Genomic DNA, 70,565 nt, shown 5'->3' on the forward strand with positions numbered 1-70,565 from the left:
GTGGCTACTTAAGGCAATCACTGAACCACTTTTGGTACTGTGTCATGATATTGATTCACTATTAACAGTGCTTGGCATTCAATAACACTTACATCACCCTCCTCCTACCATGAGACACATTAAGTATTTCATAGTTAGGGCCTGAGCTTTGTTTAGGACTGTGTGCTTTTTATCAGGATTCAAAGATTAGCCTCTAACAGGTAGATCTCTTTAGAGTAGTACAGATGAAGCTTGCCTACTGGAGGTATTCCTGCATTCTGTCTTCATGGAGAATGGTTAACCTACATTTCGATTTTCTGATCAAAACATGGGCTGGAAGCTCCAGCTGTCAGACCAAACACCGGGAGCATCCCCACACTAGTTAAAGAACAGCTAGGTGGTCTACCGTGCTGCTCCCAGCTCAAATTGAGATTGTTATGCCATAATACAGTGATGCTTTTCTGCACTGATCCACAGTGTCCTTTATTCTCCAACACTAGCATACATTAGGAACTGCATTGTAAGCAAAAGAGGGACATTTCATCTGCAATCTTAGCAGACTGCACACTTGGAGGTAGCTACCACCCACTGCCCAGAGCTGAAGGTATCTGTTTACTTTGTCTTCCTAGATTTGCCTTCAAGACCCACATTTTGCTTGTCCATCAGATTGTTACTGGAAGGGGACAGCAACTCTTTCCCACCCAAGATGAAGGAAGGGAGAGAAATAGCCTCAAAAATCAGTCATGTTGTCATGGAAACCAGAACAAGGATTATGGAGGCCAAACTGGATGCATTTATAAATCAGACATGAAGAAAATCCTACCCGTTTATAACAATACCTTCAGTGGGAAATGCCCTTAATTACAGGAAGTCAGGTCAACAACTAGCTCAACAAAAGCTACAGTGTAAAGAAGCATGTAATTATTTTCTCTAAATCAACACGATCACATCAGAACCAATCATACCCATGCTTGACAGAGAGGCAGAGACAGCAGTAGCCATAGAAACAGCTTGCTCTTCCTAAGTGGCATAAGGCATTGTGTAACTTGGTTCTGGTGGTGGCCTCACAGTTGCCAAATGGGTGGCTGCATTGGGAGCCTAGTGGCTTCCAAACTCATACAGTGGTTCACCTTCTTCTCTACCCCCCTCCTCCGAGATCTTCTCTTGCACACATCGGATGCCAGCAGGAAGGCCTGGCAGAGCTTGTCAGTTTGTGCTCTGACCTGTGACAAACCTTGTTGAGTGCTGGAAATCACCGCTTTAAACTGCAATTGAGCCCCATCAGGGGACACGCACTGTGAGCCAGTTCCAGCAGGCAGGTGACTTACACAGCAGCCTTCAAAGCTATCACAGCTCTCTGTTATGATCTTGATCTCTCGATAAGGTATCTTACTCAGTGTAAGTGCACGTTATCCTCCTGAGTGTGTAATGCATAACAGGGCCCAAGCTGTGAAAAGCCAATCTGATCTTCAAGACTGCTCATTGTACTGTGGAGAATGGCAGGATTTATGGTTTAAGTCCATTTGTTGTTAATGACAGTTTCACCCTAATACAGCAGGGCAGTACAACTGGAAAACAGAATGTAGAGACAGCTGGTATGTTCTGGAAAGTATCTGTGAGAGACGGATCTGCCACACTCATTCTGTGAGGCTGCTCGACTAACCTAACGGGGAATAAAGGTAAAATATGAAGCAACTTACTGCCCTACTTCCCTCCTAGAACCTGTGGCTCTGGCAGCCAGGACAGCTGGACCACATAGGAAACTGATCCAGAGTACTGCTTTGGCAAGGATTGTGCTGATCAACAATCATCCATCTCATCAAAGACAGCCTAAAACTGCAAGTTTATTAGGCTAGTTCATAGCCTTTAAAATCACTCAAGCCCTGATCATGTCTGCATCACTTCTTTTCAAAACCTGAGTTCACCGTACAGCAGATGACAAAACACTGGATTCTTGTTACATGGTGGGTGTAAATACTGCACAGTGCCAAGAAATGCAGCTGTCCTGATGAAAAAGACTTCCTTCACTAGTAACTACAAATCAAAGATGTTTGTAAGGATTTTTCTCCCACTGTTCGGAGAAAAAGAGTCTGTGTGTGTTACAGAGGTGAACAAGGGTGAGAATGGGTTCAGGAATGTGTCAGAGATCTTCCCAGCTCCTAGTCAAGCACTCGTCTCCCAGATACAATGCTCTACATTTGTTTGATTCCTTCACTGCATCTCTGCCTTACTGTCCTGCTGGTGTTCACGCTTCCAGGCTTTTGGTTCAGCACAGCAAACAGTCTGGCCACAAGAACACAATGGTGACAGCATGCTGTGTGACCATCTATATTCATATACAGCTCCAAAAATCTGGGTCGTGGTGCTAATACCATGAATAGCATTGCCCACGTTACAAATGAAATAGATGACATGCAGGCTGTGCTCTGAGATCTCTGCTTTTCCTCCTGAAGCACCGTTCTTTTTAGAACAAACCCTCTGAACAAATGCACAGATTGCATATCTCTTGGAGAAGTTTCCCTTGCTAAAGGTGATTTGCCTTGTTAAATTTGCCTAGTTTATATGAAGATTCTAGCAGATGGTTCCATACAGCAGAAGATCTCATCCTCTAACTGGGGATGAAAGCACTGCTGTGAAAAAAGTTGTAAGTACCACATACCAAACTACGTTAGAAGTGGTTAAAATGGCCAGTGTTAGTATTCCAGAGCTAGAAAGTGGCAGAGTTCAGCACAGCTTGTCAGCTTGCCTTGTCATTGAACATGGGCTCAGCAAACATGAAGGCATTTGCTTTTGTGTTCAAGGCAAAGGAGACTGCATACAATCAGCTCTACTGCCATCCACATTTTACATTATATCTAATGACTACAAAACACAGGAAATGTTGCTTGTTGACACAAGACAGAATAATGAAAATAGTCTATCTCACATGATAGAACTGTGAAAGAAACTTCCCTCACAAAAAAAAAAAAAAAAAAAAAGCAAAAACAAAACAGCTGTAAGATTCTACCCTGAAAGAGAAAAGCATCCATGCTCAGTACAATGGAAATACATTTTGAAGGGTGCTCCTCTCCACAGGCAGCACTCATCATTTCTCTTCATTTTCCCCTTATTACTTAGTTCTTTAGCAACAGGTAAAAAACTTCAATGAAAAATTGTTTGTAAAAAGCATTTCCTTCTCACAGCAGCAGCAGAAGGATAACAGGACACTGAATAGAGACTGGATGAAGTCAGTGTGAAAGGCAGGAGAAAATTCGGTTGCAAGGATTGTGAAGCACAGTGGCAAACTCTTTCCCAGAGTTTCAGCTGGTGCAGACTCAGATCAGCACCACGCTAACTCCAGGGCACACTGCACGGCCTCACACTTCCCACTGCACAGCCTGCAGTATGTTCTTCATCCATGCTCCACATACAAACCCAACAGCATTTTGGAACAGTAAGAATCCTGCTTTCAACTATTTCATCAAGCCATGTAATAAATCCACTTTGCTCTTCCATGTATCATTCCTAGAATAGATTCCTAGAATAGATTCATAGAATAATACAGGGTGGAAAGGATCTCTGGATCCAACCACAGCTCAAAATGCAGGCTACACTATGTCAAGGACCATAAGGCCAAGGTAGCCAAGGAGAACGTTGTATTCCCTCTTGATTGTGGATCATGTGTTTCTTCCAGTTGCCAGGATCTAGTCCACAGCCCGCAGTAATCTTTCTGACGTACATACACACAGCACAAGCCATAATATAACTTTATAAAGTTGGGCACTGTAGTTTTCCTGCAGACACAGAGGCTGTTTCTTGGTGACAACAAGCCGCGCAGGAAGCATTTATCCCACCTGTAAGTACATTTTATAGGATGCTGCCTATTATTATCTTTACTCACAATCAGGTCAAACTCTTCACTGCATCTTTTCTTTTTTTGCCTTTTATAGAGGGAGCTGGTGACTAGCAGGCAGAGGTTTTGTAGAGGGAAGTAGAAAGACTTGCAAAACACAGAACTTCCTTTGTGACTACCTAAGAATGCAGCTCTGACTAGTCAGGCTCTTTCTTTCAGCCATATATGGCAATCTCATTAAAAACAGAAGACAAACCAGGTAAGCAGCTGCAAGGCAGGGGTGTGACAGGAGCCAATTAAATGTAGAGCTGAGTAATATATATATATAAAAGGGCATAAGCATGTGGGTTTAAGATAATACCTTTTAAAGTCAATTTTGTGCTGTAGGATGACCTGTGGGCTAAGCCTACAAGCAATCTGATCAAGTATTAACATTTTTGCAGGATTTCACATACTGATACTGTGGGTAGTTTGCAAAAACATATCAGGTTTGCAATCAAAACTGTCAACACAGAGTCTAACAAAACTAAAAAGAATTATGTTTGTGTTCAGCAGACCCTAGGATACAAAAAAGGTTTTTACAATCTAACTTCACTGTTTTTTCAGCTCATTGCCAAAGGCAATGTAAAGTTTTGCAATATAAAGTACCTTATATGCTCAGGAATAATTGGAAAGTTCAATGGATGGAACTTGTTTCCTTCATGTTACTTAAAAAGTAGTTAAGAAGTTAGAACAGGGGACTGGAAAAGAGTTTTGAAACCCAGTATTTTTTTCAGGAGCTATAGTCAGTATTTGTTTACATTGCAGGTTGTGGCCTTATAGTACTTCCCCTGAAACAAAAAGCAGTATTCTTAGAATTGCTGGGAATTAAGGCTATCAAGGTTTGCCACAGTCTTGGCAACCAAATAAAACCAAAGCAACTCAATTTCAGACCCATCTAAAATAAACATTTTTAAAAATTATGAAATAAAAGGGTTTGGGACTTTGAGGGTGCACACTTTTGCACTCTATAAGCAAATTCACATCTGTTGCTAGTTCACAAAATGAGTGCAGAGATTTACAGAGCTCTGCTTCATCTTCTTTCCTCCACCTTTCAATATAGTGGTCAATTCCCACATGTCCTTAAAAGGCCTCTCAGTGCATTCTCTCTTTCTTACTGGTGGAAACAAAATGATTTGCAAGAGTTCAGCTAGAGCATCTGAAAATACACTTGAGGAAGTGATTAGTCATTTACAGAGTGTCGCAAACTATTGCACTTACGAACCAGGTTTCTAGCTTGATTTGATTGACTCTTGGTGCAAAAAGGTGTTTGTTTACGACCTGCAAACCCTCCTGCAATAGGAGCATAATCTGTGCAATATAATGTTAGCATCTTGTGGCTTTAAGAGTATATCTGCACTGTAGATGACAGCCTAGTACTACATGGCAAGTGACCAAATGCCATCCAGTAGCTGCAGGAAGCTGTTTCCTGACTGACAGGCAGGGCAAATAAACCAAGTCACCTCTATTACATGAATAAAAAGGGCAAAACATCATACATCGTTGTAAAAGCAGCTGCCTGCAGGTTAGGAAGGCCAGATGTCCTTCAGGAGCTATGACTGGTTCAGAGCACAGCAGTTAAACAAGAGAGATTGTGAAATTGCCATGTTTGTAAAGACAACACTGTACTGATAAACAGTCTTAGTGCAAGGTCAGTGAAACTAGAATCTCTAGTCCTGGATTTCTAGATGGAGACACTATCATAAAGGTAGAGCTACAAAATGAAATGCAACCTTAATAAGAAACAACACAGTTGCATTTGAAACTACGTTCACAGAAATAGCAGCCTGTAAAAGGAAGTCAAAGAAAATTAGAAAAAAAATAACTCGAGTTCAAAAGCACTGTTTCATTTATTCTCTCTGCTTAATCTCTCTCTCGAGGCATCAAGTGGAAATTCATTAATTCTGACACAAACCAAAACATCACAGCAGACTTTCCAGTGATTACGTAGCCCAGGGAGAGAGACGTACCACGAATGAAGAGGACAGGGAAAGAGGCAAGAGACTAAAATAACGTATAATGAGAGCTTTTGTTCCTACATACGTGCAGTCAATCGCCGGGAGAATCTCAACACATTTCCAGCGCTGCTGAAGCAGTCGGTGCAAGCCGCAGTTAACTTTAACATACATCGCCACCGTGTGGACACATCAGCCTCCAGCAGCTTCCATTAATTGCTGAATTCACATGGCATGAATCACCTTTGCAGTGCCGGGGGTTTTGCTTCCTATGTCTCGGTCCTTCTGACACAAGGGGTTAGTTTATGTGGTTCAAGTGATCACGGAATCTCAGAGCTGCAGGGGTTGGAAGGGACATGTAGAGATTATGGAGGCCAATCCTGCTGCCAAAGCAGCTCCCAGCCCAGGTTGCACAGGTAGGCGTCCAGGAGGGTCTTGAACGTCTCCAGAGAGGGAGACTCCATCACCTCTCTGTGCAGCTCCAGTGCTCTGGCACTACACTGTGAAGTTCCCATGCACATTTGTGTAGAACTTCCTATGCTTCGGTTTGTGGCCGTTTCCCCTTGTCCTATCACCGTGCACTGCAGAAGTGAGTCCGGCCTTGTCCTTTTGCCTCCTGCACCATCTATCGATGTGCTTCAGATCCCCTCTGAGTTTTCTCTTTTCAAGGCTGTAAAATCCCAGGTCTCTCAGCTTCTCCTCATAAGGGAGAAGATAAAGGAAGTCCTTTATCATCTTTGTAGCCCTCCACTGTACTCTTTCCAGGAGATCCCTGTCTTTTTTTTCGTACCAGAAAACCCAGAAGTGGACTCAATACTACAGGTGAGGCCTCACCGGGGCAGAGTACAGGGAGAGGATCACCTCCCTCGACCCGCTGGCCACGCTCTTTGTAATGCATCCCAGGATCCCATTGTCCTTCTTGGCCACCAGGGCAGGCTGCTCATGGCCAACCATGAGGACCCCCATGTCCCTCTCTGTGGAGCTCCTCTCCAGCAGCTCATCCCCAACCTGTGCTGGAGCATGGTGGTTATTCCTCCCTACGTGCAAGACTCTATGCTTGCTCTTGTTAAACCTCATCTGGTTCCTCCTTGCCCAGCTCTCCAGCCTGTCCGGATCTCGCTGGATGGCAGAGCAGCTGTGTCAGCCATCCCTCCCAGCTTCCTATCATCCTCAGACTTTCTGAGAGTGGACACTATCTCCCATCTGGGGTCACCGGTGAAGATGTTGAACAGGACTGGATAAGGCAAACCGGAATCAGTGTGTGTTTATTCAAACATGACCCGCTTTTGGTGGGATATAAGCAAACATTTCTCCTCAGAACACAGCGGTGATGCACCAGCACAGCTGCCCAGGGATGGGGGTCACCGTCTCGGGGCTGTCCCAGCACCGCGGGGATGTGGCACAGAAGGACGTGATGGGCTGGGCTGGGTCTGGCCACCTTTGGGTCTTTGATTTTGTGATCTCGGAGTTCGTCCCAAAACGAAGCGGCTCTACCGGTTTGCAAGAAGGCTCCTTCAGCGTCAGAGCCGGAGCCGCTCAGCCTCGGCGCGGGGAGGAGCTGAGGGGCGGTGCCGCTGGGCGCCATTCCCGCTCTCCGCCTCATGGCGCTGCGTGGCGGGCGGCGGTGGCTGCGCGGGGCCGCGTGGAGAGGTGCGGTGCGGGGCACTGCGGGTCGGGTGGGATGCAGTAACACGGCCAGTGGTTGCAGCGGCCGCTTCTGTGCTCTGCCAGCCCGGGGCTGCTTAAATGAACGCAAGGCTTGCGGTTTTCTCGCCCGGGGATGATGCTTTTCGCGCAGGGTTTGGGGCCTGCGCTGCTCGCGTAGAGCCTCGGTGCTCCGCCCAGAGCTCCGTGTGGAAGCTGTAGTCCCGAAAACGAGGGGCCAGAAGCGGTCATGCGCAGCTGGGTGTGTGCGAGGCCGCTGTGCTGCTCCGCTGCACGGAGAAACCGCAGTGTGCGGCTCAGGCAAAGCCCCGCGCCTTAATTCGGGCCCTTGTGCCCTGAGAAATAAGCGTAGCGTCAAACATTTATCATAATGCTGTGAGCAGCGGCTCCCAGCACTGCACCCCAGTTCATGCGAAGCTCTGCAGCATGGATGTGTCTGCAGTCCTACCCTGGATGTGTTTCCCCGTGGCAGCTTTCTGAGTGATTTCTGAGCTGGAGACTGAGAAAAACTTCTCATGCAGTCTTCATAGTGATGGTGGTGTAGTGCTGTGTATTATTGGCAGGCACGGCTTCAGTCTGTTAATGCATCAGAAAGATGCAGCGTCATCTGCTGCAAACAATCCATAATTATTAGGCTGTTACCTTCACATCACTGATGTATTCCAGCTGGTTGCTTTGTGCGAGCTGATTTAATCATTAAATCATACTAGTTTTTCCATTTGATAAGACCATAGTGACGTTTGAGTTGGTAGACAGGATGGTCAAAGCAGAGAGCTGATGTTGGCCTTTTTTAAAGCACAGTTACTGCCACACAGCTAACAGTAGCTTCCATAGTTTCTCATCAAACTCATCAATTTGCTCCTCTTGGAGCTCCTCTTTGCTCTGGTACATCAGGTTGGTTGGTTGGTATGTCTCTTGGGACCGCTGTGATACTGCTCTGTCTTTGTGCTTATTTCCCTTTCCCTTTGCTTCAGGTTGAAAAGATGGGAAATGCAGAAAGCAATGCCTATCGGAACCACCTTTCCAGATTTCTTCCTGAGGAGCAGGCTGATGTTGATGGTATATTTGATACCTTATCAGGATCAAGCAGCTCAGCAGCAGCCAAAACTGGAAAAGCTACAAAGAAAACTTTGACTCTGGAAGCACTGAAGGCAAGAAAATAAATTATTTCTCTTATATCTAGAACAGTATATTGAATGCAGTTCTAGAATGGAATTAAAGACATGGCAGTAATTATTTTAAGGGTACTTGTCTTAATTTAATAGTTCATATTTTGGGGTAGGACAGATATTTATTATTTTCTTACAGTTTAACCTGAGTAATGACTTCTGAGTTGGTATTTCTCTCCTAAATTGCACTGTTGCATCAGTTTGCAGCTTTCCTGATCCTGAGATAGGTGGGAAGGTATGAAAATACTTTTACAGAATCCAGAAAAAATGGGAGGAATGCTGTTTCCCCAGGAGTCTGTACGTGTCATTTATTTATGGATTTTCTCAAGATGCTGTCACATGCTCAGTTTGTTTTTGACTATGTTGCTTTCCCTCAATTGCATCACTATCTAGCATTCTAACTTGCATCAGGAGAGAATTCAGTTTTGCTTGATTAAGCTGTAGCTCCCTATTTTATCTAATTAGCATATTTTATGCTCTCTGATTAACTTTGCATTCATTTTCTAATCAAGAAAGAAGTGGAAAATGATTCGTTGTAATGCTTAATAACTTCAGTTAGATAGGAACCAAGTGGCCAAATGAATGTAGCATTAAAATGCATTGGTACATATACTATGCAATTAATGGGATCAAATTAGAACCACATGAAAGAGACAGGATATTTTAAGGTATTTAGCAGTGCATCTGCATACAGACCAGCTTTGACTTCCTTCTAGTGTGGCTTTTTATCAGCTGTCACCAGTTTGGAAGCAGTGCTGCCCAGTCTTTTAGTTCTGATACCTCCTTCCATGAACCTGGTGACCTTGGTGACCTCAAGGAAGTTCTCTTTCTGGTTTTGCCCTTCTCTCGAGGGGATGTTTGATAAACCATTGTTGATTTCCTTCCCTTTCCCTTTTGTTTGCCATCATAAATCTTTGGAGAGACTGCCTGTGGGTGCCTAATTCCTTCGTACAGGGGTGATTGCAGTGGCATGCCTGCATTCCTGGGTTCCTGAGCTAGACTGGTCCATGGCATGTTTAATCTAGCAAGTTTGATAACATTGGCTGGGCCCCACTTAGCAACTCGGGTGAATACATGCATAAGCTTTACTAGAAAGAAGCTGTGTGGCTTCTGGAGCAGAGCAGGCTGCACTGCACAGTTGGAAAGCAGGAAGAGCAGGTATCTCTAGATAATTACTTGGAGCCCTTTACAACAGGAATTCTAAGGTGTCAGAGATATGTGTTCATTAGATGTTCTCTAGAGCTTCCCTTTTTACCATTCTACTTTCCTTCACCTGCCCTATTCCCCTCAAATCTGCTCTTGGAATAACTGTAAGCATAACAGAATACTGCAGCTAAGTGGTGGGTGGGGAGGGATATGGTTTAGGTGGGTAATAACTGCAGTGTGAAGTAAGAAGCCCTTCAGTGTGCTGTTTTCAATGTTGTTCCCTGCTGCTTGTGTTACTTCAGGCTCGTGCAGTGCTTTTAGAAAGCCTCTTGAAGGCAGCTCTACCCCATGACTGTCCCTCCCTCTGTATGAAGCTTTCTAATGTGTGTGACTGTGGCTTTACTAATTCTGCTTCTGCTGAAATCAATGGGAGTTGTACCACTGACGTCAGCAGAAGGAAGGTAGAGCTCAGCACATTAGATCTCACCCCATGGGCACAGCAACAGCCATTAACATCAAATAGGAACATCCCTGGTGCCTCTGATAGGGGTGGTATTGAGCCAGCAATAGATGGGTAATAGCAGCTCTGCTGAATCGATTGGGAGTGCTTTTACACAGGTGGAGCTGTTGATTTCAGTGTAGTCCCCACTGGGCAGTGCCTCAGGTCGTGTGTTCAGCATGCTGAGCACAGTGCTTCACACAGTGAAGACGTGGTAATAATATCCTAGAATATGGATGTATTTTAGGTGGCATTTTTAAACCCTGTCATTAACTTGAAACTGTGAATGTTTCTTGAACACAGTTTCAGATCTTTCTGTGGTGCTGTGATGTGTGCACATGAATTGAAGTTAGATGTCAGTTCAGTGGGTCTGTCATGCAACTGAAGTGAACAGTCCCAGAGTTCAAGTGTCTTAACATTAAGGATGCCTTATAAAACTCAGATGACCTCAGTTCTGTTGCACGTGCTTTGAGTTAAAAACTTTGCCCACTGCCTGCATTTTCATCAGGCCAAAACTGAAGATACATAAAAAGCTTTACACGCCCTTTGGTTTCAGGTGTCTGTCCACTATCAAAAGCAGAATCACCTGAACTGTACAGCTTCTAATACGGTCTTCATCCACACATCCTTCACTAACAGCCTGTTAACAGCCTAGTGGTTTGTTGAAATCCATGGCATTTGTAGAATAGCAGTACCAATTTAAGTCACAAAATCATATTGGAAAGAACATGCTATCAAAATAGAGATGTTTTTTCTCTTGGTAAACCAGACTTTGACGAAAGTTTGTTTCTGTTAGTCAAAACCTTCTACTGCTGATGGCTACTAATCTGTTAGCAGAAATCATTCATAGCAGTATATCTCAGCACACATTCGCTGTGTTCTTTGTTTAAAAAATACTAATTATTCATTTAAAAATATACATTCTTTGCTGCTTTCCTCCTTGTAGGCATATATGCAGGAACCAGTGCCAGAGCAAATGATTGTTCGGCTGTACAACGGAATGAGGAGCATTGACCTGACTGGAAAGTCTTCTGTGCTGAGTGACCAGATTGCTAAGGAGCAGTTTGTGATTTTTATGTCCAACCTCTTAAAAGGGAATGCAGATGAGAAGATTACCATAATAATGAGAATGATCTCCACCACAGAAGGGCCTGTGAAGGGCAAGCAAATCCAAGAGGTACACCAAAAAGTTAAATGCGTGTTCTGTGGGAAAGTGAGACAGCAAAGACATTAGGAGGTTATGTGAAGGTAATCCTTAGGATGCAGGATGATTCAGAACAGGATTCATGGCTGTTTTCACTCTGCTGCTGACTTGCTGGTATTGGACAGACAGCACAGGCTAGAGTCAGCAAAGGCTGTGGTGTGGCTGGTGCTTCTGGAAACAGGACAGATCAGGAGGTATCTTACAGCATGTAATGATGACTGGGGAAGTGATACTTAAAAATATGATTTGCAAGATTTATGACTCTGATAAAGCAATTACAGAATCATAGAGGTTGGAAGGGACCTCTGGGGATCACCAAGTCCAACCCCCCTGCTAAAGCAGGTTCCCTAGGGTAGATTATTTCTGACTTCATGAGAGGAGATGCTTCTGTTATTGGGATTACACCTTCAGCACAACTTGCCCTTGCCCTTAAAAAGTCCTTGGAGTACACGGCAGTGTTATTTAAGAAATGATGAGATGATGGTGTTTTAACCTTTTAAGTTCACAGAGGATCTGATCAAGTCTGTAGTCCATGTACTGAGCTACAGGAAGGAACTGAAAGGTTGGAATTTGGAGAACACCAGGGATTCTGCAAGTGGAATAAAGGCTCTGTCTTCCCAGCTTCTGTCAGAACTGAAACTTGCAGGTAAGCAACACTGATGTAATACTTCCCAAAATGTCACAGAGCTTGCACAGTCACTGATTTCAACATTAATTTGCTTTCTATGCCATAGTTCTTTGAATTAAAATGATGAGAACAATTTTGAAACCTAGTGCTTTGAGAATAACTTGGGAACTTTGATTATTCTAGCTTACCATCTTTCTTCAAAAATTCAGGATCGAGGTCACAGTTGAAGTGGACACGCAAAACTATTTGTCATAGAGCAGAACTGTTTTACAAATACCTGACTTGCAGGTGACATCTGGATGCATCTGCATACGTTTTCTGATTGTTTGTCATTTTGCAAAGCCCACGTGTACCTTTGCACTGTTGTAGTCATAGATTTTGCTGTTTTCCAAAGAACATCTCATTTGTTGTTATACTATAATTCTAACAGCCCTACCAATGTGAGGGGCTGGTGTTTCTCAGTTCTGTGCATGTACCTTCTTGATGTAGTTGATAGTTTACTGTCTGTGGCTCTTTTTGTACACGATTTTATGTCTAAACAAAACAGAATATCTTTTTTACACTCAAAAATGAACTGATTGTTTTTCTGAAGGAAAGTACAGACCAGCTTACTACTGGTGCCTTGTGTCTTCTTCTTTAGATGGGACAAAAGCTGTGAGTCCTCAGCTGCTGGAGGTGAATTTTGATAGAAGTGTCATTGAGGACTGGGTGTTCCGAGTTCCACAGATCTCAGCTTTCCTCAGCGTTGTTATCAGGCAAGGCCTCCATGTTCTGCATTCCCTCCCAGACCAAACCAAAGACATAGTCAACCTGGTTCCAGGCTGCAAAGGCATCAAAGGAAGAATTGTCAGCCTCTTTGACATCCCATCCGTCATATACATCAACTCTCATTTGCCTGCAGAGCTGCAGCATAAGTGGCGACTTTTATTTTCTTCCAAGCTTCACGGAGAAAGCTTCTCCCAGCTCTGTGCACATGTAGTGAACAAAGGTCCCTGCATCGTGATCTTAAAGGACACAGATGGCTTTATCTTTGGTGGCTTTGCATCTCACTCCTGGGAGGTGAAACCACAGTTTCAAGGTAAAACTCACTTTTTTTTTTCCTGTTAATATCTCATGGTTCTGGAAAACATTGCTTATTCTGTACAGGTACGAGAACCCAGCCTGCTTAATGGATATTGTAGTTTTATTTTCATAACAGATAGCATTTCCAGCATTTCAAGTGTAGTTTCCCATGGCAAAAATTCATTTTGGAAGTGTGTGACTGACATACCAAGTTCTTTTGCTCTTGCACCTGGCCAGACATATTGCTGATGAATGGTTATACTGTGTCTGTCATTTGAGAAGACTTCTAACATTGCAGGACGTATTGATCATGGTTTCCCTGGCAGTGAAATCTGTCAGCTCCTGTAGCTCGGTAGGTGAGGGTGAACTCAGTACGGCGTAGATGCTGAAACAGCGTTTAAGTAACGTGTCCAGCAGATGGCAGTCGTTCATTTCAGAGCTGCTGAGCAAAATCCTGCGCTAAGTTTCCTATTGCCTTTGTTACCCTTTAAACGTTGAGCAGCAAAAGATTCTGTTGGACAAGCTCAACATTTGGTTCCCTTAAAAACACAGGAGAGAGAGAGGAGGGATTGTTTTGTAACTCTTCGAGGTGATCCTCAGTGACAAAGAAAAGATGGATTTGGGATGATCTGTCTTGCTGGGAATCCTCCCTCTGATACATTAAAAATCTCAATTCCTACATTAGGTAATGGTTGATAATTACCATTCTGCACAGTTACTACAATATTGTGTGGGTTACACATTCTCCTCCTTTCTTCTGATAAAATAACATGTGGGGTTGTTCTGCACACTCCAGGCCCCTCTGAGTACAAAACGAGGCGTAATGAAAGTTGCACTTAAATCAGTGACCCTAAACTGATCTGTACAGTCAGAACTGTGGGTGTCTGCAGGCATATCACTGGGCACAGATCCAGCAGCTGGCCAGTTTTAGATGACACAGCATGAGCCTGTGATAGGTGTACCCGTGCTTGGAATGTGGTGTACTACTCATGGCTCTGACTGCCCTTGGTCACAGCCATATAATCCCATTGGTTTCTATGGCTTTGCACAGAGTTAACTGAGAGTAAACAATAGGTCTAGATCTTGATTAGACATAGCTATTGGCTTTCTGAGATTGCACCTGCTTTCCTTCATTTATTCAGCTGCCCTTCTTCAATACCTTTTTTCCATCCTATCTTTAGGCACTGTTGGGCCAGTGGTCTGACCTCAGGTGTTTTTCTCTTTGCAGGTGACAATAGATGTTTTCTGTTTTCTGTCTTTCCCTCTCTCGCTGTATACACGTGCACAGGATATAATGACCACTACATGTATCTGAACCACGGCCAACAAACGATGCCAAATGGACTTGTAAGTACTGAGAAATGGCAATTTGGAAATTGGATTCGTGGTTGAGGTTTGGATGTGTTTGTTTTTTTGTTTTTTTTTTTGCTTCTGTTACTTCGAGCACATTTGTTTCACTTGCTTTTTCTCTGAGGATGTTTTCAGTCTTTCTCTGTGCTATTTCTCTCTCGGTTACTAGGAGGATTATTATTATTTGTTGCCTGAAATCATCAGGGTAAGGCTTGAACTGGGGATGCCAATGATGAACTGCCTGCAGTACTAATAGAGTTTTTACTTTTCTTTATAGTTGAAGTACCACATCAGCTGGGATAGGCTTTGTTCCCATCTGGCCCATGCATGTGGGCTTCATGCAGGTTGGGGTTCTGAGATTATGGGAACAGTGTGTGTTGGGTTTTTTTTTCCCCAGGTTTTCTGGGAGATCTGGCAGCATGTGTCCACGTTATTGGACAAGCAGGAGCTGGCTGAGCTTTGGAATAGAAGAGCTTTGCACTGGCTGTTCTCATTGCTACAGTAATTGCTTTTTAAATGATGGAGTTAGAGCACAAGAGTTCTCTGCAGGCTGCTGCTGCTGGGAGTCCAGTGGCCTCAGCTCCCTTCACTCAGATCCGTGAATGAGCTCCCCAGATGCAGAGGTGTTTCTGCAGAACCACAGAACAACTTCTGTTCTGAACAGTGTTTTAGATTGGCTGTGTTATGTGCCCGTAACTTTGGGAATTGCAGCAGTCTGAGATAAATTTGCAACACAGAAAGCAAACAACATCAAATTACGTTACCCATTTATGTGGATGCTTTTCTGGATGGAAACAGTGCAGCTGAACCCAAGGCTTCCAATCTGTTTAAAATGGAACTGTCAATCAATAAGCAAAAGCTGGAGAGCTACGTTTGTGGCACAAGGCAGAGCTGAAGCCCTTGCAGATCCTGACATTCTGTAAAGCATACAGAGAGGGCAGCATCACACGGGTAAATCCTTGTTTGTCTTCAGGAATGCTGAATCTGTGTACAGATCAGGTTCACATAGAATATCTATTTTCACCTACCAGCCGAGCGTGGCATAAACACTGCACTTGGCAAAGCACCATCTTGGTTTCATAACTTGTCTGCTCTGTTCTGCTCGTGTAGCAAATGCTCAGTGTGCTGCTTTGGTTTGCAGGGCATGGGTGGACAGCACGATTACTTCGGACTCTGGGTGGACAGTGATTATGGGAAGGGACACAGTAAAGCAAAGCCTCGATGTACCACCTACAACAGCCCTCAGCTGTCAGCTAAAGAGGACTTTACACTGGATGCCTTGGAAGTTTGGGCAGTGGGGGACATGCCTGAAGGCGCAGAGGTTGGTGAGCAAGGCTGAAAGCTGTGAAACAGCATCCTCGTTGGAATGGGAGATGTCAATGAAAAACAGTTTAAGTTTTCTCATGAACACTGGCTCTCTTTTTCTTTAACTCGATGTATGGTGCCATACATTTTGCTCCAAGAAGACTGCAAAACAATAGTGAAGTTATTGGGAGTTCCAGTAAGAAAAAGGATCAGGAGCCATGAGGCAGTAGAAGAGCAATATGTGATTCTGAATTTCTGGAGGCCTTTCTTATACTGAGGAATGGCCTCAAGGAGGAACCTCCTTGGAGGAGCTGAGTAAAAGCCAGTGATGTAGAACAGAAACAAAGCACTAGAAATGTGAAAATAAGTCTCATCTATAGCTCAGGAAGAGAACTGAACGAAGCAAAATGTTTCTTTATCAGTAAGTTGTAATTTATTGTTGTTTTGCAGTAGATTAGCCATTTATAATCCTTGCAGCTCCATCCCCAGCACTTCCTTATCTGACAGAGACTAATAAAAAAGCAGCAGGAGCTGCATTTAAACAGCTGATATTCTGAGTAGAGCAGTAGTATTTGAAGTGCCTAGGAAACCTGCTTTCACCAGGGATACAGAGAGAGCTTTGTTGCTTAAACAGTTTGTGATTAGATTTATGTCAGTCTTTCTGCACCTGGCTTATCCCTGGGAATGAGTTTGAGACTTCTTTCCTGTCTCCTCTGTCCCTGCAGTTCATTCTGTTATTAAACTCTCTGTTCTGTTCTGCATAGTTGCTTTTTTTGTTTTGGTGGCTGTTTTTGTTTAAACTTTATATTTCTTTTCATACTAAATTAATGTATGCTGTCAGTTCACTGGACACATAGCTCTGAATAGAAACAGAACAAATTGTTTACAACAACTGTTGAATGGTACTTGAGTCTCTTCCTTAAAAAAGAATGCACATCTGCACTGGAAATTGAGGTCAGGCTCGTAACCTGAATGAACTTGAACTGGTGCACTGTCCTATCACACATTTTGTCTGTCCTGTTTTGTGTAGCCATAGGGATTGGTCATTTCATGTATCCCTGTGAATCGTAGATGCCTCACTTGGAAAGAATGCCTGCTCCCTGGTGACAAGCTTGCAAACCACATTTCTTGGGGACTTCTGAGTACATCTCTTTCTTGCAGCTGAACGTTAATCTTGTAACAACGTTGTAAATTGCCTTTATTTTATTTTGCTTTACAGGCTAAAGGTAAGAAGAGTATCCTGGATGTAGACCCTGAGGCTCAGGCCTTACTGGAAATGACTGGAAAAAGTCGGCACAGCGAAGGCTTACGAGAACCCATTGAAGATGAAGATGATAACTAAAAGGATTTGCTCCTCGATGTTAATATTCCTCCTTCCCCCCCCACCCCCCTTCCCTAATTATCTGGGGCTCAGTGCTGCATATTGAGCTGGGGAACTGATGTGTAGTTACATGAAAAAATGTAGACAAGACGTTGATTAAGGCACTTATACCTCAACTACACATATTTATTGGTATGCAATGAAATTGGTGCAAATTGTGGTTGTATCTTCCGTTGGTAAACACAGAGTAGTCCTTGTGATTCCATATAAGGAATGTTATTAATTTGCTTTGCTCCAGTTAAATCGAGTGACTATGGGCTGCAAGAGGGGCAGAACACTTAAGGGCACAGAATCCAGTTTTCTGGTAATATGCTGTGCTTTAATGAACCTCATTTGTTTCTGCAGAAATTTACCTATTGTTTTCTAAAATGGAGCACTGGAGTCAGTCATATTTATCCTGATTTAATGAGCAAACCCTGTGCTCCTGGAACAAACGTACCTCCAGCAGAAATTCCCTAGGGAAGGTGCTTTTTTTAGTGACCTTAAGTAGTGTAAAAGATGAAACTGTAAAATGGATTAAGCAAGAGACATCCACAGCTAATTGTGAGTAATATCTGCACATAGCTGTAAATGCATGAATGAAAGAAAGTCAGGCTTATGCCTTTAACTTGTGTAAAGAAAACTACCACACATTTTATTTCCACGTAATTCATCATCTCTGTGCTGTGAAAAAAATGACAGACGTACCAAAGCTCACTTGCAGGTTGGGGTTCTGATCGTGAGGCGTTCATGCAGATGCTTTCCCTTAACATTTTCTTTCCCCCCTGATGCTTTTCATAGGGAACCAGATATGAAATTCCAAGTCATGTGCAAATGTACCTTAGTGTAGCTCCCACTTGTTTTAAATAAGGTATATATGAATTTGTCCTTGAGAGAACAGCACAAAGAAATCTCTCCAGCCATACATCCTGGAACTCAGCTGTGTGCTGCATTTAAATGGTGGACAGTAGTAAATGCTGTGCAGACAGCAGCTCGTTACACGATGCTTTCTGTAAGTGTGGTGATGCTGACTTCTTATTGTCAAAATCCCACCAAAAGCCTCACAAGTATTGTTTGTTCAGGCACCCTCAATGCTGAAGCAGAGAGCATACAGAAATGAGACACAGCTGAATTTCTGCAGTTACACGTTAAGTGAACTACTTGATTTTTTTCCCCACCATAATGTGAGAGACCTTTTCTTGAAGACAAAAACCACTTGCAAGGATATTTTAAAAATAGCAAGCAGGGGAGGGTGAATTGCACAAAGCTGCTCTTTACCAAAAGTTATTACAATGGCTGAGCTTTCTTTGATTGAAACTGTGTCAGTCGAGCTGGTTCTTTCTCGGGTATGAATTGAAGATGTAATCCTGTTTAAGTATCAGCTTGTGGAGATTGGCTTAGCATTCTGACCTCCAAAATGGTGTTTTATGACAAGTTTATGTCTGAGACTCTTATCTTCACTTTAAAGCGTTGAGCTGGGGCAGGAATAAAACTGACACTATGGCACTTGTAGCAGATGACAGTGAAGCACTACTTACTGGAAAACTACTGACCCAACCAGCAGTTGAGAGTTGAGTCCCTTCCCCATGTAATCCATCCACCACTGTGCACCAGGTCAGCCAACCACTCTGCTCCTTCTGGTGACCTGGGGTCAAAAAAACCACTGCAGTGTTCAGCACTTCAGCTCTCGACTCTTTGTTTGAGATCTCACCCCAGATTCCTTTAGAATCTTGTTGAATCAAAGCTAGGGAGCACGGAGTCTGGAAACACCCATTGATTGGTGATAAAAAGGTGCTCACGAAGGCAGTGCTTTTCTGTTCAGCTAATTTGAAATAAAGAGATGGGTCTAAATCGAGAGCCTCGTTCAGATACTAATGTGCATTTTAAAACATAGAATTTTATTAATAAAAACCACTGTGATTGAAATAAATAACGCTTCGATTTATGCGCAGCAGATCTTTCTGTACAGGTGTGAAACTGCGTTGTTTTGTAGGGGGCCGTCAGCACTCTCGACACAGATCAGTGTTCCCAACGTATACCTGGTGGTGGTTCAGAACAGGAGCCATTCCAGAGGTGCCTGCAGACTGCTCACACCGTTTACGTTCAGCGTGCAAAGGAACAGAGTGCAGTGGGAAGAACTGTTGGCACAGAATTGCTTTGGTATCTTCAGAAGAGATGCTGCCTTGGACAGCGGTGCAGCTGAGTCACCCCACGTCACAGCCCCGGGCGTTCCTTCTGCATCACTTACAGCATTCCTTGGCGTGCTCCTGGTGGCAGCAGCGTTTTTCACACAGTTTGACCAACTCGGACACGATGAAAACTGAAGAAGCCAGTCCAGTGAGAAAGAGCAAGTCTGTTGAGAGGAAACAGAGCATGGGCGAACACAGCGGGCAGCTGGGCTCTGTGCTGGGCCCAGGCCTCCCTGCAGCAGGTCCTTGTGCAGGAACGGCCTAGCTACACTCGTAGCTGCTGAATTGGAACAGAGTTGTCTACTGTCTATTGTCCACAACAGACAAGAAGCCTGCAGTCAGATGGTGCAGTGTACGTGGTGGCTGCTCACTGATCACATGAACCCTGCTCCTAACACAACGTGCCCGACGTAGATACGATTTCATGTCTCATGGCACAGTTTGCTCAGACCATTTCCCGTGGTAAAATACGCGCTGCGTTTCAGCTCGGCAGCATTTACTGAGCATTTTGCAAATGCACAATCACCCTGAATAGGTTTATTCAACGAAAAATCATCAGACAGTGCTCGTGGAAAATCTCAGTCTGTCTGCATTGGGGTGCAGTAAATCAAAACTGAAAACCTGCCCCAGAATATCACTGAACACAGCATTTTTGTATAACTGCTTCTGCGTACGTGGGTATGTGTGCTGCTGCCTGATTTCTCCTACCAGCAACCTCCTGGGAGCTATCCTGTAGCAACTTGGCAATTCCACCTGCTTTTTAAAGTAGCTTAGAAGAAGATACATATGTATTTTGTAACTTACCTAGCGCTCCTAAGTTCTCTGTCTGGAAGATCTTTTGTAACGGAGGGACATATATAACAGCCAGTTGGCCCAGGAATGACCCCAGCACGGAATACAAGAACATGCGGTTCCGAAAAAAGCCTATTTCCAGTATCAGCTTTGTCTAAAGAAGGGGAAAAAAAATAAAAAGAAACAGCATTTCCCAGTGTCTTGTTGGCATGTGAACGTCAGGCTGCTTCTTTGCACATAAGCTCAATACTATTGGGAATACTGAAGTGATATGGACATCAACTCAGGCAGAGCTGGGTAGCTGAAAGCATTACAGCTGAACATGGATGTCATGATGGATGACAAAGGTGATGAAAATCACACAGCTTTAAAGGACTGTTATAAGAGAAAAAGCCTTCCTATGCAGAATGTTTGCATTCTAGTGGGTTTTCAGACTAGAAATGACTGCTGACACAACGATCTCACCTGAGAGCGGCACGTCAGGGCATTGAAGAGGTCAAAAAACACAAAGCATGTAAAAGTCATCGTTGTGGTCCGGGGGGTTATGCCACCTTTGGGATTCTGAAAACACACGCAGAGTTGCAGGGGTTAGTTCAGCCTTACAACAATAGGTCCATGCAACAGTGAACTAAACATTCCCTGTGACGATCCCAGGCAGTTCAAAGCTCACTCAAGCAAAGGAATAAATCTAGCAACTACAGGCAGCATTAATTTCTCCCTGCTAATTGCTGAGTTTATGATCTAAACCCTATTTTTAACTGCTTTGGATTTTGAATGAAGCATATTCTAAACTGAATTGTCTATGCTTGTACAGCACTAACAACTTTACCTGACTGAAGCACGCACTACTTATGCGCCTGGTATTCTCTACGTCTGTGGAACTGTGGAGGCAAAAAGTACCTTGGAGCACTGGAGTTGTTTCAAGTCATAGTTTTCTCATCCTAGGTAGGAAGGTCCAAATGAAAGGCAAGACAGGAAGGCAGAAACAGAGCTGGGACACTGGCTTCCTAACACTCCGCCCTTACTGATCCTTCCCCACTGGAATTGTTTCACAAAGTCAACATGTACTGCCCTCAGCAACTGCCCTTCACTTCATGCTCCACCCCGATGGAAACAAGATGTGACTGCAGATTTTCCTCACCTCCTTCCAGAAGACGAAGAGGGTTCCACTAATGATGATTAGAGCTGACATGAAGATTTTCAGGATCAGTGATTTGCTGAGTATAGTGTCCGTAACACATCGGGGCGGCTGTTTGATTGTATCCCTATCAACAGGTTCAACTCCCAGGCTGCCTCAAATAGAAGAGGAGTGCTGAGTTTAGTTAACACGGGTTGACCTGAAATGGTACTGCTGATAAGAGAAGATGGATCTGGAGGATTAAATTCTCTGGGGTAAAGTATGAGAGATGCCAATATTCTGTCAATGTTACATAAGGCTGTGTGATCTGTGAGAGCAAGATAAAGGCTTTTTTTTCTTTCTTCAAAACAAACTGCTACAATGACATAAAATTAATCTATTACAGTGCATCGTACCCACAGGTCATCATAGAGGGAGAGCTAGGGGCGAGATTCTGGCCAACATCCCTTCCATGATGAAGTATTGTAATTAGCAGTTGGATGAGGTTCTCGTACGTTGTGATTTTGGTTCCCAAAACAGGAAGATGTCAAACCTCAGGTACAGAAGTAGTAAACAGCTTTAGGAGGGACCAGAAGGGACCAGAAGTACAGCTTGTCTTATTTAACCAGAAAGTGATTGGCACACCGATAAGAAATCATAACTGCTTGTGTTCCTAAGCCAACAAAAGCTGTTACGTTGCTCATTTGACTCTTCTATACCTTTGGGCTGGGGGCCCATCCATGATGATGTTGATCCATAAGATCTGCATAGCGTTCAGTGGATTTGGTAGGTTGAGCACTGTTGACAGAGTAATTAGGCTCAAAGCTGAAATGCTCCTGCAAAGCACAAAAGAAGGTTAGCCTGCATGGCCTTGCTTCCACTGCAGTTAAAGCAAACAAGAACTTACGTGCTCAGCTGGAACCGGACAAAGTTTTTTATGTTGTAAAATATTCCTTTTCCCTCTTCTATTGCGTTCCTGGAAGAGAGGGGAGAATTTATTTAATCACTAACATTAACATATTTCACACTGAGCTCTCCCTATGACATCTTGAAGACAAGTTACCTTCACTAGCACTTATCTCAGCTGAAATAAATACCTCAGCTTAGAAAGAGGAGAACAATGCATCTTCTCAGTTAGAATGATTTTATCAGCACTAATCAATCTGAAAACTGTGGTTCACGTGGCCAGGTCTTGGTTCATAAACAGACACGTGACCTATTATATCCTCACTCTGCTCTGCCTTCTGTGCCTGTTGTTACAAACCAACAGAGCGTTGCAAATTATGCATCTTTCCTCTGAACTTCTTGCATAAGGCAGAGAGAACAAGTTAAGATTACCCAGATTTGTAGGCACTTTTAAATCTCCAGGTAGCTAACAAGTAACTGAGGAATCTCTAGCTACAGCAACAAGAAGCCAGGGCTTTCAGGTGAAAGCTAGCTTTGTCACCGCCACCTGAAACAAAAAAGTCATTGCAGGACATGCAACTGAAAGCAAGCCAGGCCCCACTGAGGAATTCATCTCCACTTACACGTCCTGTGTCTTGTGATTTTTCCAGGGCTAGTCACATAACAGCCTCATTGCAATGGATAGCCAGAAAGCATCTGAAGTAAGAAAGGGTCAGATACTAAGGAAGTCTCTGAACCTACATTACTGTCGAGAAGTCATCGTCCACCAGGATCATGTTGGCAGCCTCTTTGCTGACATCTGTGCCCGCCTGCCCCATTGCAATCCCAATATCAGCAGATTTAAGGGCCACAGCATCATTAACACCATCGCCTGTCATGGACACAATGGCACCAGCTCTCTGCAAAGCCTGTGGGGGAGAAGAGAGGCGGGGCTTGGAAGCCAGGAGAAGTCGTATTGGCCATCACAAGATGAGCACTGAACAGAACTGCTGCACAGAACTGCTCTGAGGGCAGACTGCTTGTTAATATGGAGCACAATATTACTAGCATCTCTCGTATGACCCCGGAGAGGTCTGCAGCAGAAACAATAACGATTCTGTCCTAAGTAGTGCCAACACTTCAGCTTTGGTTTTCTGGTCCTCTACTTGAGGAGAGAGAGACCAAGTGGTTGGCAGAACTCCTGAACCCCCCCACGATGCCTCATTTTTGCAAGGTCTATAATGGATTTGAGAAGCTTTTGGTACCTTTATGATTTTTAGTTTGTGCTTTGGGCTTGTTCTGAAGAAAATGGAAACCTGAAAAACAAAACCACATGATGGTATGAGATGGATGCTGGTGGTGATGGAACAAGGCCTGGATACTGTGTTCAAAACCATTACATTTCTGACAGTGGATGAGAGTTCTGACTCTGCCACTTGGTCCAGCTCTTCCCCAGACATGGCTTTCAGTTTCCCATTGCAGAGACCGATATTCTGTCCTGCAAAAAAAGCCCAGAGTAAGATCTGCTCGTCAGCTCTGCAAAAAAAGGCCACTATTTATTGACTTGAAGAGCAGAGGCAGCGATTTAAGAACTGGTGAAGCCAGACAGCCCTGCAGTGTGGAAGCAATGCAACACTCAGGCCTGGAGCTGGTACTGAGCTCAGCCCTCTCCTCTCTGCTGCTTGAAGGCAAAAATGGGAAGCACAGAGATGCTCACACTTGGAACATTAGCAGACTCCATAATCCCAGCAAAGCCATCTCTCTCATTTAAGGGCATTATACTGAGATTTGGCCATTTCTGGCTCTAAAATAGCTCAGTCTACAGGAATTTGGCCCATAGCACACAGCTGTTTTATTACTGCTTTTAATATTTGTTTCAGTGGAAAAGGCAGGAAGTCAGTGATATTTAGAGCCTCTATTAAACAAAAAGAATGGTAAGGATGATCACCGATAGGCAATGTAGCACAACATTGGACTGATCTGGCAGACAGAGTAAAGCCCAGAGGAAGGAAACTGGGTTCATTACCTATAGCCACAGCAGTTTCCAGGGCATCTCCCGTTATCATCTTTACTGATACACCAGACTCCACAAGGACTTGCACAGCTTCTTTCACTCCAGCCCTGGGGGGATCAATTATCCCAACCAGACCCAAAAATGTTAGTTTGCCAAGTTCTGAGCCTGAAGCCAAAGCTAGCACTGGAAACAGAGGGGAGGGAAAAAAAGAAGACGAAGCTAAATTACTTATAATTCATTTCCACACATTAAATTGAACATTTACAGGAGGCCTTCACGTTCCAGTTTTCCAACTGAAAAAGTCATTAAAACCAGATATTCAGATCTTTTTGTATAGGAGGCTCAAAAAATTGCTCTCCTCGAATAATAGCAGTTCATCAGAACCTGAGCATTTCTGTTTCCTAAATTTCCCTTACCACTTATTTCTGTTTAATTTAAATGCCCACCACGTCTTCCCTAAACGCAAATGGATTGAGACAGTGCAACATTAGGCCAGGCACCATTAAAGTGTTATGTAAAACAACAGTGCCCCTGTGAGAACAGAACTGTTTGAGTTTTAATTTTTTTTTAATCTACGATTTGAGAAATAAAACCAATTAAACCAGTGAAACCTCAAAGATCTTCGAGATCCAAACCCTCTGCCGTGGGCAGTCACCAGCCACTGGAGCAGGCTGCCCAGAGCCACATGCAGCCTTGCCTTCAGTGCCTGCAGGGATGGGGCATCCACAACCTCTCTGTGCAACCTGTGCCACTGTGTGAAGCAAGGCTCTGAGCACGCTGTTTCTGTTCTCATTGCCAAACTGTACTGTCCAATTGGTCCTGAAGAACCCTGGGATGTTTTGCCAGGTGTTAGGGCAGTGTTGCTTTGATGTCTGAATCACAAGCTCACAGCAGCTGCCTCAGCTAATTGCTTTTCTTTTGGAAGGTGATTTGCCATTTAGATATTGCCAGGCAAGCTCCATAACCAGCTACTAACCACAAGACACGGGACTGGGGAACACGTACATTAACTACATCTTTCAGACCTCTCTGCCAAGACATGTTCTCATTTACTTACATCCTGGGAACACGCACAGGAGAATATATCTTTGTTATGGTGTGAAAGTCTAAGATGTTTCTGATGTGATCTTTCAGCAATGAAGGAAAGGCCACGTTTATAAGAATTTCTCCAGCTCGTGCACTGACATGAAGTCAGGATCAAAAGGAGATCGTTAACGTTTGGTCTTAATAAAGAACTGAACTAAACATCAACTGGAAATGTCAGTGCCCATGCTCTGATCCCCATTCAGAGTTGCCTTTTGTTGCTCTTGAAACAGCTTTTTAAAGCAAAACTTGGCAGTGCAGTGACTAGATCAGGTGAAGCTTTTCAATGCAACATTCAATCTGTAACTCAGATGATCACAACGCTTCAGGGAAGAGAAACACTCACTGGCACCAGTGCTTATTTTCAGATCCTTTCAAGCTCATTAATTTAAATCCAGCAAGAAGAAGAAAAAAACAAAAGGAAAATAAAGATCAATGGTCAGCAACATCCAGCAGCATAAGACCCTTGCTGGACTGTGATGTGTATTACGAAGAGATCACGCAAGTGATGCTGAGGGTTGAGCTTCTGCCCATCCTAACCAAAACATAGCAGGAAGGTACTGGGGCATAACAAGGGACACAGACAGCAAGGACTGACCCCGTAGACCTGAGGAGCCCATTCTTTTCTCTTCCTGCTGGTAGGAGGCTTTCTGCTGAGGTGTAAGTGTTAATGAGATGCCGCTGCTGTTATACATAGTGCAATATCGAATAACTTCTTCAAATGCTCCTTTCATGAAGTAAATATCCTCCTGATCCTTTAAAGAAAGAAGATAATGCACTTTATCAAAGGGGAAAAAAAAAGAAGACATTTAAAAAAATGCTGGCACTGCATAAAGCTTTTCATCTGATATGAAAAAAGTCCTTTCCTTTGCTCTTTTGCCTGTTTCATGACATGCCCACCTGCACATACTATTTATGGCATGCGATGGCTTTGCTTGCGCCATTTTTCATGCTCAGCCACCACAGATGCAGACTGAGTGGTAATGAAATGGGATGTGAGCTGCCCAACCAGAGAATGGTATCAGTGAGGACAAACTCCTCACCAGGCAGGGGAGGGATGAACGGCCAACATTCTCTTCCAAACATCACATCTTTCTTCCCCTGCCAGTTTTCACCAACAGCTTTTGTTTTCCTGATCAAACCACGACACGAAAGGAATTCTCCTATTCGAGCACAGCACTACCAATGAAAATTACACCCAAGTCAGGAACTTTGAGGTTTGCTCAGTTTTTCTCCTGATATAGTTAACTTCTGAAAGCACTGTTTGCTGAAGAGATACTGTTTCATGCCCATTGCTGAGGTGCACAATTAGAAACACGAAACCAGCCCACAGGACTGTTTGCTTTACCTGATTTTTCAGCGCGCATTTCACAGCCATCCATTTTTGTTCGGAGCTAAACGGAATTTCCTTCTTTCTTGCATATATATCTTTTATGTCAGCTAACTCCATCTGAAGTACAGTAAAATAAGAAAAGCACTGTAATGCTGAACAATGCCAAAGCTTGTCTTTATTTTTTTATGGCACAGTACACATCAAGAACTGACCATGTACTTTGAAGGCAGTTGTATTTCACAGAGCTCAAGAGAAAGCTTGGGGAAGAGTGCTTACTGTCACTCACTATGAGTACAATATTCATTACAATTCTTATTTTACACAATCATGACCAGAAAAACACAAACAGCTCTCAAATGATCCAAACCCAGGGTGGCCCTACGCTATGCTTTCTGGCAGGGCCAGTTCTTGCTTGTTTTTCCACACTCATCTTCCTCCTGAACTCTTAATTGGAGTTCAGAGGAAATATAAACAGACATTTTGGTTTTGAGCTCAGAAGAAATCTATGCAGAATAACTGCACCGATTAACCAAGCAAAACAATTACTGCTATTAGCACAGAAGCTCAGGGAAGGTGTTTGTGGATGGCAAGAGACTTATATGGGAGAGGTGTACATCTACAACCCTGGGGAGAAGAGGAAAGGAAAGAAAGGATAAAAGCAATCTACAGACTTCAAAGAAGTCTGGTCACTGCTGTCAGACTTAACAGGCCCAGTTTTTCTTTTTATTATTATTATTATTATTTTTTAAATTCTGGAATATTTTAAATCTCAACAATCTTACCTTCATTGCAAGAGCAAGGAGAGCTCCTTCCGTGGGCTGTCCTATCACACTGTTTTTCCTGATAATGGCATTATTGACCACACAGCCAGCCTAGAGAAAGGGAAGTATTCACATGGTTCATTTCTTCCACAACTAAATTCATAGCTTTTTCCATCTCTTAAAAAGAAATAGAAAGAGATTGGAGAACAAAAGCAATTGCATCCTAAAAGATGTACTACTCCTCATAACCACATCTCATGAGATTAGTTCTTGTGCTTTCTAAACCTTAACCCACAGAATATGCCATTTTGGGGGGTAAAATGTTATGTTTCTGGATAAATTAACCTGAAGCAATGTATGATATATATCTAACCATCTTCATGAAAAAACTCAGACCTTCCTACCATTGCAGCTAACGTGCAGTATGGGGACAGTAAAGCCTGACCTCCATTTGAGGCTCCAGCTCAGATCATTTCACCGTTCCAGCACTCCACTCCAGCCTACACTCAAATGCCCAAGATGATACTTAATGCTAACATGAAATCCAGAGACCATCGCAGTGCATTTACATATTGATTGCACAGCTGACTGAAGTCTAGAGTCTGTCTACATTAACAGCCTGAACATGGTAACATTAATTGCTCTCTCCTCTGCCTGAACCGTATTTTGTTCCAAAACATCAATGACACTTAACTCGGTGACTCCAGCCTCTCCCTGCATGTCTTGATTGCTGCCTTTCACCAATAAGCTTCAGGTTTCAGATCATGATTACCTGGAGAATTTCTACCTGACTGCGCTCACTGGGCAGTTTGTTAAAGTTACAAAAGAGGTGTTCTCACGCTCTTTAACCAAAATGATCTGCGCTAATTAAAACTGAATGCAAATAGGACGAGCTGATTCATAACTTATACTTACCTCCACTAGCTTCCCAACTGAGACATTGGAAAATTCTTTAAGAATTTCCTTTGATGGCAGAAGATAAACATTTCCTTCTCCATTGTAGCCCACCCCACTGACCTGAGGAAAGGAGGGAGAGAGAAGAGCTTCCTCAGAGGCAGACAAGGCTATGCCATGTCTCTATACAATGAGGTGCACTTGAGAAAACTTCCTATTTAGAAGGTGTGATGGGATTTTTCCTTCTAGCTCAAGACAACGCTGCTGGTAGCAAATATGTATTAAGAAAATATAAGGATGAAGAAAATCAGCTCTTCTTCTGAACTCAAGCTCTGCAGAAGTGTCACGTGGCTCTGTCAAGGGATCTTGCTCTTTGGTTGCAGTGGGTTGACTGGTGCTGCTAAAGCCCTGATCATGCCTGCATTTTTCATCAACTCCACAAGCAGGTAAACGAGCAAAGTATTAAGTCTCTCATAAATATTCCTCTAACAGACAGACCCTCAAGGCTCAACAGCAGATCTCAGTGTTTACAATTGCGGATGAAGTCAAGGAAGATCTGTTCATGGCACCTGAGTGGCTTTTGTATGGGCAGAGCTGCAGCTGTGTGTCTCCAGCACTGTGAAAGTCCCTTCTCTTTGACCAAAGCAGCGTTGTGCAAGGACGTGCTTTTTTGGAGACTCACTCAACATTCCTTATTTGGGCCCCGTGGAACTAAAAGCAAATTGTCCCCACTGAGCTTGAACAGGAAAGCCCATATCACTGCCTCTGTACCTCTGCCTGGAAGCCATCCGAGGTCATGAGCCGAGTCACTGTCATCTCATTGGCCGTCAGAGTGCCTGTCTTGTCTGAGCAGATGACATTGCAGCAGCCTGACGAAGGAAAGTTTTTAATCAGAACTCATTAAGTTGTAAGGAAAGGATGAGAGGAAAAGGATTTGATTACGTTTGATGGCATCGTGAAAGTAATTTGGTTGTGAGATGCAGTAGGAGACATCTGAAGATGTCTGCCTTGTCTTGAGCATCAGGTCATGAGCAGCTGGAGAAGGCCCTGACCTCCAGGAGGCGACCAGCATATCCAGGCTGCAGCACTGCACACCAACAGAACTACTATTATGTTCTGAGAAGTAAAAAATGCCCACTCTGCCACATGCTTCCTCAGATGGGCTGTCTAATTAACCTTTGCTTCCCTATCTCTACGTCAGGAGCAGCACTTCTCTGCCTCCCAGAGGGCTGAGGCAAGATGTGTGAAAAACTGCTGCAAAAAGTACTTTAAAATCTGGTGAGGAGTGGGAGCTGCCCCACTCATGCTTTGCTTTGTGACAATAAAGCACGTTTATGCCAGGGCCCATTTACAGCAGAATACAGCAAAGGAGGGAATGAGCAGAGTTAAACACAGTTCTGGCTATTTCCCATTCCCAAAAAGGGGAGAATATAAAAGACTTTAACTCAAAAGAGAATCAGCCTGCAGCTCCCTTTGAAGTCTGAACATCTTCCCTGGCTCTGCAGGTGACCATACGGCTTGGCAAAGATTCACCAACATGATGATGACCTCCAGGTGAGAGCAGCAGGTAGGGCTGCAAGCAAATGAACGGCAGTTTTGACCTGACTAGCTTTTCTGTGCTATCACCTCTAACATTCCATTTGCAATTACTTACAGTTAAAGAATCAGGTAAAGCAAGCATGAGGATTGCGGCCTCAAGTTGCATTAAGAGAGATTCAGGTTGGACATTAGGAAAAAATTTCTTCTCTGAAAGAGTGATCAGGCACTGGAATGGGGCTGCCCAGGGAGTGGTGGGGTCATCCTCCCTGGAGGTGCTCAAGAAATGTTTGGATGTTGTACCAAGGGACATGGTTTAGTGGGAAGATGGTCTTGGAGGTCTGCTCCAACCTCAGTGATTCTATGATTATTTTTCTCAATTTGAGAAGCTTACTGTACAATTAATGTCCTGAGAGTACAGCTGTTTCCACTTCTAGGCCGTCTGGCAGAGTACCTGGACATCTGGCAGTTATGCCTATTTGGGCACAGCCCTTCCAGAACAAAATTCCTAATGAGATAAGGCAGTTTCAGATGTCTTGGGTCAGGGCAGGGACAATAAAATCAGTGATAAGATTCCTTAACTGCAGAACAAACAAGAGCAGTTCAAACAATAGCAGCATTTCAAAGTCACACAAATCCTAGCTGAAGATCCGGCTGTGCAGCAGATATCCTAAACTCCCTGGGCCCAGCTTGGCACTTGGTGCACACTGTAATGAGTGGTCCTAAATGCACAGTATGTCTTTCCCCTTCATATAACTGCCATACTCACCAAGGTCACAGTAGCAAAGCCTGGAGTACGGTGACCTGGGGATGAGGGCCACTCTGAAGATAAGAGGAGGTGAAGGAATACTTTCATAAGAGTTTATTCTGCCCCACGCTGTGAGGGTAGGCTGGATGTCTTCTCAACATCCTTTTTTATCCCTATTTTCCACAGCTCTTTGGACTTGAGGGAGATGGCTACCTTCAGGAAGGCAAATAGTTTTGCCTGTGCCACCAAGCTTGACTTGAGGGGCTTAAAGGCTTTTCAGCCAGACAGCAAAGAAGTGGGTGGCAGGGACCACCAGGATGGGGATCCCATGCAATGGGGAAAAAGGAGAAACCCAACCTTTTGATCCAAAGAGAGCAGGCATGGCTGCAGAGGAGCATTGCTCCTCGTGGGCCACTGCCATGGGTTGGGTCCCAGCAGGAGGAATATGCCACAATTGATTTCTCTCTGCACCATTCCTAATAGGCAACAGCACCTGACCGTGTTACTGTCACTAAAGTAAGGGCAAAGGTGAGCAACACAGAGTAGTATTTAAGTCTGAGTGGGTTGCTCTGGCCCTGAAAGCATACCCCAAGATAAAATACACATATTTCTATATTAAAATAACAAATAAGCAACAAAGCAATTAAATAAAGTAATAAAAATCAAACCAAGGCCCCCTTGGCCAACCCATAGCTGGTTCAGTTCAGAACTTGAACCCATGACCAAAACCTGTGGCTCCTTTGCAACCTTACCCAAGGTTTCTACGATGGGCAGCTTCTTCACAATCACTCTTTTTTTGGCCATGCGAAGAACGCCCAGCACCAGCGTCACTGTGACCACGATGGGAAGGCCCTCTGGGATGGCAGCCACTGCCAGGCTGAGGACAACAGAGAGGCAAAGGCTTCAGTGTATGGGTCAGAATGACCAAACATTCCCAAGGGACATCCCTATGGGGTGAGTCTTCCTGCCTAGATGGGGACATGCGAGTGGAAGAGTTGACCACTGGGATTGCTGGGACCAAAAATAAAAAGCAGAGCATCTATTCAACCCTTCAACATTTTTCTGGGTAATTTTGACAAAGCAATCACTTTCCTTCTTCACACGGTTAAAGAGCAGTAACTTCTGGCTAAGCAGGGATTCAGAGGTTGGATTCATTCATTTAGCTCTCTGAGGATGGGACGTGAACACTCCCTGGCATCACATCTCACACGTTGGCCATACGCAGCCCCACATCTCCTACATGTGAGTGCAAACTATGTCAGGGGGGAATGAGCTGCCCAGATGTCCCTACGCTGTGCGCACCGAATGAGCCCAACATTAAAACCCACAACAGCTGGCACGCCACGAAAAGCCAGACATTGGCCACATCTGTCCATCAGTCATTTCCTTGGGTAACTGAACACCTCCACATACATCTTCAAAGCGTAACCAAAGAGGACTTTCAAAGCCATGGGCTGCTCCCCAACCTTCAGACCTAACCGAGCTGTTCCTTGTCACCACATCTCCTTCCCTGTTGTTCTGTTGTCCCCTCACCCGTGGTTTTGTTTTTATTTTTATTTTTATTTCCATGGAAAGCTTTTTTAAAGGACAGATTTGAGAGCCATGACAACATCGAACAATAGATTTTATGGGCACTACTAAAAACACGTGGTTTATTATGTTTGATTAAGAGCTTGCACATGCATTTCATGTCCATAAAACGCACATTCCTCTCATTATGTGTAAATCTAGAAAGAACAGCAAAGGCTAATATTTGCTGTTGTTACACTCCCACTAAATTCATAGTGCAGATAGGAAAGGACATCATGGCAGGATGAGGTGGAAGTGCCAGTGAAGATTTTCAAACTACTTTGATCAGAGAAAATAAGGAAAATGATATTTGAATTTAACTGATTTCCAAAGACACCCATACTTCTTTTTCTGTTAAACTCAATTGTAAAACCAACATTAATCACACCAGTGCAAGATCGGTGTGTACTTCAGAAGGGTCTTATGCAAGCTCCCTTTTGTGAAGTGGCCATTGTTTTGACCAGGAAACTCCCTGGGACATATTTCAGTACAACTCAAAGAGAAAGGCACTTTAAAGTCCTCACCTAACTCCAATTGTGAACATGCTGAGAAGATGCTTCCCTTGCAACCAGCCAATGAGCATTATTAAACCTGGTGGGGGGGGAACATCAAATTAAAAAACATTAAGAAAAGTATACCTCTCTAACTCGTTTTAGCTGTTGTTGGAGAAGGAATAGTGCAATGAAGCCCCCAGATATCTCCCTCCCAGGAATCTCTGCTTAGACCTCCCAAAATCCAGGTAACCCCCATCAAGTACTCGTGAAAGAAGCGGCCCTGGAGCACAGAGGGCTCTCACATCACCACACACAGTTATCAGCGCTGCATTCAACTCACCAATTATGCCAAAGGAGAAAAGGGTGAGTTGCTTCCCCAGTCTGTCCATGCTTTTTTGGAGTGGCGTTTTGGGAGTCTGGAAACATGAGAGAGCAGCTGTTTTACTTTGCACATCATGAAAGATGATAAGCTGAAGGCAGGGCAGAAAAATAGCCCCACACAGACCTGATCATCATTACTGTGGCCCTTACAACTGCCCCATAATGCCCAGTGCTCACCCACTGCAAACCTAAGATAAAGCTTCATTTGTGTTTGGTTCAGAGATGTAGCCAGGGAAAGCTTGGCATGTGAACAAGTAAAAATGTATGTGCCTAAAGGAAGTGGAGGAAGGGGAAAATGAAGAAACAAAAAAAAACCAAAGCAACAAGGAGCCATGTGGTTCAGGCACCTCTCAATCATGCAGACATTCAGACAGACCCGGTGCCTTAACCCCAGGAGTGCCCCCTCATGATTTTCACCCAGCACGTCCACCATTTCCAGAGTGACCCAGAGACTTCTTTACCTCTTCAGCTTGCATCATCTTAAACACCTCTCCAAACTGTGAGTTTTCACCTGTCCCGATAACTACACCCTGAAAACAACATCAACAACAAAGGAGATGAAAAAAATCTTACTTAAAAGATTCTGTGACTGAAGTCAGGGAAAAGACTGGGGGTGAGAGGACTCACTTTTCCCTTCCCGTATCGCACCAGGGTCCCCATGAAAACAACATTGCTCAGCGTGGTTATGTCTCCAGCTTCCAGTAACACGCCGTCAGTCTTGTTGCAAGGCTCAGCCTCTCCTGTAAAACTGGATTCATCCACCAGCAGATCTGTAACCTAAATAAAAACACACCATCTCTTGCACTGTTAAGACACCCTTTAAAAGCTGGCCCTTGTCCACGGAGCTGCATTTACCTCTATCAGCCTGAGATCTGCGGGGACCCTATCACCAACAGAAAGATATATGATATCTCCAGGCACAAGCTCTCGTGCGAGAAGATGCTGCAGTTTTCCTTCCCTCAGGCTAGATTGGACAAATGGAAAAAGAAGAAAAGAAACCAGGCTGTGAGCTCATTATTCTTTCTGCAGGCTTGGGAACGACCGGCAGGAAAGCAAGAGCTCTGCCCCAAGGATCTTCCAGTGTAAATAACAACATAACCACAGAAACAGAATGGTTTGTGTTGGAAGAGACCTTAGAAATCATCTTGTTCCAACTTGTCTGCCATGGGCAAGGACACCTCCCCCCAGACATCAGAAAGGAAGAGAGCGTTCCATCCCTCTTACTCTCAGTTTAAATTCTTAAACAGATGGGCACATTTTAGAATATTTACATGCCACCAACAAATGACATGAACAGCATTTATACAGTAAAAACCTTACAGACCCTCAGTTGTAACCCATTGCCTTGGGTATGGACACCTCCCACTAGCCCCATCCTGAACACCCCCAGGGATGGGCACCCACAACTCTCTGGGCAGCTTGTGCCAGTGCCTCGCCACCCTCCTACTTAAGAACTTCTTCCTAATTAATTTCAATCTACCCTTGTCCTATCACTCCGCTTCCTGATAAGAACCCCTCCCCAGCTTTCCTGGAGGCCCCATTTAGGTCCTGGAATGCTGCAGTGCTGCTCCCCAGAGCCTTCCCTTCTCCAGGCTGAACAGCCCCAGCGCTCTCAGCCCACCTTCATCTTCCAGGCACCGATTTCTCATTACACCAGTGATGACCTGCAGTCACGCTCCTCACCAGCCACCTCTGCCCCCATAGCCCTCAGGACTCACACCCCACCAACCAGCTGTGCCTCACCAGTTGCACTCAGGGGGGACCAACTTGTTCAGTTCTTCCAGAGACTTTTCAGAGCGATACTCCTTTTAAATTAGAAAGGAAAAGAAAAACCAAGTTGGGTGAGTGGCCTGCTCGGGGCTGTGGGGCTGAGCCCTGCTCCACGTACCTGGATGAAGGCCACGGTGACCACAATGAGCACAGCCTGAGTAGAGAGAGGTGTTATAAGCTTGTTGGCTTTGGAAAACAAAGGGCCAGGGTACAGGGGATGTGCACCTACCATGGTGATGCTGGCAGCATCCTCATACTCCTTAGTGATGACGCTTACCAAAGCAGAAGCCAGCAGCAAGAGGATGAGGGGATTTTTAAACTGGAAAAAGAAATGAAATGAGTCAGAACATAAACATGGTCTGAACGGTCTCAGAGCCATTCAGAAAGGGCTGGAGATGCTGCCTGGCTGCAGGAACCCTTCTGTATAGAGAAGGTGCAGTGCCTGTGGTCCCTTACGTGCCACAGGGACCACCAGCACAAGGTTGAGGCTCTCACCAACACACACAGATGTCCACTCTTCCCCCATCCCACAAAGGCAAGGTTTGTATTTTCAGACACCTAGGGCAGGGCTGACTCTGAAATCTCCTTAGAGGCACGATAAGCTCAAACAAAACCTTTTATTGTCTTTTAGAATCTGATACTAGAAGTCCTCTCCTTTTTTTTTTTTTCCTGTTTCTCCTCATTATTCTGCCAGGCTCTGCCCTGGTGCCAGGAGCACTGTCAGGTGTTGCAATCCCAACCCCCCTCATATGGGAGACACCACCAAAATCAGCAGTGGGATTGGGAAGCCATGCACTATGGAGAGTTTCTCTTTTTTTTCCCTTCACTTTTAGGCATGGATTTTAAGGGCCCTGCTCCTACCTGCAAAAATCACCACTCCATCTAGCTAGCATGGGAACTGGTGGAACCAAATGGCACTGAATAGTTTGTTTCACGTCCTCATAGGGGAAATAATTTGTTAAGGTAGTCAAGGAAGACTCAAAAAAAAAACCCAACAAACCAACCAACAACCAAACCCAAACAACCCAGCATTTCACTTCTTACTGGAAATAAAAGGACCCTTGAAGAGATTTAGTGATGCTTACATCAAAGCATAGATGCATATTGATCACACAGGAAAAAAGGATAATCTGTGAAATAAAAAGGAAGTCTTCCAGAGCAAGGAAAATCTTCATTGCCCAGCAAAAACAACACCAAAGGAAGCAAAGTAATAATACAAAAATTCAGAAGGTAACCAAACAGTCAAATTGCTAACTGAAAACACACACAAATACATCCACCCTTCTATGGTTAAAAACTCAAGAGAATCAGAATCACCAAGGTTGGAAAAGACCTCCAAGAACATCCAGTCCAACTGTCCATCTGCAGCCAATATTTCCCCACTAATCCCTGTCCCTCAGTACCACATCTAAACCTTTCCTGAACACCTCCAGGGACGGTGACTCCACCACTCCCTGGGATGGGGAGTGGATCTTTCAGAGAAGGAATTTTTCCTACGAGAGGTGAAAGACACATTCAATATGTATGAGAGTGTTTAAGAAAATCCAAGATGAGTTTGCTGGAGAAAACCAGGACAGCAAATCCACCTTCTGCCCGATGCCCTGAGTACAGCTGGCTTTCTCAAGCCTTCCCTGATTTTATCTCTTACCTTAAAGGGAATAGATGCGCTCCAGAAACCAGTTCACTGAGCTATAACTTTTGATTTGTGGGCTGCCTGGAGATAAAAAGGTTTATTTTTATTTTAAGATGTTATCTCCAGGTTTAATGAACCCGCATCTGCACCTCACAATGGCTTTCTTGTGGGAACGGACAGTTTCTGAATCCGGTGCACATCCTGTCCCAGGGCTGAAAACATGGAATGTTTCAGTGCACGGACTTGCTCGTGTCAAGAACACTTACCTGGTCCAGGTATTTCTTCCATATGGGCTCTGTAGCATCTACTGAAAACTCATTCCAGCCATGTTTTAACCTGCGCTGCAGCACGGAAATCTCAGAGAGCCCAGTTTGTAAATCAACCTAGCAGGACATCAAAGCAAAACAACGTTACATGGTGTAGGACAGTCACAGAAAACTGCTACAAGTGCAAGTGTCAGCATCAGATTCTCTCTTTGTTAAGGAGCAAAGCAATTAACTGGGAACCTCCCTCCTGAGCCCCAGCACCCCATGCAGCACAGTGCCAGGCATCACACCAAGCACTGCCAGGACCCATATCCCTGCTGGGGACCAGAGATCCCACACTGCAGCAGCAACACCACAGGCAGGGGATAGGGCAGAGCTGGGGCATGGGGTCAGGCTGCAAAGTCAGCTAGGGGTGATAAAACCTCACCAGGAATGTCACCTCTGAAATTAAAACTGCACTAAAAAGTAGGGAAAATATGTTGTGTGCACTCACACACGATTTCTCAGGGGCTGCTGCTGATTTGGGTCAATGGCTGCATGGCCTGCAGTGTTTTGTTCATGAGTGTAGCTAGAACCCCTTACATTTAAGGCTTTGGCCAAGTCTTCTTTATGGCATTTACACGCATCTTTTGGTAGCAGAACTGTCACCTCCTTCTGCTCAATGACTTTCAGCTCACACTCCTGGCTCTGTGGAAAGGAGATAAAGCACTCATTAGGTAAGGGCCCCACTAGCAGAAACCATTTGGCAATTCTCTGCCTCTCCCCCAACCCCATTCTCTTGTCCTGTCAGCCCTGTGCCTCCACAGATAGCCACATCACTTCCCCAATTAGTCCTCAGCCCCAAAGTCTGGTGCACCTTGTTTCCTGATGTTTGCCACGAGGCAGCTGGGAATGCTGGCTCTGTGTCTGCAGGCAGGAAGATGAACACCCTTTGGGGGTGGGAGGATTTTTGCTGTGCTGCCAGAGTGACCAACAATGTTATTACACTCGATTCTGTTTGGCTATTAAATTGCTGATGATTTTGCTCACCCCTTCATACACCCAATGGTCAGCTCATCTCCATTGCGATGCCCTCTGGCTGCCTGGCACAGGGGGGCAGGGAGGGTCTGGGACCAGCTCAGTGGTTTTCTATCAAACCCTCACAATGAATGAGGTGCTGCCTCAGCTGAAAGGCCGCCTGAACCTTCTTTGGGGTTGTTATCAGCTGGTGGAAAGCAATGCGATTAGGAGCTGGACTGCCAAAAGACAAACATGCAGCAGTGTTGTGGGCAGGAAAGCATGAGGGGCCCTGCTGTTTGCAGGGATCCTGCTCAAGATAAGTGTTCTGCCATGCCAGTGTTTCACTGTGTGTTCCTTGCTCAGAGCAAGGAAAGCTTGGTTTTCCTTGCTAAAGACACAACCAACCTGTCAGAGGTAAAAAAGAATGGTAATGGTGAGTATGGACAATCTCTGCCCCAACAGGAGGAAGCAGGCCCAGTTTTGGGGCAGCTCTGCTCTCCCACCTCCACTGCCCCTGAGTGGGAGAAAACAGCCTCATCTTACAGAGCCTATGGGTTAAGGAAAGGTGTTGGAGGATGGGAAGCAGCACAGGCACGAGGCAGTGCCTGCAGTCCTGTGGAGCTGGTGGGAGCAGCCAGGTCTGCCAGCTCCTGCTCTATCACTGCTATTTACCTTGGGGAAGGTGTGGAGGAGAGGAACTCACGTAACTCAACACAAGATCGTGATGCCATACAGCCAGGCAGCAAGATGCAACGAAACCAAAATCAGAATTTACCTGCTGCTTTGTGAGCTCAGGGGGTGCTGGGGGACAGGGGATGCTGCGTGCCCCATCACCTCCATCCCTGGCCCCAAAACAACCCATCAGTTGTTTTGCAGCAAGGGGAGAAGCACGGGGCTCTTGGGGCAGTCTGTATGTTGAAACCTGGTCAAAAGTGAGTAAAGTTATTGAGTCTAACAAGGGGCCCTTTTAAAGCCTTAAACAGAAGCCTTCTCCTTGTGTATTCTCCATGCTTCCTGAACAAAATAAGCCCACCTCAGCCCTGAGTGGAGCATAGGGCTGGGAAGTGACAGTGCTCTGAGTTCTGGCTCCTGGGACTCGAGTGGATGCAGTGCCATGAAAGAAAGGACAGAAAGAGTTCTGCTGCTGCGATGTGCCTGGGCTGTAAGGGAAATGTGGCTCATTTACCACTAAATCACAAATACAGACTAAATCACAGCCTGGGAATATCTTCCTGATACGTCACGTTGTTCAAGCCATGGCAGTTACCGGGATGCACACAAAATACATTGTTTGATGAGCTTCAATAGAGCAGCTAGTAAAGTTCCTTTTTAGGGGTGTAATAACTGTGCTATTCAGTACTCCACCCCACAGACTAGCAGTGACCCCACAGACCTGCTTTGAAACAGCCTCCATTTGTGGCAGCATTATAGAAAAGTTTCCTGGTGTGCCTCCAAGTGACAGGAACATCCACGCAGGCTCCGGAATGAGACCCTCCCTGACATCCTTCAGCCCCTGCAGAGCTGTGCTGCAATGTCTGCCTGGTGTTCACCTGCCATGGGTTCCCGAAGGACCTGCCTGAAGCTGCTGGGCTCTCACATCTCTGCTGGCTCTCTGTGCCCACAGCTGAAACCCCGGGCACTCCTGCCATGCTATGAGTGTGTGCCACCCTGCAGGGCTAGGGCTATAATTCAAGCAGGGCGGACGTTCCGCAGTAAATATGTATCACTGTTTATTTTGGCACAGCAGCAGAACGAGCCGGCCCCGTTGCTGGGACTGCACAGCGTTAGAAACCTCAGCCTCCCATCCAAAGGAGAGCTGCATCGCTCTCTCCTTGGGATCTGGGGTGTGCTTGAGGAGCACTGTGCTGCTAGGGGGAAGAGCTCAATGCTTTGCTTTCTTTTCTCTGTCAGATCAGTCCCTCTGCTGGAAAGACGTGGCTCCAAAAGGCTCAGAGGATGAGCAGAAGTGACACCTGACAACAGGCCTCAGTCAGATGGCCGCAGAAAAGAGTGTATGGGTGGTTTTGTTGGGACAGGGCTAAGGGTGAATCCTGAATGCGGAGGATTGGGTTCATCCCTCCGGTGTGTGGGAGAAAAGTGTGTCTTGAGCAATGGGAATCCCTACGCTGAGCAGATGTGGCAACCAAACAATCCCAGCCTGCAAGTTTTAGCGGAGGAAAAACAACAGTAGCAACACATGTGACACCCGAACCTCTGCGCTTTGACCCATTGGTGATGATACAAAGATGTAGTTAAAAAACAGTGTTCATACATCAACATCTTTCAGGAAAAGCAAGGACAGCAGAGAGGGCTCCTCAGGCTGAGCCCTGCAGCCCGGCTCAGTGCAGCAATGCCCAGGAGCAGCACAGGGAACCCACAGGGTGGGCACACTGCCCAGCAACCCCAGGCCCCCTCCTCGTCCCGCTGCCTGGCACGCATCCTTACCCCTGTCCCAGCTCACGGAGCACAGCCACATCACAGAGCAGCAGGCAGAGGCGACAGACTCAACCCCAAGCACACCAAGTATTTCAGCAACTCCCAGCAAAGGGCTTTGGGAACTCCTCACCTCCTCTTCCGGCTCGGCGCTCCCAAGGGGCTGATACCTCTGCGTGAGGCGAGCGGACGGCCGTCTGGGGCACAGTTTGGAGAGCACTCCTTCCACCATCATTCCCGGGGCGGTGGGGAGCACCCGGTGCCACGGGTGCTGCTCAGATTCCCCTGCAAGCACGGGGCTGTGGGTGCGGGCGGGGAGAGGCTGTGTCACCTGCTGCCAAGTCACGCCTTCGGCTGCAGGTGCCGGAGGGAGGCTGCGCACCCTTCGCCCATAAAGCCAGAGGAAGCCTGAGCGTGTTTGAGAGCAGTTGTGATACGAGAGCACGGTGTGTGTGCGTGCACAGCACCTGGAGATCACGCTGGGGGTTTAGCAGCTTTGGGTTTTCTCCTGCTCGCTGCAAACCTGCGGGGCATCGATGCATAGTGTGTGTGTAAGGTGAGCCCCCGCCTCGCTCAAGGCTGTGGTGCTGATTTATTAAAGAGCGCGGTCGTTCGTGTGCCAGGGGGCAATGTTTTCTTGGTGGATCTCGACATATGGATGAGGTGAACCTGAATCCTTTGGGAGATTTACAGCCGCCTGTCAGGGAGCATCGTGCTCAGGTCTGCACCAGGAAGCCTACACGCTCCCCCAGGCAGTGTGACTGCAGGGCTCCCTGGGGCTTAAACCATCCCTCTGGGTAGGTAAACTGTGGGATTAAATCCTACCTCACCAGGGAAATAGGGAACAAAGGTCATCCACAGTCAAAGAATAAAAAAATTGCCTCTTTCTGCAGAAGAATAACTGTGTCCCAGGACCTCAGACTCTCTCTGGTGGTGCCCAGAATCTGTCCAACTTCCATCCAGTGCTTTCCTCCAAGCCCCTTGGGGCAGCCTTACTTGCATCTTCCAGCTCCCAACTCCAGCAAAAATGCAGGAGCCCTAGGGACACCCCACCAGCACAGTGCTCTAAGGTGCAGGAAACACGTGCTCCCAGCACACCGTGCCCCTGGATTGAGTCTGGATTGAGGATTCCTTTCCAAAGGCCGAGGGAAAAAGCAAAATGATTGGGAAATGCTCTGCAAACAGCTGACCTCTTGTAAAACAAGGCTGGCACTTCCTACCTCTCTCAGCTCCCGATTGAGAAATGCTTTCTTAATGACCCGAAGCGGACGCGTCAGGCAGATGAAGGAAGTTCCTGAATCACTGCAACAATGCTCCTTCCCATGGGAAAACAGCCAGGATCGTGCTGGGCGTTGATTTTCAGTTCACATCCAGGTCTTCAGGGCCTTAGCCAGGGCTTGAAGGCAGCCTGGGCTCCCAAAGGCACTGGGAAGGTTCAGAACTGAGCAAAATCTATGGGAATGAGGTAGCAAAGCATCCCAGCATTCGACATGCTTTTATTTTCTCTCCTTCTGTAGCTTCTGGGTCTTGTTGAATCATTTCTCATATCTCTGATAGAAAATCAGTGAAAACCATTTCCTCCCTCTCTGTGCTGGTGGGAAAGAATTGCCTGAGCTTGTCCTTCCTTCTCTGACCCCAAAACTTCTCCCACCACCTGCACAGCTGTAGATGAGCAACCAACAGTCAAAACCCCAGCTCCTTGCAGGGCCAGCTGTGTGCAGTGTGTGTGGGTTGTACAATCCTGGGCACGGCTCTCGTTAGCCAAGCGCTGCTGACAATGCAGCTAATTGAGCAACAGGCTCTTGCTGCTGGTTTCCTTCTATAACTTCCTCCTCTTGGTACAGAGCTGCTGCTTGTGGAGAGACACATGTAGCTCAGTACTGAATGAACAACCCAGAGGAGAACAAAATCCTGAGTATATGTAAGGTACAGAGGCCAATGTGTTAACTCTGGGGCACCCACTGGGTGCTGAGCACCGAGGTCAGGGAGGGACGTGACACAGAATACCTCATGTTGGAGGGGACCCACAGAGATCACAGAAAAAAAGAAAACCCACAGCAATTATAGTTCTTTTCTATTATAGTTCTTTTCTATTATTTCCTATTTTCCTATTATTTCTTACTGCAAGAAGGAACTGTTTTGCTCAGAGAGTGGGAGGCAGCGGCATACGGTGCCCTGAGAAGCTGTGGATGCCCCATCCCTGGAGGTTGGGCCCTGGGCAACCTACTCTACTAGATGGCAACCCTGCCCATAGGAACTGGATGATCATTAGTGTCTCTCCCAACCCAAGCCATTCTCTGATTCTCCCAAACGTTACCTCTGGATGCTGCTTTCTGAGCATTTTGTGCCCTGGCTCGTGTGAGGCAAGCACAGAGCCCTTGTGAGCCCTTCTGTGGGGCACAGACCAAGATCTCACCCCATCCCTGGCAGCACTGAGGCTTGATCCAGAGGAAGATTTGTCAGCAAAGCAGCCTTGGCAGAGAGCTGGCTAAGTACCACAGAGGGCTGCTTCCTTCCCAGAGGCCGCACTGATGGGTGCAAGATCCCTGCAGCCTCCTTCATCTGCTTCCCTCTCCATAAGCAGGGCTGGTCACACTTTTGCTTCTCTTGTGCCACCTTGAGGGAAAGAAACTCTAGTGCATGGGACTGATGCCCAGGTGTCCAAATATTCTGCTTTCAGGTTGGATTTTTCCCATGCCCCTGAGCAGAATAGCCACATCTGCCGGTGAGAACACAGACCTGCCCACACGGGCTCTTCCTGGTGCATCCTTCCCATGAAAAATCTCTTTTGATGAGAAGAAGAGAGCACTGTGATGTGCTGCACAGTGTGTGCAGCAAGGGGTGGCAGAGAAGAGGGGTTTTTGACTTGAAAGCTCACAGCCTGTTACAACAGCAAGGAACTAAGATTTAGGCCATTTCCTTTCCACGTTTTTCAGCGCTTTTGATACAGGGCAGATAACAGCCTGGCTCTGTTATTACTTAAGATCTATCCCTAGGTATGCCACTGGGAAGGAAATGGGAATTTTTCTAAAATCTCTTGGTTACTGCTTGCACAGCCTCTGCTGCTTATGCTGAGAGACCTGTCTGGTGGGGTGGAAAATGCCAAAAGGCCCTGTCTGTTCTGTACAGCTTTTCCCATATGGTTCTTGACACTTTGTCTCTGCAAGCAAGGAGAAAATGATGGGAAGAAATAGGACTTAATCTCTGTAGACTCATCAAGAAAAGGTGTCTTTAATTGATACTAAAATCACTTTAGGCTCTCCATGCTGTATCCTGAGTCCAGCAAAGAGATCTCTGTGGTTATTAAAAAAATGGAATACCTTTTAAAATGCAAAGTGCTTCACAACCATATTGTCAGGACTCTCTGCCTTTAGGGAAGAGAAAGGCAGGGGGATGTGACCTGTTGCACCTCTTTTGTTTTTGCACAGTTTGCCAGAGACAACTGATGCTCACCTGACACCACCTCCAGAGAAAAGTCCAGCCTGAGTACACATAGTAGAGCAAACAGCCCCCATGAGCAACTCCTGTTATGTTTCCGAGGCTCCAAAGACTCTTCTGTGTGTTGGCTCAACCTTGCAGACTGCTTCATGTTGCATGGAGCTATGGAGCAGCTTCTTGGAGGTAGGCAAGCCCCTTCTGAACTAGGCATGCAAAAAAATGACAACATTTGGTCGTTGTTATTCTTGTATTTATAACTTCTGCAGATTACTGAGCTAGCGGTGCACTCTGCAGTTCTAATGCAGGCCTCTGACTTGGTAGAAGTCTGTTGTAATGTTCATCTTTCCATGGGCACCAGCTGCTGGGCTCTTGGATGTGCTGCCAGCACTTCATTGTCACTCCTAGATGATGCCTTAAATCACACTGTTTTCCATGAAGACAGCCAGCAAACTGTATTTCCTTGCATTAATGTAGAAAGAAGTTGAAATTCAGACATAATTACAACCTTGAAAGTCAAGTTGTTTAGCCCATCACACTTCACAGCAGGAAGTGTTAGGCATATGCACACATCTGTAATCTGCCCACCCAAACAGTCCAGATGACCATTACCACAAGTTTAAGAGATCCCAAGGATTGCCACCAGACTGAAGAGCCACCCTGATACCTTTTGCTAGTTGGTCTCTTCTCAAAAGCCACAGCACTTTAAGCAATGAAACCCACCTCCTGCCTCCTTTTGTTTGCTTATCCACTCTTAGAGGAAACCTTGGCTTCCCACAAAGCACTTGAGCTGACAGCTCGAGGCCATCTGGCCATGAGCGACATCTCAGAATCAACACAGATGTCTCTGGGATAAATGCCCAGTCCCATCAACAGGTCACCTTTTATCTGACTCATCAGCCCTGCTCTCCTCACAGCCTGAGCAGAAGAAAAGAAGATACTACAAACTTCTGCCCCACAGAGGTGGTCCCTGTGGAAGGGGACACTGGTGGTGGTGGACAGGTTTTGGGATGTGCCATCTCCCTTCCCTTGAATAAAATGACATTTGTCTTCCTGTGTTTCCTCAGCTTCCTTAACATCTTCCTTAAGCTTCAGCTCTCTGTCCTGTCTTCTCAGAATCTAAAGCGAAGCATCTATCAAGAACACACATCAAAACTACGCAGAGCTGCAAAATATCCTGGTCACGTTTTTATTGAGCACCCAAGTGGCAGAACCTGCACCCACTGAGCTGGGAAGGGTCAGCCACACAGTGACACTTGTGAAGTGGATCGTAGCACCAAACATGCTTCAAGGCGTAAGTGGGGACAAGGAAAACAACCTACATTTGCTATTTCCTACTGTGCTTCGTGGAAGTGTGGCTAAGCCAGTTGTCTTTGGAGAGACAACGCATGATGGACAGCGCTGATGAAAACACAGCATTTACACAAAGCTGCTTCTGGAGCTTCTGTCACCGCGTCTGACAACTGATCACTTGAAAAGAATTAACTTGGGAGGACAAACACAGGTAGCACCACGAGGAAGGGCGATGTCTTGGATGACATCCAGTAAACAGAAAGTTCATTAGGAAGTATTAGTTTGTAAATTTTCTTCTAAAATAAAAATACACTTTGCAGTTGGAAAATACCTTTACCAACTCATCCAGCAACGTGGCCAGTATGTGCTTTTTCCCTCTACAAGAAAGCAATCAGCATGGTGAATGCGTCCACTAAAATTAAGTATATTCCTGGATGAAGTTATAGAAATAGATCTGTCTGAATGTGGTGTTGCATTTAATGGCTAGAATGTGAAGCAAAGGAATGGAGAACTGAAGGCAGTTCAACAAATGAAGAGGTTTAGGAAAGCGTGGAGCCTTTCATCTGTTCTTTTTCTCCATAAGGCACTGAGGAGCATGTCTGTTTACAAAAGGAAACGGAGAACAGTTTGGCAACTTTCATCTCTCCAGCTGCAAATGTCATATGCAAAGTATCAAGTGTTTTATAAGCATCTGAGCTTTGGCTTAAACCATTCTGTGAATGGAAAAAATCTCACAGTTTGTGGGAGGAAGCAAGCCCTTGTGTTTGTGAATTGGGTATTTATAAACACGGCTACTATTCTGCACAGCCCAATGCTAATTTTATGCCTGCAGATGGGGACATGCACTAAGCAAGGGAGCCAAAATAGCCTAGCAATTTTGACTGATTTGTCAGAATGAAATGCTACGGTCCCTTTAGGAGCATCCGTAGAAATGGAAAACGTTCACAGAAAATGTGTTTTCCATTTCATAGTGCTGAACAGCTACAAAAAGCTGCACGGCCAAAACACAAATAACATGACCCTAAGGATTCATGGATTGGACATAAAGGTGCAGCACTTCCAGAGAGCAGTAGCCCATCTGCCAGACAATCCTTTTAATTGTATGTATTTATCCTGCTTTTGCTTTTCTACGATGTGCACAAATAACACAAACTTCAGCCCCACTGCTGAGGTTTTGCAGGTATGAAAGGACGGATTCATTATTTGGGAGTATGAACTCAGGTGGCTAAAAATGACAGCCTTAAAAGGTTGGCATGTGTGTCTCTAACTGCTTAGATACTGAGGAAAGAAATCTGTTCATTAGCTCACAGCCTGCAGCTCACCAGACTGAGAAGCTTAAGGAAAGAAACATAAAAAAACCCTGTTTTTCTCCTACCTCCACAAATCCTTATGATTTCAGGCTTAGGGCTGTAGACAAGGCATCAAACTGGGTGAAACCCACCTACAAATAGGAAAAGAAGAAACCTGCAGGTTTCTTGTTGCTTGTGAGAAAACTTAAGTAAAGCAGTTGTTTGAGATAGGCAGGGGCTGGACTTGATACAGAGAGCTCCTTTAGTCTTTGTCTTGATTATTGTCATGCTACTGAATATTTTTGTGCTGTTGTGTTTGCAGTGAGATCAGAATTGGTCACCCAAGACAGACAGAGAGCGGGATGTGTGCCAGCATCCTGATAAGGGCACTGTGGTTTGCAGGCGTCCGCTTTGTGCTATTTACATTTCTTCAGTGGGAAGGCAGCACATAAACGGTGTGGTTTCTTTCAGGGGATCACATTCCTCCCCATGCTGAAAGGCTTAAAATTGAGACTCATCCTGTTTCTTGACAATCAAAGTCTTTATCGTTGATAGGCAGGGATCAGGGTCGTGTTGAAGATGGCCTCATGGAGATTTGGGACTAGAATTCTTCCAAAACATAACTGTTGGGAGTAAATAATTCCTTGAAAGCTGCTTAACAGAGTGGTCCAGCTGGGTGAAAATTCAAACAACAACAAAAAAGGAATTAAAATATTTATCCTTACGAGGAGGTTTGTACAGATCTTGTCCTTACGTAGCCAAGGAATCTTAATAGTCACCCTGACGTAGGTACAAGAAAGATATAATTAACTGCTTTGTTTTCATAACTGCCCATTAAGCTCAAGTTAGTTTTAAGGTGAAGCTAACAGTGTTGAGAATACCGACTTGGGACAGAATCTTCAGTACAATAAATATTTTCACTCTTGTCAGATAGAGTTAAAGGAGCACTTTCAGCTGGCTTTGGTCTGTCCAGACACAAATTCATTTGCCTGAACTGGTCACATTGTTGAGGACAACTGTTTGTGCACATAAAGTTACTCCATTAGGTCATCCACATATGCAAGTATTCATGAGATTGACCCTTACTACAATCAACCTGGAATTCTGCTTCTACTTGGTCTTGCAGCATCAGCCATACCTATATTAAAAGAAGCCCCTAAACAAAAAGTTGGAGGTCTTAAACCTCACAAAGTTTCACAGCATTTTTCTCCCTAAAAATCATCTCATCCTCTAAATACTGAGAAAGCAAGGGTTACTAAAATAAAAATAAAAATTAAAAAAAAATCAGGTCTGTCTTGTGGAATCAGAAGAAAGAAGGAGAGAGTAGAAGTTGGGAAAGACATTAACTTCTCTGCGAACATTTTGCAGAGCTCTCTCCACCATGGCTCAGGGACAATTTCACAGCACCATCTGTTTGTCTGCAGAAGTGTTTGAGCTCTACTCTTAGAGCCTGATGTATGCATCTGTTCAAAGGATGAAGGCACTGTCCCTATATTGATGTTTTGATGAGAGGTAATTTCAGCCTCAAGCCATTATTTCTCTAAATAAGTGCTTACTGACCACCAACTATTTTCACCCAGCTCTCCCTTTTCTCACAGCACACTTACCCAGGCACACTTTTGATTAACCCAAATGCTTCTGCTGGTTCTTCACATAGCCGACCACATTGTTGGAACTGCTGCCTGTAAAACAGAACTCAGTGAGATCAGATTGCAGGTTAGTCAGTGGCAAAAAATATAAACATAAAAAAACCATGCTAACTTTCTTGGAAAAAAGACCCTGTTTTTGACTGATTTCTATATTCATTTGCAGTGAGTCCAGAGCCGTGACCAAAGCACCAAAAATATACTGTCAGATAACAAAAGTTTGTAGGATTGGGTGTTTCTCACCCCTTGGGTGGGAACTCCTAGCAGAAGGCTATATCATTCAACAGTGTGTCACAGCTGGCAACACTGGTTCCCAAGAGTCCCACAGTCAAGGCAATGCAGATCTGAAAATAAAATCTTTTTGACCACAGAGCCTTGAGACTAAAGAACAGCTTTTTGCTATTCACAGACCTCCATTTCATAAGCAGCAAATTCACTGTAAACAATAAAGGAACTGTAAGGCTCAATAATAGCAAACATTCTGTGCCAATTGCTCACCAAAATACTCCTTGTAATACTTGTGCCTCAGGTTGCGTCCATCTGAAAAAGAAGGTGCAAAATGACAGCATATCAGCCAGCCTTTCATCCTTTGTGTTGCCTATTATAATGTTCTGTCCTTTGCAGTAGCTATGAGTCAAGGAATCATAGATTTCCCCAAATGGAAGAAGATTTGGGTAAAATTTCAAACTGGCTGTAAGTGATTTACAAAGTTCAAGCTCCAGATGACTTTTCTCTGTTTACCATGTATATTGTTATTCAGTCTCCTAGACCTAGCCAGTGTTAAGAACCATACAGCTATGCATTATGTGAGGGAGGTTAATAAAGAAAAAGATAGGAGATGATAAAACCAAAGCCCAAACCCCATATCTTACTGGTGTTTGCTTGACAGAACAAGAAAGGAAGGGAGGTTCCCAGTCAGCTGACCTGGATTTCCACGGAGCTTGATGCACTGGCCCCTGTTAGGGATTCCTTCGGCTGTGTTGCCAGGGTTGATGATGTGGCACTCATACCCTGTGGGGCAATGCAGAGGCTCATCTCCATCCTCAGTGGTGCTGCAGGCCTCTGCTGCAAAAGAAGCCCGAAGGTGACAATTTGCAGCTTTATCACCCACAGGTAAACAAAACAGGACAGCACAGCAACTTCTTCCTGTGCATCCTCCTGGATAGGATGCCTCCCAAGACTGCTGCAGGCTACTTCCCAAACAAGGCTACCAGGGAGCTAGCACTTCCAAAGACGTCTGGCAGAGTGGAAGAATGAGTTCACACCTTGCACAAAACCTGATGTGTCCAACTCAACTTGGGGAGTGCAGCCCAACTGTTGGTAACACCATCCTACCCACAGCCTGCTGTGTGGGGTCTGTGTTGGACAGTGATGAAAATAAGCCACCACTGGTGGTCTCTTGTGGGTGGTCTCACCACGCTGCTTTTGCCTCCAAGCAGCCATACATCTGTTCCAGTGTTTTGGGTTGGGTGAGGAATTTGGGGGAACATGAGCAGGAAGCTGGCAGTTTGCTGCTTTGTTCTTTGCTCCACACCCAGTACTGATGAATTTGAAGCTCAGAGTCATTGTAGAGTAAAGGCAGCACCACCCCGTGCTGCCAACAGAGGCCTCAAGCACCTTGACCCTGAATATCCAGCAAGCGTGGAGAATAAGAAAGTCAAGCAGGCCTTGCTGTCTGCGTCTGCCTATGTTAAGCATACAGGCTATGCCAGCACACTCCACCCTTTCATTTGCCGGAGTTTCAAATTTAAGAACCTCTGCTGTAATTCCTATGCCATAACTGATGGGTCTTACTTCACTAATTACTCCCTCGAGCTGAGATAAGGTGATAAAATAAGAAGAAATAACACAAGCACAATGGGGATGGATGAGGAGGGACCCAATTTATCTTATTTCTAGCAGTGCAATTCCAATGAGCTGGAGGCAGAATTTTCTCTGGAAGAACTGGGCGTTTCCATAATGGATGAGAATCAAGGTTTGTTGAGTCTGATACCATCTGTGTAGGACCAAAAAGGGTAATTTACTGGCACTACCTGAGTCTGACTAAAGCTGATCAAAAGCTGGAACAGCCTTTCCATCATGAAATTGAGAACTTTAGGCATCCAGACATTCCAAGATGCCTCACAGAAGAAAAATTCCTGCCTCCCCACTGCCTCATCACTTCATTTTGAAATGTTTCATATTTGAAAAGTGTAATTAAAAGCCCACTCTCTGTGGAATTAGCTGAGAAGCCCAATCTCATTAGCAGTCCCCAAGCTTTGATGCTCCCTGCAATGTCGGCCTCACTCAGCTCTGCAGCACTTTACCATAGTTCTTGTTTAATGCATTCCCCTGACACAAGAGCTGGAATTGAGCCCCCATCCCAGGGCAGCTGTGTGAGGAGTCCACTGCAGGCTATGGCAGCTCCTCACCATTGTCTGCCCACAGTTCATCAGGCAGCTGCTGGAAAACCTGTGTACGCTGACAAAAATAATAATATATATATATTTCTATTTATTTCAAGAATGGATAAAAATCCCATTCCCAGGAGTACTCCTTGTGCTTTGCAGCCTCGAAGCTCTCCCCTGTGTGTTGCTCTTGGTTTTGGAAGGGCAGATCTAATCAGGCTCTCCTAGCACAGGATTTCCGGCCAAACCCATAAAAAGCAACTGATTTACTGTACCAGAAAGTATTTCCCTGCACAACACAGTGTTATTTGAACAGAAATCCTAGACAAATACCAGCAGCCCCAGTATGTCAACAGCCCTGTCAAGCTCTGGCTATGATATAAACACATTATTTACTATCTTCTGCATAATCACTCATCTCAATGGAGAGGACAGCGAAATGTACTGTACCTTGTAAGACTTCCTCTGGGCCATCCAAAAGCCAACCATTTCCTCCCAGCCAGCGGGGTTTGGGCTGAACCAACCAGTCCAAAACTGTAAAAGAAACAAGAAACCACAGAGTCAAGGCACAAAAAGGAGAAATCACATATTCTCTAACTGGCAATGACGAGGCTGCCTGGGCTCCTGGATTTGAACAGATCCTCCATTCCCACTGCACCGAACAGACGAGTTGGTTGCCTGGCTTCTGCAAGCACAAATTCAGATGGAGATTTTATTATTATTATTATTATTATTTTTAATTTTTGAATATATAATCCCAGGAAAAGAACTGGCTTCATTTGCACTAGCTGGTCGATCTTCGCTCGTTTTTGTTTCAACATTCACCCCAAATAAACCTCCAAGAGATCAGAAGCGCGGAACCGAAGCTTCATCCCACGCGAAGCACGCCTCCCACCCGTGACCTGAAGCTGTACGTGTTTCTCTCTGCCACGCTTGGCTAGCAGTACCTGGAGGTGGCTGCACAGACTCCAGGCAGGCGTAGATGCAGCCGTTGTAGCAGCAGCGCTTGTGCCTCTCGCACTCGGAGTCGGAGCGGCAGCTGGGCACCTCGCAGGCTCGGTCCGGCAAGGTCTGGGGCGGCGGTGGGCAGCGGTCGTTCTTCTGGTAGTGGGCACTGTGAGAATGAAGAGGGTACTCATAATCCTTGCAAAGAAAAGAAAAGGAAACAAAGGTTTGGCGTAAGGCGGATACCAAACATCCCAGCAGCTGAAACAGAAGGGGCTCTCAGGTAATCTCTAGGCAGGAAAAGTTTCATTTCCCCAGCTCTGACTTCGGTGCGCTGGAGACAGAGATATACGACCACGTTAGCACATCTCTTTGGAAACACCAAGCCATCAAACTGCTGTGTGGAGTTCACTGGTAATTAAAATGACTGCAATGGCAATGAGGAGGTAAAAAGCCTTAAAGTCTTTTATACTCCAGCAAACAGAGAGGAAAGGCTGTGGGCACCACCATGACAAGCATCCCCAAATGCTGCTCTGGTAAAGGAGTTGCAAGGATGACATTGTCTTGGTATGAGATTACATCCCCAAAGGGTCCTGGAGCTAATGTTCAGGTAGTGCCTGGCTCCTGGTAGAGCCTACGCTCCTTCTCCCACTGTCACACCCTTCTGGGATGGGAGAGGTCCAAAGGCATTCAGACCTATGTCCTGTGGGGTCTCAAGTTGTTGAATTGGAAACCATTCTTAAAAACAGAGGTGATGTGGGTGAGACCTGAGGGGGTGATGGCAGTTCATCACAAAGCAAATGAGGCTGTGCTGAGCTACAGCAGAGAGAAGCCCCACTGCTCACTGCACACAGAACAGACAGGGAGATGGAAAGAGGATTAACAGGCACAGGATTTTTCCAGGAACATTTGTAAGAAGCAGCATTCCGATATTATCTGTGCTGGTGGCATTTTAGCAAGAAGACAGCTCCCTCTGTCAGAGGTGAATCCCCCATTCCCTTCTCACTCTTGGCTAAACTGCTGAGCTTGAGCTTAGCTCTACAGTGCATCATAATGTGCTCACAAAGGGCAAAAATCAGACCCATTAACACACACTAATAAGCTCCAGCCAAATCAAAAGACAGGTTGTGGATTTGCCCTTTTTACAGAGGGCAACGTCTAGCAAAAGGGAGAACAGAGAGCTGCCACCTGCTTGCTGGTTTAAGAGCTCTGTGTACTTGGCCCCATCACCCCTGTGTTTCAAAATCAGTGACGAACTACTGAGGCTGTTATTCCAAGAAACAATGTGATGCAACTGCCCCCGAGGAGGTCCCAGAAAATTTCACCACCGGGCTATGGAGAAATCCGGGGTGAGACTTATATCTTCCTCTAGCTGCCCTGCATTCTAACTTCCCAAAGCTCTGCATGGCTTCTGTGGAGCATGCATGCCTCTGTGAAACAGCATGTCAGCACAGGTACTGCCCAAAAACACGTCCTGGGAAAGGCCCCAGGAGGAGGTCTGCACTTGACAACGCACATTTTTTCTGCTAACAATGTGAGAAGTTTTACTTCCATACTCTGCCATGTACCATGTGCAGGATATACCTGTATCACTAACGTGGGTGCCTGTCCATCAGAGCTGAGCTCATTTCTCTGGGTGATAGCTAGGGGGAAATGGAGAGCAGCACATTTCTCAGCCGCACGCTTTGCAGTGACTGAGTCGGGAAACACACAACGGCAGAGCAGAGTCAGGATGAATAAAAGTTTTCATTTATGGAAGAAGGTGTACGCAAGGAAAGTCCATATCCTGGTTACATCTATACCTGGTTAGATAATGTGTGTGAGTCTGCACGTGAGAGACAGAGAACTGCTAATGTTTCCATAAACCACAGCCCTGTGCCCTCTCCCACTGTCAACACATTTTCTTCCTTCTGCTTTCACCTTTGTTGGTTACACGCAGTGGACAAGAAATTGCCCCCAAAGGATATAAGATCGCATTTAACAGTAAATGTATGCAGTTCTGAACATATCACAGGCCTCCTTTCTGAGGGAGCATGCATCCCTGAAGGTCTCCGTTTACCATTCCATTACTGAGATGTCAGCTGCAGGCCCAGATGTAGCCATCAAATTAATACTGGACAATAATGGATAGATGGAGGGAAAAAGCCCACGGTTACAGCGGTGGTTTTACAGATGATTCAGAAAGCAAGAAGCCAAAATCGCAATGAATAGTCAGCTTAATGAATGGGATTTCCATCGGGGAACAATGAGAAAGTTTCAGCCAAATTCCTCTGCACTTCTGACCTCACTGCCCATTTCCTCTCGAGCTACTGCTCTTAATCCCTCTCCTTCTAAACCTCATAGACAATAAATTTTCCTGGGTGTGGTCTAATGGAGCTATTGCCACCGGTTTATGCCTGCTAAACTCGCAGTGGGAAACAGGATTCCGTCCTTCACAGAACACCTGTCTCTTTAAAATCTCTCCTAAGATCCCAGGTTTGGCTTGGAGCACAGCTTGGATTTATCATTTTTACAGATTGTGACAACTGTCAAAATTTCTTCCTTTAGGAATATTTTTTCCACTCGGGAGGCAAATTGTTTCCTATGGCTTTTCCCATTAATTTTTCCCATTCAATCATTTTTAAGGGAAGATCTGCATTGGAGCTATACAGACAGAGGTAAGGAGGAAAGTTCAGGGCTCAGCTAAGAATGCTGGCAGTCAGCACACACGATCAGGAAAAAACCCGAACGCAACTGCTCACCTTCAACCTTTATTTTCCATAGTGACTGTGAGATGCAGCCTCCAAAAAATCCCACATCTGCTTTGTTGTGTGCACCTGAAGCTTGTGTCAAAGCCCAGTTCTCTGTTCACATATTACTCCTAGGCACACGAGAAGCATGCTAAGCTGGTAGACAAAGAGCCTATCTCCATGCAGATGTCTGATGGCTAGCTGGAGGGTAAGTAAATTGTTGGGGGAACTTAACAGCAGCTGCAAGGAAACCTTCATTGCTGCAAATCTTTCAAAGAAGGCTGGATTTTTTCCTAAAATGTTTGATGTAGCTGACGCTGGAATAAATTCAATACTGCCCTGGGTTTTCCCACTAGACATGTGGGTGTCTTAATAATAAAGCAAAGCCCATTCCCAGCCAGCTCCCTTCTCTGCCCTCCAGGAGCAGTCCCCAGACTGTGCAGGGGGCTGCAGAACCCCAGCTGCAAATCATGGCTCTTAGTGAGGCCCCTCTGGCTGTAAAACAGACAAGTTTGCTAAAAGCTGGAAGCCCAGCTCCTCCATCCCACTCTGACTGCCATTTTTCCTTCCCATTGCATTCCCTCTCTTTCCTCTATCTCCATTCCCACCCAACTCCTTGTCTCTAAGTAACCCCATCCTCAGAGCCAATAATGAGCAACACCAAGCCAATTTCTGACCACTACACCTCCTCGTCGTCCTGCAGCCATTGGTTTGGTGGACACATTCCTCCTGCTATGGACTTGGATATTTTCATGGAATGAGAATTATTAAGGTTGAAAAAGACCACTACGATCATCAAGTTCAACCACTGACCCATCCCCACCATGCCCAGTAAGCTATGTGGATTCAAACACCACAACTCTCAGCTAAATCCCTTCCTCCCCTTCAGCCCTTGCCCGTGTCCCCCTGGGTGTCTCCATCTGTTATCCCCCTGCAGTGACTCACAATCAGCTCTTCCACCCGCAGCCTCTGATGTCCTAACTGCAGGGAACATGGAGCATTTGGGAGAAAAGAAAGCAAATCTCAGATACACAGGGGCTGCCAAAAGAGATTCTCAGTGGAGAGAAGGGTGGAGGGAGGACAGCCTCCCTCCTTGCAAAGCAGAAGAAGGAAACAGAAAGGCATTTGCTGTTTTCCCTAGATAAAACATTCCTGTCAATATGAGCCATTCTAGTGAGCTTGCCAGATCAGTAGCACCTGGATTCATGGCTGCCAGAAAAAACAGCCCTTTGAAGAAGCGTGGATTGAAAGAGGATATATCCTCAGGGGAGTGGGCTCTGTGCCTCTACACAGCACATTATCTGAAGATCAACATGTAAGTACGTGTTCTGCTCCTGTCCTGTCTCTCTGGGTCCCTGACATTGTGATCATACTGAATTTGAGCTTCACGTTGAAATACGACAGAGGAACATAATAAATACACCTTCCAATGAGCGATTTTGGATGAAACACAGCTTTTTGCTTCATTATTTTACAATTAAACTGCAGACCAGACACTCCATCCCAAGGGAGGCTGTTCTGGCTGGATAATAATGGGGTACCTTTGAAATGTTAGCACAGTTTTCCTGCAAAATTTTGAGGAAAGTGCCATATTTCATTTCATCCAATGCGGGCAGGTGATGTATGTCACACTTCTGAGCCAGCAGTCCCACAGACTGAATGTACTTGTCCCCAGACATTGCTCCAGACGTAATGGGCCTAAAAACGTCCACTCTAAACACAAATCTGCTGTGTGTGGTGGCAGATGACAGGTGGAGGAACCTCTTGTGACACAAGGAGCTGTTTGTGCACATGCAGTGGCTGTAAAATGCAATTAAATGAGAGCATGAGAACACAGACTGACTGACTGGGACATGTCCCCATTCAAGAGGCAGGAGCCTTAGGTCAGTGCTGGCTTCTATGGGATTAAGTCAGAACCCTTCTGAAGATATTGACATTACCCTCTTTGCACTAAGCCTATTCCCAGACACGTCAATTTTGCATTCCCCAGTCCTTCCCCTGTTGCCCTGTGATGTCTGTGGGACGAGCAGCATTGAGCGCAGCACCGACGGATTTCGGCACGCCGCACAAGTTTCCCATTGCAGCAGCTAGGTGGCAAAAGTTTCGTCCAGCTTGGGAAACTTCACGCAGCCCTTTATAAAGAGACAGGGTGTGGATCCAAACGCTCCCTGTTCTAAAACACACACGTAAAGAAAACTTCCATCTCACGGCGAGCACACCCAGCCCCCCCCACAACCCAAAACAGCCCCACCACAGCCTACTCACATCGTATTTCTCCATCATCTTCAGATGTAGAGCCCGTTTCCAGAGATTCCTCGCACAGCCTGAGTGTGCCAGCAGAACGAAGATGCACAGAGCCGCAGCGAAGGTCTTTTTCCAGGAAAGCAGCTCTGACAGCATCCTTGGAATCTATTTTCGCAATGAGAGATCAAGCAGGGAGCCCGGCTTCCCAGGATCCGAGCGATTCAGAGTGCTGGCAAAGAAGGAGGGAGAGGAGAGGGAGGGAGCGCGAGGGCTGCTCGCTGGAGAGCTCTCTGCTGCGCGGCTTCTGGGAAGGGAAAGGGGGGGAAAAAAAAAGGAGCCCGCAAGCAGGAGCCAGGAGCTGCCGTTGAACTTCTTGCCACAAAGTTAGATCAGGTTCTCGGCTCACATGTTCACACAAAGCACGCGCTCCCCTTGAATGATAGACGGGAAGATTACTTGGAAAGATTATTTTTAGACCTTTGTTCCCAACATCTGGCATCCTCAGAGAGCCCCATTCAAAACCAGAGCGTGGGATCAGATGACAGCTGCCGCAGGGGGAAAGAAAGGTCTTGGAGGGGTGGGCTCGCAGCAAACTGCTCACCCAAACTTCCCCACTACTCGGCCCTCCCTTTTGAGCACTTCCCACTGTGCCCTGAGCTGTGGTTTTGGATCGTGTTTTGACAAAGTGAGAACTTCGTATGAAGCCTGTTTGAAGGAAGTGATTTACAGAGATGATAAACATGCAAAGGCTTTAATTAAGCCAAGTTGACGTTAGCTTTCCGCAAATGATTTTGAAGATGAGGAAGATGCAGTCAGTGGGTAAAAATAAATCCACGTGCACGGGTGGGTGCTAGGGAAGGAAGGTGCTTTAGAAATGACCACGTGGAAAGTGAGGAAGGGGCCATGAGTCAGCCTGAGCCTGACCAAGAGAGGGACAGCCAGACTGTGTGGGCTTTGAGACACATACATGGACACCGAGGCGCCTGGGTGTTCAATGGACAAGGACATCAGGCTGAAAGCATCCTGCCTGGGGCAGGGGCAAGGACAGGTGCCAAAGAGCAGGACAGGGTACATGGCACATAGACAGGAGAACCTACACAAGTGTCAGATGAGATCAGGAGTTGTGCTGAGTTACTGAAAGGCACGGTTAGTACATCCACAGAGGAATACATCAGCACCATCAGTCTTCTATTTGTGGCTTTATTTGTTATTGCTCAGAGGGCTTTGTCTCACGCAACGGGATGCCTCCAATTCTTCTTAAAAACAAATCTCCCTTGTTCACGGCAACATTAATATCTGCAGCATGATAAAGCACCTCTCGAGCACAACCAGGAGCTCCCACCAGCGTTCTGACTGCCATGTTGTAAAGTGACAAATGACACAGCCAGGTCAGAAGAATAAACAAGGCTTTTTCTTACAGTATCGCTACTTAATTTAAGCCTTTGTGCTATTTCACTTGTCTGATCTCTTGCTGAAACCTAAACCAGCGTGAAATAACTGCCCACGATAAATCTCCCTAATTTCATTTTTGTTGCTCGTTTCATAGACCTGCAATCCAGGCTTGGAAGGACTAATTCTAAAGATTAATAGCTAACACAGACAACATTTACTGGCCCTGTTTTTTTTTTTTGTATATATGAAGCTTTGCCATTTATGCAGGAGAAACTAGGGTCTGTGCATTACAGTTTGTGGACTGTTTGCTGAAGAAGTGTGAATTCTCCTTGAAATTCCAGCAGATGTTTGTGATCTTCACCTAAAAGTCACAGCTAGTGTTATGGCTCCTGCACACCTCACTTCCCATCTTTACCTCCCAAGGTACCACACGCAATGCCTGGAGTGGATTATTCCAACCATCAGCTGAGGAAACTGAGGCACAGGGTAAGGGATTTGCTGAAAATAAACAACCCATCTTCGTGGCCAGAATCCTAAGGGCTATAGGCCAAGCTGGGGCCCTTCAATACTCCATCCTCACATCCAACAGGGAACTCTTCACACCACCCATTTCCACTCCTCATACACTTCTATCTCCATCCTGTCTTGGAAAACAAACAAGGGATTTCACATATTTTACAGCATTAAGAAAAACTGCTTTAGCTAGAAACATTGGAAAGAAAATACTTCTTGGCTTTTCTGGATATTTTTCCTCCCTTGTGGCCCCTGGCAAGGCTGTCTTCCCAGGTCTTGAAAGCTAGAATAAAAGAGATAAGTATATATACTCTACCCTAAAGGTGTATAGGGTAGTACAATTATATTAGTGCTGAGCAATTAACCCACTGAAGGTGTTAAAATGAAAATCTGTGCTCCCAATCAGCCTGACTGACCAAGTGCAAACCTGGGTGTGAGCTCAGCAGTAAGCACATTTTGTGCTAGTGGAAGTTTTCAGAGTGCTCAGCTCTGTCATTCATCATAAAACCATCCCTTCTATAAACCTGTCCAAGGAACACACACTGTATTGCCAAGTTATCCCTGCTTCAAGATTTGTGGCGTAGCTGCTCACACAAAAATCCCCGTCTTTGAGGATGTTAAATGAGATAGCTTCATACATCATCACTAAGAAAAGGGACATCTTCCACGCACGGAGCTGTGCAAATCTCCATTCTACAAAAGCCTTCAATGGGAAGATTCTGCAGTCACACGAATTGCAGTCAGATGATGTGGGGATGTGGCTGAGACTTGAGCATCTCCCCAGGACCTGAGAAACCTTCAGCATCACTTGTTACAGCAAGGAGGAGCTGAGGGAGATGTATGAGTGCTAAAGGGCTGGTGCAGTATCCAGCTTGGAGAATAAAGGCACTTCTCAAACCACTTCTGGTGCTTGATTAGAATGAATTAATAATGGTTTTAAAAAATGTCCTCTGGAAGGTTCTGAGTGAAAGTCACGGGGTGTTTGTGCAGCCAGGAAAAATGCCTTTGTCCAGCCAAAAAGCAAGGCAGGTCAGCCCAAGCCAAGACTTCCCGTTTCCCAGAAGAAAGATCTGACTTTTAAGGAACAATTATGTCAAAGACTGAGTTTCCTCAAAGCACGAAGCTCTGGCAGCACAGAGTGACTCATTTCAGCATAACACAGTCACTGTACCTTCATGCCAGGGGCTGCTGCAGTTCCTTATCTGTGGAGTTTACAGGCCTGCTGCTTCCTCACTATCCTTGTGCCAGTCCTGCTGCCAAAAGCACAGGGCCATGCTCTCCCAGGGGTTAATCAGGCTCGAAGTTGTTGATATTACCTGGTCCTGTGCAAAGGGAAGCTCACATGCTCTGCCTCTCCCTGTCCCCTTCAAGTCCATATTACAATCGTCTGCAGGTGCAAACCCAGGTGTTCGAATGGTCTTAGCAGTGAGAAGAAGCTGTGGCATCCCTGGAGATGCTGCTGCCCCTCACCCAGTTATTTTAGGGACAGCTCTAGAGGAAAACACCAAATCTGGGTTTTCAGTGTCAGTTCACTCCTTCTGTGAGCAGGAAGAGCTGGCCATTGTGTCTGTGCCAGATGCGTGCTACCAAGTGAGGTCCCACGGGAACTCACAGGATGACATACAAGATCAAAAGCAATGCAGAACACAGGCAGGTGATTCTCCTTAAGCATCTGGCCTAAAGCCCTCACAAAGAGGTCAGCGTTAGCATCTCCTGTCCATTTGGAAAGGCCTATAAAGATCAATATAAAATGTTTCCACTTTTAACTAGTTTTATTGCCTCCGACATACAAATTAAGCAGATGAATGTTATTAGAGGAGCACTCTCCTGAATGCTCCATCCCACTAACTAAATTAGCAGGAAGTCTTAAAGTGTACAATCCAAACGTTGCATTCATTACGAAGGGGAAAGGTACCTTGAGGGGGGAAGGCTGCCAGCCTCTGCAGAGCAGCATGCTGAAAGCTGTGTGCAACAGGAGAGCTCTGCTGAGTCCAAAGTGTTCCTGTGGGTGGGACTCTGAGCCTTAGTTCTGGTCCACGGCAGCTGAGTCACAGATGGGAAATCTCAGCAAAATGCCCCAGGAGGACAGATTGCATCCTGAAATGAAAGATGTGGAGCGTTAGTGTCTCTCTGTGGGTTTGCAAGGATTTGACAACAGATTCATAGCCCTCTGCTGGGCTGCATGTGGCAACCAGGCTGAGGTCCCTGGGGGCAGAAAGGCTGAACCCAGGCTGCCTAAAACAGCAGGACTGCAGTCTAGAGATTCAAATCAGGAAGACCACAGGGCACATGATATCCTGCTTGCACCATGGTAAGGCAGAAGTCAGAGCCAGGGACCACGCAATTGTGAGAGCTTGTATAAATCTTATAAATCCAGCTAAGAGGCATGAACCATTAGGAAAACAGGGATCTGTCATGGTTTTATGCTTTTTGGTATTGGTATTCCACATGAGACACTGAAGCAGAGGTTATTTGATGGCTGAAGGTGTCTGACTCCCTCTGCTGACCCCTGATGGTTTGCCTGAGTCCAGGCAGTTTGGTCTGGGGGCTGCATCCCTCCAAGTCTGAAATTTTCCTGCCTGTAACCTCGAGACACACAGTTTCCCATTACAAAAGTGTCCTGCCTATATCCAAAAAGAGCAACTTAATACATAACGTGCTTGTCAGTGGCACCTGCAAACACTGAACCAGGCAGATGTCACATATACATCATCGTGGTGCTTGCAGAGGATTTCCATGAAGGAAATCTTTAACCTCAGCTTCCCACACACCATCACAGGTGAACTCCCTTATACTTCACTGTGGCTGCCCAGAGGCAATGAGTGCTTTAGCAAATGAATTTCCACGTCCAACCACAAGGCAAGTGAGTTAAGAGCTCTGAAAAAACTGTCTCATTATGTCAGCTCCAGGGGTGCAGATGGTGGTGTGCACCTTGGGCTGTGCTTCCACCACACCACACCACACCACACCACACCACACCACACCACACCACACCACACCACACCACACCACACCACAGCCCCTATGCTCAGGGAGCATTGCTGCAGATCTACAGCCATACGGAGATACTAAGACTTGAAGTTGGTAACATTGCTTTCAGATTTCTTAAATGAGATCCAAGGATTTTGGAGTCCGAGAGTCACATCTGATGTATTATCCCATTCCTCTTAAGGAGTATGCCATGGGAAGGCAGACAGTTTTTCTTGTCTTCTCTTCCAAGGAGAAGGGTTAAACAAGTTATAGAAAATCCCACTTGCCTTTGACCTCCTGATAAAGGTCTTATCTAAAGCTGGCTGAAGATGAACAACTGTGTTTTGAACCACTGCAGACTGAGCTTATCTGGGAGCATTCCCTTTTATGTCCTTCAGCAGATGGCCTGGAATGCAGCACACGGGTTTCCATCATCCACCTGGTCTGAGGGGACTTGCAGGCTTTCTCCTGTCCGACTGCTGTGCAGTCTGGGCTGGATCTCATTCACCAATGGTTCCTGGTGCCTGGACAGAGATCAGACTCTTCATCCCATCCTACACTCTCCCTAGGCAGTGTTTTGATTCCTCTCTTGACTTGGGCTGTGAATAGAATTAGGTGTCATCCCAAGATCAGAAATCAAGTGATGAAAAACGAGCATTGCAAAGCAAAACCTTCCTGTGTGAAAGTTCCACGAACTGCTGACACACACACACACATGCCCTCAAATGCTTGGGGATCAACCCTCTCCAAAACCCTTCTGGGCAGCCAGGAAGCTCCTACAAGCTTTGCTATGGCAGGAAAACCCAGGAAACATCAGAGATTGTCCTTTTTGTTTGATCTACGTGCCTCTAATTAAGAGGAGGTATCTCATAGTTTGCATCTTGGCTTATAGCACTTCCTTGCTAAGCAAGGAATTTTTTTAGCAGTCACAGCTTAATTTCATGAAGGTGCTGCAAGAAGTATAATAGAAGGGGTTTCTTCCCCTCTGCTCTCTGTGTGAGGTCTCTGTGTGATGGACCTGAACAGAAAGGTTTAGTATTCCAGCTGAATTCCTTCCGAGTAGTTCAGCAGATGGGGAGAGGTACAAGGAGCTTTTCCATCTTTCATCTTTTTTTTTCATCTGAATAGTGTCTCTTTAATGAGAAAGTTATTGTCCTCCAGTGAGCCGCTCATTTTTAGGATGGCGGCAGCTTGCATTTTCCACAGATGTTGATCATTACCACGTTTCCCATTCCTGACATAAAAGGGAAACATGAAGGTACTTCGGACACACTGTGCCTCAGCTGCAGTCCATCAGTGCCGTGCATTCGCTGTCACGTTCAGCATGCTTCCAGGCTCTGCAGTAAACTATCTGGGCAGGGCAGTGACAGAGAGCAGAGAAGGACGAGTGGTGTTTATATTAAGGAGAGCAGCAGCATGAGAAATGGCGACATCTCGCTTCTAAAGTTAATGTTTTGAATATTGCATGGACACTTTGGCAATGGGTGTCCCTATTTCTGCAGCAAAACAATCTGGAAATTGTTAGCTAAGCTCAAACCAAAAGCTCTCTGAACACCCCATTAGCACCAGGCAGAGAATAGAAGCGGTGCTAAAAACCTGAGTGTACCAGAGACCTGGGTTGTGTCATGACTTGGCACTGCATGGGGTTACAGAAGATGGCCACATCTCTAACTCCCATGAGAGTTCACTCCCAGCTCTGCACGAGACAGCTGCTTTAGCCATCCACCATGTGAATTCAATATGCTGGAAATGTTTTGCTCAGTTTTCGTTCAGTGTTCTAGTTAAATGTTATGTGTTACATAATTACATGTGTTACATAATAATGGAATTATATATAAATTCTAGAATAGAATTTAATTGCCAGCATGTTTCTGGTTTGTTCATAACTCCCAGCCTGCCCTCCTCCACTCCCCCAAAGCAATGGAGCAACATCATCACATCTATTTATTTACCATTTCTTGATACATCATAGCTTCTTCTAATGCAGGCTGCTTCTGCAAATGCAGAGTGGGTACCCAGCTTGCCAGAGTCTAAGTTTAGATTTACACTCATGTTTTGCCCCCTTGGCAACATTTTGGCTTTGTCAGGGTTCATTTTTCAGAGATTTCCAGTGTGCAGCAGTTCTGGACATGTTCCAATGGAAATAATTTCTACCAAGCGAGTCGTCGTGTATTTTATCCAGCCTAGCTCCAGACGTGGATACACAGACTCCCTCTGTGAATGGGTGTCTAATTAGGAGAAGGAGAATGTGCTCAAAGTATCTTAGAGACCATTAGGCACGTTGGACCTATTAGGCTTCAGTAGACTTTGTGCTTTGGTGACTTTGTGACTTTGGTGGATTTTGTCTGTAGAATCAGCCTACAATGAATGGGCTGACACAGGCGAGGGGCTGCCCTGCATTAGGCTGTCAGACTTGTCTTCACTTGGGGTCACCCAAGCTACAGCAACATTCATAGTAAAGGTCAAGGTCTCTCTCTGATCTCTTTGTAGTTGAAGTTCCCACTGCCAGGCCTTGAAATAGCAAGCAAGGGAAAATGCTGTACCAGAGGCAAAAAAGAGGAAAAGTCAAGAATCTCTGAATTATTATCAGGACGACTCAAGAAGGATACAAGACAAACAAGAACATCTGATTTATTTGGACCTTTCTTATAGCACTTTTCCACAGAATGGGACAAACATTTGCAGTTGATTTGAGATGAGCTCCAGATACCCTTCCAAGTCTACCTGTCTTCTAAAGCCATTAAAGGTGTTCTTGAGTGCAACCAGTCCCAGAAATCACTTTTTGTTTTGCTCAGTTTTCTCAAAGTAGCTGCATTATTTCATCAACTTCCTTCAGTCTGAGAGTGTTAAGGGGAATTGGAGGAAGCAAACAGTTAAAAATTCAGTAACTTTTTCATAATGCCTCTCCACCTTTTCTCTGAAGACTTGAGCTTTGTTTTTTCCAACTTACATCCAACAAGTTCTTTGGCATGAGAAAGCTCAGATGAGGCTTGACTCCTTAATTACATTATTGGCAGACTGTGGCATTCCTTTGTTACTTTCTTGATATAAATCCCTCAAAGAGCTGAGAAAAGGAGAATGCTGGATTATTTTAATCATCACTTCCAGTGAGGTTAAATACCAACTCTCTTATTGTCTACATAAATTCTGGTGCTCTGAACTTCATCTTTTCTACCTAAAGTGAAAGCCTCCTCCAGCGTACTGTTTTCCCCCCCTTAATGTCAAAGGAGTGACGCAAACTGAAGTTTATGTGTTGAGAGTAGGTGGATGCTCAGTAGATTGCAGAAGAAAATTCAAAGCTTTGCTTATCCCATCAAGTCCTTCCGAGTCTTCAGCTGATGGCTGAAGGCCACCTCCTATGGCTCCAGGAGCAGCTACAGATACTTTGCAAAGAGGACACACAGCACTGACAAAAAATCAGTGCTGGAGCAATGGGTTGCCCAGAGATTCTGGGGGCAATGAGTGTCACAAGCAAATTTTACTGAGTATGTGTGTGTATGTTGAGTAAAGGTCCCTCTCAAGACAGGTAATGGAGATAAAGCTGTACAGTGTGTTTCACCTGGGGCCTCAGTTCAGCAGAACCTACAGTTATTACAAACTTTCTGTCTCAATTAACTCAGTGCTTCTGCCAAAGAAAGCCAGGACATGCTGTTTGCAGCAGGGCAGATTTACTGTTCTGTTCAGAGTTAACCAGCTGTTTCAGACTGTGACTGAAAAGTTATGGCATTTACAGCTGAACTTTTCCAGACTCTTTACTGAAATGTAATAGCGGAAATGTTGGTTGTGTCTCTTCATCTCCGGATACATCTCCCTCAAATTTGAAGCCTCCTCTCTTTGTCTCAAGGGATGGAATTGCAGTTACCAAGTTAGCTTTGCAGAAATCCTGTCTAGCTCCACCTAGGTTCCCATCCCTTTAGCTCTTTCTCTAGCTGGGGTCAGAGCTTGCTGTCACTGTGTCCAAAGCAGCCTTTGCAAACTGAAGCATTTGAATACAAAGATCCAAGGGTGGAGTCCATGGGGTGAACCCAAGGATCATTGTGGGTCCCTTCCAATTTGGGATATTCTATTATTCTATGAAACAATTTACATCCTCTGCATGGCTCTTAATTTGACAGTTACCAGCTGGATGAGTGGTTGGTCCTGCTCCTAGAAACTCCCCAGAAGGTCTCTGACTCTCCAAAACATAGAATCACATAACGGTTTGGGTTAGAAGGGACCTTAAATATCATTTTCACTTCTCTGCAGTCATCTCTGTGTCAACGCTGACAAAACAAACTCTAAAATGTGGCTGGAGCTGGACCTTCCCAACTAGCAACCTAGGATTTGCTGCTTGAGAATAGGTCTCGTTTAGAGCTGTGGTCCTAAATTCCCATACAGGCAGTTTTTCACACTGCTGTTGTTAACCTCAATATCTCAATAATCAGCTCATATACAATAACTGTGAATTATTACAAAGCACTCCTCATCTTCAAAGGTCTATTAATAAAAACAGATTTAAACTTTGAATCAATAGAAGGAAGTTATTCAAATTAAGAGAGAGTGAAGACTAATAATCCACTCCTGCAGTCTGTGCTATAGAATGGCACCATTATACTCACGAGAAAGCACTGGAATTCAGGTCAGAAATGCCATAACTTACACACAGGTCACACATGACCTGGCACAGCAGCCAAGCCTCTGCAGTCTTCCCCTCTCTGTTAGGAAGAAAACATGCTGCTCTCCCTCCTCTAAACACAGATTTACGGTTACTTGTAACACACTATAGTCCTGATTGATCTGAAAGTGACTATTTCCTAAGAGATTACAGCAGATATTTACTGGGAATACAAATGATTTTTTTCAAGTGAATATTTGCAAGATGGGTGAGAGTCTCAGCCAGCAATTTCCAGGCGGCTGCTGGGACAAATGCAAAGTCTCAGGAATGCATAAGCAAATGCACTAGGCACAATGCATCCATTGGAGCAGGGACTCATTAAACAAAGCAGCCTCTGGAAACGTGGAGAAAGCATGTTCAACACAGGAATAGATCATAGCTTTACCAGCCCAGAATGGAGAGCCGTTATTTTAAGCTCACAGAATCACAGAGTTGTCACTACTTACAAATTGGCCACCTATAAATGTGTACTTTAGAATATAATATTGTATATAAACTGTATATCACAAACCCAAATGCCAATATATTTCATCTTTTTTTTCAGTTTTCAGGAATAATAATAATAATAAAAAAGAAAATCCTATCAACTTTGTCTCTCTTTGCTTGGACTGGGAGTTTCAAATAATCACAGAATCACAGAATGGCTTAGGTTGGAAAGGACCTTAAAGATCATTGAGTTCCAGCCCCACAGCTATTGAGAGGTTGAGTGTGCTGACCTGTTTCAGGAGACACTTCAGGCAGTTTCACCTTCTCCTCGATATATATGAGCCCCAAGTGGTTTGAATTCCCATACGCAGTGGGGTACAGAAGTGGAAAATAAATTCTGGTTTCTTTGAAACATGGGCAGTGTATTTTTCATTCAGGGCTCTGAAAAGTGGCTGCCTGGGGCCACCCTGCAAAGCAGGACTTGCTGCTCAGACCTGAGGAGGTGCCCTGAAGCTGAGGGGTTACTGGCAAAACCACTGAGACAAAGGAGAGGGCTCCAGGAAGCCTCACCAAGCCTGCAGATCTACAAGAAATCTTGGCCATAGCCCTGCATATCTTGGGGCATGAGTAATGTCTGTACTTCTGCTGCTACTCTGGACTAACAAATGCCAGGCTAAATGGCTAGATCATTACCCTGCCTGCTATGGGATGGATCCAGCTCCCACCGCAGCCAGCTGGAGCCTCTCCATCGGGTGAAGTGGGGAGGGATTGGCCCCAGGGTTGCTGTTGTTTGTCCTTCTACGGTGCAGGCTGCCTCTCTCCCACTGTGCAGGGAGGCAGCGGGAGCCCAAGGTCAGGAGACGAGGGCAAACCCTGGAATCTGCAGCAATTCCTTGCAAGGAACAGAACTCCTATTTAAGGAAAGGAGAAAAACCGAGTGAAGGTTTTATGACTAGGACCACGACGAGGCAAAGAAAAACACCCATGTAAGCAGTTCAAATCAAAGCAGATGGTCTTTAAGTTACAGTCAGACTGGTCCTGGAGAATTGCTGGATGCCAAGGTGCACCCCAAAACATGTCAATTTAGGAAAGTTTCATCCACTGACATTGCAAGTAGGAGGGTAATGCTGGGAGGTCTCACTACAGAGCAAGGCGTTGTTCCTCCAGCAACTGAACTGAATGAACACAATGACGTCCCCACCCCAAACTATAATTGACACTTGGAATCTCTGTTTCCCAGTCTGGAAGTTTTGCCTCTCTTTGGGATGAAGAGCTGCTAGAAAGGAAACACTGGTAGCCTAGAGGAGCAGTGATGGTTGACAGCAGACCAGTGCTGACAGCAGATGAGTGTTTCCAAGATGCAGGGATGAGCAGAGGTTGTGTTTACAGACTCTTAGGGCTTCTCTGGTTCAGGGCACTGAAATGTAACACAATCCCATTCCCTTCCCACCCAGGATTCGGGTAAGGGTTCCAGTGCAGTACAAATCAAATTCTTGTTTACAGACTCCAAAGATTATCTGAGAGCTCCATGTACAGCACTCTGTATTTGGCCTCCCACTTTGCACATGGGGAATATTTTGGGATTGATTCTCATTTATTATCAGCTTTCCCTGCTGTTTGGATACATGCTGCAGGAAACAGCAGAAAGGAGAGAAACCTGTAAAGCAGGAATGGGGGAGAGTGAAGTTAGCAAACTGGTAAAAATGAAAGAAGGATCTGAAACTATTTCAGATACATTTTTTCAAGTGTCAAGGTTTCAAGTTATGTTGTTTCTGTTCTTATTTTCCCAATAAGTGGCAGATCCTCAGCCGGGGTGAACTGCTCTGGTGCCATTATATTTTAGGATGTGTTTTGTTCTTACTGCAAATGAAACTGCTATTGATTCTCATGGCATGGGGTTTCCAGCATCTGTGCTGAAATCTGTGGGTTTCACACTCTGCAGGGGAGCAAATATTGGCTTCAGACACAGTTTTCATTGAGGTTTTTATGCAAGGAAACATTCCAATTGCTCAAAGGCTTCATTAAAAAAAAAAGCTGGTTCTGCAACAGATTTAAGTTAGAACTTACTCTTTCCTCATGTCAGTACCAGCAATATGAAATAAAAATGGCAAAGGGCTCCTTATTAAATTCAGAGAGCTGAGGTCAGAGGTTAAGAAGCCCTGGAAAACAGAAATCCTGAGGATGCACATCTGGTTGTTTGTGTCTGATTTGGAAAGTTGCTTTGTTTGAGCCCTTTTAGTGATGAGGTTCACAAAATGGAAACAATGGCTGATGATAGACAAAGGAGAAGCCCCACATCTGAGAACAGAAAGGGAACTGAGGTTCTCTCCCAAGGCAGTGGAGGTTCTGTCTGCTTTTTGGTGGGGAGTAACTGCTCCCTAGGGATCTCAAAGTCAAATACGTCACTCAGTGAAAACCCAAACATGAAGATATGATGCTATTATTTCAAATTACTGCAGATATAAGGATGAAAATTAAAGATGCAGATTCTTGTGGCTTTCTGATGAGGAGATGCAGCAGTCTGCCTATTGGTGCTCTGCCAAAACCTGACAGGCCACTCAGTGTCAGTGCCAACAGATGCTGAGGACTGAAAGCAAAGTGTTTGGAAACACTTGGGACTGAGGGAAAACACTTCCTCTGCCTCCAAAGGGTGATGCCATTATGTTCAAGACTGTGCCTCTGCACTCTTCTCTCCCCTCTCTAAAGAAAACAGCTTTCTTATTTCTACCTTCACAGCCCTGGGCTGCTCTGATCTCATCCAGATGGATGGAGCTCCAAAGGCAGGAGTCTCTTGGTGCTGATCCTGCAGGGACATCAGCACCTGGTCAGCAGCAATGACATGGGGCTGGCTCCTCCAGATCTTCCCCGGGTTGGGGACAGGCAGTTGCAGGCTGTTCCATTTAAAGAAAGAGCCAGAGTGCATTCCTCTTGGATTACAAGTTAAAATACTTTCTGAGAAAAAAATAAGCAGGCGTTATTTTCTCTCAGATATGTTGTGTAGGAGTATAATAGGAATATAATTACCTTAAATCAGACATAGACCACATAAGAAACAGATGTTTGTACCTTTTAGAGATTAGGGAATCTTGCAGACTCCCTAATAGGAAAACAGGCAGTGTATCATGCAAGCATAAAGCACATTAGAACACTGCTCAGGAAATAAGTAGATTTTATGACTTTTAGGAGCAAAGAATACATGAATTATTATTTTTTAATGTAGACTATAGCAGGATATCATTTATTTTCATACTTCTAGCCTCCAGCTTTTGTATTTTGGCCTTCTAGCTTTGTGTGGTGGTTTGAAAGAACGGAGATCTACACCCAGCACCCACTGCCACAGCCTTCGGCAGCTGTTGCTGAGTGGCCACATGAGGGTTTCTAAGTTCAGCACTTCTCAAGAGTTGCTGAGCATCTCCTTGCCTGGGAGATGGACCTGAAAGCTGAAGCACCTCAGAATCAGATGCTGCTCCCCAGATAGGGCCAGTCCCAGGAGTGCTGTTTTTGCTTTTGGATTTGACCATCTGTCCTAAAACCAACTCAGGAGAGGCAGGAACCTTAAAGCATCCTTCTGGCCTCTGCTTAGGAGAGATTTTCTGGTTCATTAAAGCCTTGATGCATTAATGGCTTGTGTGTGATTTCAGAGCCTGGTGCGCTGAGCTCCTGCAGCTCAGGCCTGGAGCTTGTTAGTGTAATTTTCTCAAGATTAGCAAGCATTGATTCCACTGGGCAGCCGTGGGGAAATGCTGTTAATCTCTCCTGACCGCTGCGGCCGTGCATGTTGGTGGAGGGCACCTGCTGGGGTCCACACTGCTGCAGGGAGGTGTGATTCCCAAGGAAAGTTTCTCCTTCAGAAAGACTGCATTGAAGCAATCGGGAATCATTAGGTAACAGCAGCTTCTTGGAGTCAAGACGCTTCATTTTGCCTCTCCCAGGTTGTCTGAGCCCTGGAGGCTTTCCCCAGAAGATAGATATTGGCTTCAGTTTCACTCCTGGTAATTCCAGAGGCTCAGGAAGGCAAGAATCAGGTGGAATTTTACGTGGAGGAAGGACAGCATCTATATTTTAACACAGATAAGTTGTGTATTATTACACAGTGGAAAAAGAAAACCAACCTGGATAATTAAATTTCCTAGCCAGAAGGTAGAAAGTACTAAAGTTAAGCTGAGGAGGTAATTCAGTTTTCTGGTTACAAAACAGCACATCCTTGGTAGAAATAAGGAATGAGTGCTGACTCCTGGGCGGTGTTTACAAACCAAATCTCTCAGAATTCATATGTGTAAAGAAAGTGTTCTGTAAGACAGAGGACAATAAAATGCCAAATTCTTCATTAGAGCTGCCAAAGGTGGATCTTAGATGCTGGTCGACATATTTTTAATAGCTTTTTATCAATGCTATATGAGACATGGAGAAAGGGATGTGAGCACTGCCCTTCAGTTCCCCTTTCCCAGCACACAATGGCTGTGCCCGACCTACAGCTTTACATGGGTTAAAGGCCAGCAGAGCCCTACTCACAAAATGTTATCAGCTGTACGTCAGCCACCTCCAAAACAGG

At 45.3% G+C, this 70,565-nt stretch overlaps 3 protein-coding genes across 3 annotated transcripts; 1 reads left to right on the plus strand and 2 right to left on the minus strand.

The window, feature by feature from the left end:
- Positions 1-8,267: 8,267 nt before the first annotated feature.
- On the plus strand, positions 8,268-17,198 carry MEAK7 (MTOR associated protein, eak-7 homolog). Its single transcript, XM_065733100.1, has 8 exons — positions 8,268-8,355; positions 8,445-8,621; positions 11,231-11,461; positions 11,990-12,134; positions 12,757-13,194; positions 14,407-14,525; positions 15,670-15,849; positions 17,053-17,198. The coding sequence occupies exons 2-8, from the start codon at positions 8,454-8,456 to the stop codon at positions 17,173-17,175; spliced, it is 1,404 nt and encodes a 467-aa protein (XP_065589172.1). The 5' UTR covers positions 8,268-8,355; positions 8,445-8,453; the 3' UTR covers positions 17,176-17,198.
- A 2,206-nt stretch (positions 17,199-19,404) lies between these two features.
- Positions 19,405-40,504, minus strand: ATP2C2 (ATPase secretory pathway Ca2+ transporting 2). Its single transcript, XM_065733102.1, has 27 exons — positions 40,224-40,504; positions 37,241-37,345; positions 36,659-36,775; positions 34,989-35,078; positions 34,878-34,913; positions 34,733-34,794; positions 33,845-33,953; positions 33,617-33,766; positions 33,451-33,519; positions 32,949-33,024; positions 32,639-32,705; positions 31,298-31,422; positions 29,033-29,130; positions 28,283-28,384; positions 27,389-27,478; positions 26,622-26,723; positions 25,872-26,028; positions 24,203-24,373; positions 23,577-23,674; positions 23,442-23,492; positions 22,939-23,105; positions 22,199-22,267; positions 22,011-22,127; positions 21,316-21,463; positions 20,640-20,735; positions 20,187-20,328; positions 19,405-19,546 (listed from the first exon to the last, which is right to left on the minus strand). Exons 1-27 carry the CDS (start codon positions 40,323-40,325, stop codon positions 19,434-19,436), a joined length of 2,829 nt encoding a protein of 942 aa, XP_065589174.1. The 5' UTR covers positions 40,326-40,504; the 3' UTR covers positions 19,405-19,433.
- A 7,211-nt stretch (positions 40,505-47,715) lies between these two features.
- On the minus strand, positions 47,716-56,732 carry WFDC1 (WAP four-disulfide core domain 1). Its single transcript, XM_065733103.1, has 6 exons — positions 56,080-56,732; positions 51,088-51,283; positions 50,591-50,674; positions 48,678-48,818; positions 48,252-48,293; positions 47,716-47,789 (listed from the first exon to the last, which is right to left on the minus strand). The coding sequence occupies exons 1-6, from the start codon at positions 56,212-56,214 to the stop codon at positions 47,731-47,733; spliced, it is 657 nt and encodes a 218-aa protein (XP_065589175.1). The 5' UTR covers positions 56,215-56,732; the 3' UTR covers positions 47,716-47,730.
- Between the last annotated feature and the right edge of the window lie 13,833 nt (positions 56,733-70,565).

The sequence above is a fragment of the Cyrtonyx montezumae genome, unplaced genomic scaffold, assembly GCF_038088225.1.
Source record: "Cyrtonyx montezumae isolate F1298 unplaced genomic scaffold, pur_monq_1.0 scaffold_17, whole genome shotgun sequence".
NCBI classification, from domain to species: Eukaryota; Metazoa; Chordata; class Aves; order Galliformes; family Odontophoridae; genus Cyrtonyx; species Cyrtonyx montezumae.

Excerpts from the sequence above, each read along its gene's own strand:
- MEAK7 (XM_065733100.1), top strand. The coding sequence starts at position 8,454 with ATGGGAAATGCAGAAAGCAATGCCTATCGGAACCACCTTTCCAGATTT. Across the intron at positions 14,526-15,669 it reads AAACGATGCCAAATGGACTT|GGCATGGGTGGACAGCACGA; the intron begins GTAAGTACTGAG and ends TTTGGTTTGCAG. Across the intron at positions 15,850-17,052 it reads ACATGCCTGAAGGCGCAGAG|GCTAAAGGTAAGAAGAGTAT; the intron begins GTTGGTGAGCAA and ends TTTGCTTTACAG.
- ATP2C2 (XM_065733102.1), bottom strand. The coding sequence starts at position 40,325 with ATGATGGTGGAAGGAGTGCTCTCCAAACTGTGCCCCAGACGGCCGTCC. Across the intron at positions 28,385-29,032 it reads CGGATGGCTTCCAGGCAGAG|GTCAGTGGGGTGGGCTACAA; the intron begins GTACAGAGGCAG and ends TCCTTTCCTCAG. Across the intron at positions 26,029-26,621 it reads AATGCGCGCTGAAAAATCAG|GATCAGGAGGATATTTACTT; the intron begins GTAAAGCAAACA and ends CTTTCTTTAAAG.
- WFDC1 (XM_065733103.1), bottom strand. The coding sequence starts at position 56,214 with ATGCTGTCAGAGCTGCTTTCCTGGAAAAAGACCTTCGCTGCGGCTCTG. Across the intron at positions 51,284-56,079 it reads AGATGATGGAGAAATACGAT|GATTATGAGTACCCTCTTCA; the intron begins GTGAGTAGGCTG and ends TTTCTTTGCAAG. Across the intron at positions 48,819-50,590 it reads CCCAGAGGAAGTCTTACAAG|CAGAGGCCTGCAGCACCACT; the intron begins GTACAGTACATT and ends CTTCTTTTGCAG.